This window comes from Balaenoptera borealis (genome assembly GCF_965194805.1).
Source record: "Balaenoptera borealis genome assembly, chromosome: 9".
Lineage (NCBI taxonomy): Eukaryota > Metazoa > Chordata > Mammalia > Artiodactyla > Balaenopteridae > Balaenoptera > Balaenoptera borealis.
This window is the reverse complement of record NC_138873.1, coordinates 82,921,263-82,993,351: the sequence shown is the minus strand read 5'-3', so window position 1 is coordinate 82,993,351 and position 72,089 is coordinate 82,921,263. Positions and strand designations below refer to the sequence as shown.

General features: G+C 39.0%; 1 long non-coding RNA gene across 1 annotated transcript; it reads left to right on the top strand.

Annotated features, from left to right (window-relative positions):
• The first annotated feature begins 16,841 nt into the window (after positions 1-16,841).
• Positions 16,842-19,614, top strand: LOC309635327. The gene is made up of 2 exons (XR_014248768.1): positions 16,842-18,446; positions 18,898-19,614. It is a non-coding gene; the product is annotated as an uncharacterized lncRNA (long non-coding RNA).
• The last annotated feature ends 52,475 nt before the right edge of the window (positions 19,615-72,089 follow it).

The following is a 72,089-nucleotide window of genomic DNA, read 5'->3' as shown; positions in this document are numbered from 1 at the left end:
ACATGCAAATTCAACCACAAAGAGGTATCAGCTCACACCACTCAGAATAACCATCAGCAAAAACTACAAAGAATAAATGCTGAAGGTGCTGGGAAGAAATACATACCCTCCACTTTAAGTGGGATGTAACCTGGAAAAAGCCACTAAGGAGAACAGAATAGAGCTGCCTATAAAAGGTAAACATTCAGCTACCATATGATCCAGCAGACCTATTCTTGGACCTATAAACTAAGAAGACAGAACTGAAAGGACACAGGCACGCAAATCTACATTGCATAGTATTACAATAGCCAAGATATGGAAGTAACCAAAAAGTCCACCGACAGATGGGTGGACAAAGAAGAACTGCTACCTGTACAGATGGAATAGGAGCTAGTGAAAAAATTAAACAATGCCATTTGCAGCACCATAGATGAGTCGAGAAGTAATCAGCCAACTTGGAGTAAGTGAGAAAGCGAAAGACACATATCCTATCATATCACATATAGGTGTTACCTAAAAAATGATACAAAGATATTTCCACAGAGAAACACTATCATAGATTCATTAAAAAAACTTATGGTTCACCAAATGGAAAGGTGTGAGGATTGGATACATTACCATATTGAGGTTAACAGAGAGATACAAACACATGTGAAATATATAATCACCAAAGACCTACGCAATACCAAGAGAAGACTACTCAACATTGTGTCATAACCTACATGGGAAAAGGATCCGAAGAAGAATAGATATATGCATATGTGTGAAAGAACCACATCTTGCACAACTAGAACAAACAAAACATTGTAATCAAGTTTGCTGTGATAAAAAATAAAAATTAAGTTCAAAATACCAACAAGAGGTAATGAGACATAAACTTAAAGGGCTTTTTCCTCGCACATTCCATTCTAATTTACCACCTAGAACACCACTTCCAGTAAGGCTCTGTTGCCCTAGTAACCAGATTTGGTAAAGGAGAAATGCTGCCGCCTTGTGGCCGATTCCCACAAGAGCAGCTTTTAACCCACTGCTAATGGTCACTTACCATTCACAAGGACTCAGAGCTGTAAAGACACCTGCCCTCAAAATTGTGCTGAGGTAGGGAATGGATAAAAAAAATTCAAAACAGGCAAAATTTTCAAGAAGATAGTATGAAGAGGTAAGTTTTACTCACTCTCTTTTTAAAGAAAGGAAAATGGATAAACGCTCCACCTCAGGAAGTATTAGACTCATGCAATCTAATCTACAAAATGTTTTCAACTCACACCAGTCGACTGACCATTGGCAAAAAGTCTACAAACAATAAATGCTGAAGGGGTTTTAGAGAACTGTGTACCCTCTAGCTGCTGGTGAGATGTAAAAGGGTTAAACGCTAATAATGAGAACAGAAAGGAGCTGCGTTGAAAACGAAAAATTGAGGTACCATTCAATCCAGCAGGCACACCAATGGGCCTCTCACCTGAGAAGACCAGAATGAAGACCCGGGCTGCAAAAGTTGCACTGCAGCCTTATTCACAATAGACAAGACAGTGAAGCAACCAAAATGTCCATCAACAGATGAAAGGATAAAGAAGAAGTGGTCCATGTACACAATGAATACTAGCCATGGAAAACAATGAAACACTGCTCTTTGAGGCACCATAGATGATCTTGGAGATAATCACAGAACATGAGGTAAGTCGGAAAGCAAAAGTCCTATATCCTATGATATCACTTATAGGCGTTATCTAATAACTGACACAAATGAACATAATTCCACAGAGAAAGTCAATCACAGACTTATTAAAAAAAAACTATGCTTATCTAAAAGGAAAGGTGGGGGGAATGGATAAATGAAGATTAGCGTTACCATATGTATACAAATACATATTATATACATATATCAAAAAGACCGACCATATAGCAAGGAAGGTTTAGGGAACACTGTGTAATAATTTACACGGGAAGAGGATCTCTACATAAATAGGTATCTAGAATATGTAGATGTACACCTTGGACAAGCAACATTCTAACCATTACCCCAATTGAAAAAATTAAAACAACGAACTAGGAGTAATGAGACATAAACTTATGGGGGGTTTTCCTGGCACATTCCATTCAAATTTACAACCTAGGCAAACGACTTCCAGAACGGCTGTGCTGCCCTAGTACCCAGATTTGGGAATGGAGAAATGCTGCATCCTTGTGGCCGTTTCCCACAACAGCAGTTTTAAACCCACTGCAAAAGGTCACTAAATATTCACCAATTGCAGGTCTGTAAATGACACCTGCCCTCCAAAAAATACTGAGGTCGAAAATCAACCCAAAAATTCTAGAGTGCAACCTTCCAAAAAGAAAATTTGAAGAGGTATATTATACTCACACTTTTTTTCTTTTTTCTTTTAACAGAAAACAAAAAGGCGTGGAAAAATGATGAATTGTAGGAATTTTTACAGACATGTAAACCCAAATTACAAAAACCTATCAGCTCACACCAGTCAGAATGGCCATCAACAAAAATGCTGCCAAAAATAAATGCTGACGTGATTGTGGAGCAATGCGTACCCTCGATTCTAAGGGGGACGTGGTAAGAGCCACAAATGAAAGCACAATTGAGGTGCCTTGAAAAGGTAAACGTTGAGCTACCATACCAGTCAATCAATCATAACCACTGCTGGGTCTATCACCTGAGAAAATGAAAATCAAAAATCACAGGCTGGCAATCCTGCACTCCAGCAATATTTACCATAGGCAACACTTGGAAGCAACGAAAATGTCCATCAACAGAGGAATGCACCAAGAAGAAGTGGTCCATGTACACAATGGAATATTAGCCTTGGAAAACTTTGAAGCACTACTCTTTGGGGCACCATAGATGAGCCTGGAGGTAATCACAAAACATGAAGTAGGTCGGAAAGCAAAAGACCTATAGCCTATATTATCACTTATGGCATTACCTAATAACTGACACAGATGAACATATTTCCAAAGAGAAAGACACTCACAGGCTTAGAAAACAAACTATGCTCATCTAAAAGGAAAGGAGGGGGGAAATTGAGAATGAAGGTGAGTGTTACTATACATATACAAATACATATTATATACATGTATCAAAAAGACCGAACATATAGCAAGGGAGGTCGACGGAACACTGTAATATTTTACATGGGAAGAGGATCTGTACATTAATAGACATACATAATGTACAAATGAACCAGATTGTGTACACCTAGGACAAACAATATTCTAAACTTTACCCAGATTAAAAAAAAATTTAAAAACCAAGAAGAAGTAATGAGACATAAACTTAAGGGGATTTCTCCTGGCAAATTCCATTCTAATTTACAACCTAGGACAATGACTTCCAGAAAGGCTCTGCTGCCCTAGGACCCAGCTTGGGGAATGGAGAAATGCTACCTCCTTGTGGCCGTTTCCCACAACAGCAGCTTTGAACCCACTGCAAAAGGTCACTAAATTTTCACCAACTTGCAGTTCTGTAAATGGCACCTGCCCTCCAGAAAATTTCTGGGGTCAAAAATCGACCAAAAAATTCAAAAGAGGGCAACCTTCGAAGAAGACAGTTTCAAGAGCTCTATTGTACTCACGGTTTTTTCTTTTAAGAGAAAAGAAAAAGGCGTAGGAATATGATGAATTTTAAAAATTTTAATGACATGCATACCCATATTACAAAAACCTATCAGCTCACAGCAGTCAGAATGGCCATTAGGAAAAATGCTGCCAAAAATAAACGGTGAAGGGAGTGTGGAGAAATGCGTACCCTCGGTTGTAAGGGGGGGGGCATGTAAAGAGCCACTAATGAAAACACAACGTAGGTGCTTTGAAAAGGGAAATATTGAGCTACCAGTCAATCAATCACAACCACTGCTTGGCCTATCACCTGAGAAAATGAGACTGAAAAAGTGACAGGCGGGCAAACCTGTACGCCAGCAATATTTACCATAGCCAGCACTTGGAAGCAATGAAAATGTCCATCAACCGAGGAATGCACCAAGAAGAAGTGGTCCACGTACACAATGGAATATTACTCTAATAATAAATATAAATTAAATTTAAAAACAAACAAAAGCAAGGAGACATCAACATTTGTGGGTTTACCCGGGCACATTGCACTCTAATTTATAACCGAAGAATACCACTGGCCGGTAGGTCTGTTTCCCTAGTACCAGCATGGAGAACGTAGAAAGGCTGCCGCTCTCTGGCCGTTACCTGCAAAAGCAGGTTTAAAGCCTGAGCTAATGGTCACTTCATATGAACAAGTACTGCAGGGCTGTAAATGAAACCTGCCCTCAAAATGTCTTGAGGGAGATAATGGCCAAAATATTTCAAATGGTGACACATACTTTAAGAAAACACTTTGAAGTAATAAGCTCTAATCACAGCTCGAAAAATAAAATGGACATGTCTTAACGCTCAACTTCAACGCATTATGAGACACATGCAAATTCAACCACAAAGAGGTATCAGCTCACACCACTCAGAATAACCATCAGCAAAAACTACAAAGAATAAATGCTGAAGGTGCTGGGAAGAAATACATACCCTCCACTTTAAGTGGGATGTAACCTGGAAAAAGCCACTAAGGAGAACAGAATAGAGCTGCCTATAAAAGGTAAACATTCAGCTACCATATGATCCAGCAGACCTATTCTTGGACCTATAAACTAAGAAGACAGAACTGAAAGGACACAGGCACGCAAATCTACATTGCATAGTATTACAATAGCCAAGATATGGAAGTAACCAAAAAGTCCACCGACAGATGGGTGGACAAAGAAGAACTGCTACCTGTACAGATGGAATAGGAGCTAGTGAAAAAATTAAACAATGCCATTTGCAGCACCATAGATGAGTCGAGAAGTAATCAGCCAACTTGGAGTAAGTGAGAAAGCGAAAGACACATATCCTATCATATCACATATAGGTGTTACCTAAAAAATGATACAAAGATATTTCCACAGAGAAACACTATCATAGATTCATTAAAAAAACTTATGGTTCACCAAATGGAAAGGTGTGAGGATTGGATACATTACCATATTGAGGTTAACAGAGAGATACAAACACATGTGAAATATATAATCACCAAAGACCTACGCAATACCAAGAGAAGACTACTCAACATTGTGTCATAACCTACATGGGAAAAGGATCCGAAGAAGAATAGATATATGCATATGTGTGAAAGAACCACATCTTGCACAACTAGAACAAACAAAACATTGTAATCAAGTTTGCTGTGATAAAAAATAAAAATTAAGTTCAAAATACCAACAAGAGGTAATGAGACATAAACTTAAAGGGCTTTTTCCTCGCACATTCCATTCTAATTTACCACCTAGAACACCACTTCCAGTAAGGCTCTGTTGCCCTAGTAACCAGATTTGGTAAAGGAGAAATGCTGCCGCCTTGTGGCCGATTCCCACAAGAGCAGCTTTTAACCCACTGCTAATGGTCACTTACCATTCACAAGGACTCAGAGCTGTAAAGACACCTGCCCTCAAAATTGTGCTGAGGTAGGGAATGGATAAAAAAAATTCAAAACAGGCAAAATTTTCAAGAAGATAGTATGAAGAGGTAAGTTTTACTCACTCTCTTTTTAAAGAAAGGAAAATGGATAAACGCTCCACCTCAGGAAGTATTAGACTCATGCAATCTAATCTACAAAATGTTTTCAACTCACACCAGTCGACTGACCATTGGCAAAAAGTCTACAAACAATAAATGCTGAAGGGGTTTTAGAGAACTGTGTACCCTCTAGCTGCTGGTGAGATGTAAAAGGGTTAAACGCTAATAATGAGAACAGAAAGGAGCTGCGTTGAAAACGAAAAATTGAGGTACCATTCAATCCAGCAGGCGCACCAATGGGCCTCTCACCTGAGAAGACCAGAATGAAGACCCGGGCTGCAAAAGTTGCACTGCAGCCTTATTCACAATAGACAAGACAGTGAAGCAACCAAAATGTCCATCAACAGATGAAAGGATAAAGAAGAAGTGGTCCATGTACACAATGAATACTAGCCATGGAAAACAATGAAACACTGCTCTTTGAGGCACCATAGATGATCTTGGAGATAATCACAGAACATGAGGTAAGTCGGAAAGCAAAAGTCCTATATCCTATGATATCACTTATAGGCGTTATCTAATAACTGACACAAATGAACATAATTCCACAGAGAAAGTCAATCACAGACTTATTAAAAAAAAACTATGCTTATCTAAAAGGAAAGGTGGGGGGAATGGATAAATGAAGATTAGCGTTACCATATGTATACAAATACATATTATATACATATATCAAAAAGACCGACCATATAGCAAGGAAGGTTTAGGGAACACTGTGTAATAATTTACACGGGAAGAGGATCTCTACATAAATAGGTATCTAGAATATGTAGATGTACACCTTGGACAAGCAACATTCTAACCATTACCCCAATTGAAAAAATTAAAACAACGAACTAGGAGTAATGAGACATAAACTTATGGGGGGTTTTCCTGGCACATTCCATTCAAATTTACAACCTAGGCAAACGACTTCCAGAACGGCTGTGCTGCCCTAGTACCCAGATTTGGGAATGGAGAAATGCTGCATCCTTGTGGCCGTTTCCCACAACAGCAGTTTTAAACCCACTGCAAAAGGTCACTAAATATTCACCAATTGCAGTTCTGTAAATGACACCTGCCCTCCAAAAAATACTGAGGTCGAAAATCAACCCAAAAATTCTAGAGTGCAACCTTCCAAAAAGAAAATTTGAAGAGGTATATTATACTCACACTTTTTTTCTTTTTTCTTTTAACAGAAAACAAAAAGGCGTGGAAAAATGATGAATTGTAGGAATTTTTACAGACATGTAAACCCAAATTACAAAAACCTATCAGCTCACACCAGTCAGAATGGCCATCAACAAAAATGCTGCCAAAAATAAATGCTGACGTGATTGTGGAGCAATGCGTACCCTCGATTCTAAGGGGGACGTGGTAAGAGCCACAAATGAAAGCACAATTGAGGTGCCTTGAAAAGGTAAACGTTGAGCTACCATACCAGTCAATCAATCATAACCACTGCTGGGTCTATCACCTGAGAAAATGAAAATCAAAAATCACAGGCTGGCAATCCTGCACTCCAGCAATATTTACCATAGGCAACACTTGGAAGCAACGAAAATGTCCATCAACAGAGGAATGCACCAAGAAGAAGTGGTCCATGTACACAATGGAATATTAGCCTTGGAAAACTTTGAAGCACTACTCTTTGGGGCACCATAGATGAGCCTGGAGGTAATCACAAAACATGAAGTAGGTCGGAAAGCAAAAGACCTATAGCCTATATTATCACTTATGGCATTACCTAATAACTGACACAGATGAACATATTTCCAAAGAGAAAGACACTCACAGGCTTAGAAAACAAAACAAACTATGCTCATCTAAAAGGAAAGGAGGGGGGAAATTGAGAAATGAGGATTAGTGTTACTATACATATACAAATACATATTATATACATGTATCAAAAAGACCGAACATATAGCAAGGGAGGTCGACGGAACACTGTAATATTTTACATGGGAAGAGGATCTGTACATTAATAGACATACATAATGTACAAATGAACCAGATTGTGTACACCTAGGACAAACAATATTCTAAACTTTACCCAGATTAAAAAAAAATTTAAAAACCAAGAAGAAGTAATGAGACATAAACTTAAGGGGATTTCTCCTGGCAAATTCCATTCTAATTTACAACCTAGGACAATGACTTCCAGAAAGGCTCTGCTGCCCTAGGACCCAGCTTGGGGAATGGAGAAATGCTACCTCCTTGTGGCCGTTTCCCACAACAGCAGCTTTGAACCCACTGCAAAAGGTCACTAAATTTTCACCAACTTGCAGTTCTGTAAATGGCACCTGCCCTCCAGAAAATTTCTGGGGTCAAAAATCGACCAAAAAATTCAAAAGAGGGCAACCTTCGAAGAAGACAGTTTCAAGAGCTCTATTGTACTCACGGTTTTTTCTTTTAAGAGAAAAGAAAAAGGCGTAGGAATATGATGAATTTAAAAAAAATTTAATGACATGCATACCCATATTACAAAAACCTATCAGCTCACAGCAGTCAGAATGGCCATTAGGAAAAATGCTGCCAAAAATAAACGGTGAAGGGAGTGTGGAGAAATGCGTACCCTCGGTTGTAAGGGGGGGGGGCATGTAAAGAGCCACTAATGAAAACACAACGTAGGTGCTTTGAAAAGGGAAATATTGAGCTACCAGTCAATCAATCACAACCACTGCTTGGCCTATCACCTGAGAAAATGAGACTGAAAAAGTGACAGGCGGGCAAACCTGTACGCCAGCAATATTTACCATAGCCAGCACTTGGAAGCAATGAAAATGTCCATCAACCGAGGAATGCACCAAGAAGAAGTGGTCCACGTACACAATGGAATATTACTCTAATAATAAATATAAATTAAATTTAAAAACAAACAAAAGCAAGGAGACATCAACATTTGTGGGTTTACCCGGGCACATTGCACTCTAATTTATAACCGAAGAATACCACTGGCCGGTAGGTCTGTTTCCCTAGTACCAGCATGGAGAACGTAGAAAGGCTGCCGCTCTCTGGCCGTTACCTGCAAAAGCAGGTTTAAAGCCTGAGCTAATGGTCACTTCATATGAACAAGTACTGCAGGGCTGTAAATGAAACCTGCCCTCAAAATGTCTTGAGGGAGATAATGGCCAAAATATTTCAAATGGTGACACATACTTTAAGAAAACACTTTGAAGTAATAAGCTCTAATCACAGCTCGAAAAATAAAATGGACATGTCTTAACGCTCAACTTCAACGCATTATGAGACACATGCAAATTCAACCACAAAGAGGTATCAGCTCACACCACTCAGAATAACCATCAGCAAAAACTACAAAGAATAAATGCTGAAGGTGCTGGGAAGAAATACATACCCTCCACTTTAAGTGGGATGTAACCTGGAAAAAGCCACTAAGGAGAACAGAATAGAGCTGCCTATAAAAGGTAAACATTCAGCTACCATATGATCCAGCAGACCTATTCTTGGACCTATAAACTAAGAAGACAGAACTGAAAGGACACAGGCACGCAAATCTACATTGCATAGTATTACAATAGCCAAGATATGGAAGTAACCAAAAAGTCCACCGACAGATGGGTGGACAAAGAAGAACTGCTACCTGTACAGATGGAATAGGAGCTAGTGAAAAAATTAAACAATGCCATTTGCAGCACCATAGATGAGTCGAGAAGTAATCAGCCAACTTGGAGTAAGTGAGAAAGCGAAAGACACATATCCTATCATATCACATATAGGTGTTACCTAAAAAATGATACAAAGATATTTCCACAGAGAAACACTATCATAGATTCATTAAAAAAACTTATGGTTCACCAAATGGAAAGGTGTGAGGATTGGATACATTACCATATTGAGGTTAACAGAGAGATACAAACACATGTGAAATATATAATCACCAAAGACCTACGCAATACCAAGAGAAGACTACTCAACATTGTGTCATAACCTACATGGGAAAAGGATCCGAAGAAGAATAGATATATGCATATGTGTGAAAGAACCACATCTTGCACAACTAGAACAAACAAAACATTGTAATCAAGTTTGCTGTGATAAAAAATAAAAATTAAGTTCAAAATACCAACAAGAGGTAATGAGACATAAACTTAAAGGGCTTTTTCCTCGCACATTCCATTCTAATTTACCACCTAGAACACCACTTCCAGTAAGGCTCTGTTGCCCTAGTAACCAGATTTGGTAAAGGAGAAATGCTGCCACCTTGTGGCCGATTCCCACAAGAGCAGCTTTTAACCCACAGCTAATGGTCACTTACCATTCACAAGGACTCAGAGCTGTAAAGACACCTGCCCTCAAAATTGTGCTGAGGTAGGGAATGGATAAAAAAAATTCAAAACAGGCAAAATTTTCAAGAAGATAGTATGAAGAGGTAAGTTTTACTCACTCTCTTTTTAAAGAAAGGAAAATGGATAAACGCTCCACCTCAGGAAGTATTAGACTCATGCAATCTAATCTACAAAATGTTTTCAACTCACACCAGTCGACTGACCATTGGCAAAAAGTCTACAAACAATAAATGCTGAAGGGGTTTTAGAGAACTGTGTACCCTCTAGCTGCTGGTGAGATGTAAAAGGGTTAAACGCTAATAATGAGAACAGAAAGGAGCTGCGTTGAAAACGAAAAATTGAGGTACCATTCAATCCAGCAGGCGCACCAATGGGCCTCTCACCTGAGAAGACCAGAATGAAGACCCGGGCTGCAAAAGTTGCACTGCAGCCTTATTCACAATAGACAAGACAGTGAAGCAACCAAAATGTCCATCAACAGATGAAAGGATAAAGAAGAAGTGGTCCATGTACACAATGAATACTAGCCATGGAAAACAATGAAACACTGCTCTTTGAGGCACCATAGATGATCTTGGAGATAATCACAGAACATGAGGTAAGTCGGAAAGCAAAAGTCCTATATCCTATGATATCACTTATAGGCGTTATCTAATAACTGACACAAATGAACATAATTCCACAGAGAAAGTCAATCACAGACTTATTAAAAAAAAACTATGCTTATCTAAAAGGAAAGGTGGGGGGAATGGATAAATGAAGATTAGCGTTACCATATGTATACAAATACATATTATATACATATATCAAAAAGACCGACCATATAGCAAGGAAGGTTTAGGGAACACTGTGTAATAATTTACACGGGAAGAGGATCTCTACATAAATAGGTATCTAGAATATGTAGATGTACACCTTGGACAAGCAACATTCTAACCATTACCCCAATTGAAAAAATTAAAACAACGAACTAGGAGTAATGAGACATAAACTTATGGGGGGTTTTCCTGGCACATTCCATTCAAATTTACAACCTAGGCAAACGACTTCCAGAACGGCTGTGCTGCCCTAGTACCCAGATTTGGGAATGGAGAAATGCTGCATCCTTGTGGCCGTTTCCCACAACAGCAGTTTTAAACCCACTGCAAAAGGTCACTAAATATTCACCAATTGCAGTTCTGTAAATGACACCTGCCCTCCAAAAAATACTGAGGTCGAAAATCAACCCAAAAATTCTAGAGTGCAACCTTCCAAAAAGAAAATTTGAAGAGGTATATTATACTCACACTTTTTTTCTTTTTTCTTTTAACAGAAAACAAAAAGGCGTGGAAAAATGATGAATTGTAGGAATTTTTACAGACATGTAAACCCAAATTACAAAAACCTATCAGCTCACACCAGTCAGAATGGCCATCAACAAAAATGCTGCCAAAAATAAATGCTGACGTGATTGTGGAGCAATGCGTACCCTCGATTCTAAGGGGGACGTGGTAAGAGCCACAAATGAAAGCACAATTGAGGTGCCTTGAAAAGGTAAACGTTGAGCTACCATACCAGTCAATCAATCATAACCACTGCTGGGTCTATCACCTGAGAAAATGAAAATCAAAAATCACAGGCTGGCAATCCTGCACTCCAGCAATATTTACCATAGGCAACACTTGGAAGCAACGAAAATGTCCATCAACAGAGGAATGCACCAAGAAGAAGTGGTCCATGTACACAATGGAATATTAGCCTTGGAAAACTTTGAAGCACTACTCTTTGGGGCACCATAGATGAGCCTGGAGGTAATCACAAAACATGAAGTAGGTCGGAAAGCAAAAGACCTATAGCCTATATTATCACTTATGGCATTACCTAATAACTGACACAGATGAACATATTTCCAAAGAGAAAGACACTCACAGGCTTAGAAAACAAAACAAACTATGCTCATCTAAAAGGAAAGGAGGGGGGAAATTGAGAAATGAGGATTAGTGTTACTATACATATACAAATACATATTATATACATGTATCAAAAAGACCGAACATATAGCAAGGGAGGTCGACGGAACACTGTAATATTTTACATGGGAAGAGGATCTGTACATTAATAGACATACATAATGTACAAATGAACCAGATTGTGTACACCTAGGACAAACAATATTCTAAACTTTACCCAGATTAAAAAAAAATTTAAAAACCAAGAAGAAGTAATGAGACATAAACTTAAGGGGATTTCTCCTGGCAAATTCCATTCTAATTTACAACCTAGGACAATGACTTCCAGAAAGGCTCTGCTGCCCTAGGACCCAGCTTGGGGAATGGAGAAATGCTACCTCCTTGTGGCCGTTTCCCACAACAGCAGCTTTGAACCCACTGCAAAAGGTCACTAAATTTTCACCAACTTGCAGTTCTGTAAATGGCACCTGCCCTCCAGAAAATTTCTGGGGTCAAAAATCGACCAAAAAATTCAAAAGAGGGCAACCTTCGAAGAAGACAGTTTCAAGAGCTCTATTGTACTCACGGTTTTTTCTTTTAAGAGAAAAGAAAAAGGCGTAGGAATATGATGAATTTAAAAAAATTTTAATGACATGCATACCCATATTACAAAAACCTATCAGCTCACAGCAGTCAGAATGGCCATTAGGAAAAATGCTGCCAAAAATAAACGGTGAAGGGAGTGTGGAGAAATGCGTACCCTCGGTTGTAAGGGGGGGTGTGGTGGCCCCCAAGCTGTAAGCTTATTCAGCTTTCTGCTTTGCGGAGAACTGCTTGTCTCTTTCTTGGTATGCACTCCTGACGCTGCGGTATTGAGCGTAAAAAAGGAAAATGGCTTGCGGCCAGTTTCGTTCCAGGTGCCTGCTCTGGATCTAAGAGCCCCTGGTTGTTCCCCAGAAGAAGGACGTGCTGCCCTGAGGGGGAAGTCTGTATCTCCAAAGAATGGCCCATAAGGCATGCTGACGCATAGATAGTGATGCATAGATAGTGATGCATAGATAATGGCGCATAGATAATGGCGCATAGATAATGGCGCATAGATAGTGGCGACAGAATTATGTGGAAATACAAGGTTTGCTGATTTGTTGTCTGGTATTCGTTCCGTACTAAACCTATATATACATTCATGCTCTTTGAATAAACTAGCCTTGCAACCATCAGTTGTCTTGGCCCTTCTGACCCCATACTGGTGCTTTTCAGTTCCTTACCCCTCACCGCCAGGAACTTCTAGCTTTCTGCAGCCGGTCTGCGGCAAGTGGCGCCCGAACAGGGACCTGAGTGCGTGAGGCATTTCGGAAGATTTCAGGTAAGTAGAACTCTCGAGTGAGATAGTGTGGCCACAAGAAATAATTTCGTTTTTAGGACGGTAACTCGAGAAAGAGTCAGAAGTAAAATAATATGGGACAAAAGGGCTCTAAGGAGCGTGATTTATTTGCTCAGGTTTTGCTTTCAATGTTAAAAGCCCGTGGAACTAAGGTAACTACCTCACAACTTCTGGAATTTTTGCAATTAGTATATGATGCTTGTCCTTGGTTCCCTGAAGGAGGATCAGTGGACTTAGCAATTTGGACTCGTGTAGGAGATGAATTATCTAAATATCATGAAGCTCATGGACCATCTTCTGTTTCAGTTTCCATTTTTAGCTTGTGGAATTTAATAAGAGATTGTTTTAATCCAATTTATGATTCAGTTCCAAAATTAACAGCTAAATCTGTAGAACATGTTGCTGCAGTAGATACTGCTCCTCCGTTGCCACCGAGGATAAAAAGTGTTAATTCACTTGATGATGATGACTTTTCTTTTGATTTAGCGGGTGAAGAAGCCAAATATGAGGCTGAAAAATATCCTGATGAAAATATTCTTCCGCGGTTACAGCAATTACATGTCTCTGTCCCTATCCCTCCTAAGCTTAGTCCTTTACAACAAGCAGTACGGGGAGCTCTTAATAGAGGGGAGGATCCTTTATTCTGCTGCCCGGTGGTGGAACGACCCAATCCTCAAAATCCACAACAAAATAATCGGGAATATCAGCCTCTCTCCTTTAAGGTTTTGAAAGATTTAAAAGCAGCCTGTGCACAATATGGGCCTACAGCCCCTTTCACTATTACTATGTTGGATACTATTGCAACAGAAGCATTGCCTCCAGCAGACTGGAAATCTATTGCTCGTGCTTGTCTCACTGGTGGCGACTATTTACTTTGGAAATCAGAATATTATGAAAAGGCTGCTGAACAAGCTGAAAGAAATACTGCACATAATGTGCTAGTAAATTATGAGATGTTGATTGGGGAAGGACAACATCAGTTATTACAGGATCAATTAGCTTTCCCTTTTGTGGCTTATGCTCAGATCAATCATATAGCTCTACATGCATGGAAACATTTACCTGCCTCCACTAGGACTGAAGACCTTGCTAAAATAAGGCAAGGGGCAGATGAACCTTATGCTGATTTTGTGGCTAGATTATTACAGGCTGTTAATAGAATTATTTCTGATGGTCCTTCTGGAGCAATTATCGTCAAACAATTGGCTTTCGAAAATGCTAATAATATTTGTCAAGCAGCTATACGTCCATGGAAAAGGAAAGGAAATTTAGAGGATTATATTCGAGTTTGTTCTGATATTGGATCATCTTACTTACAGGGAGCAGCTATAGCTGCAGCCCTAACTAAGGCAGGATTTGGGCCAAATGCTAAAAGTAAAAACTGTTTTAAATGTGGGAAGCCAGGTCATTTTGCAAAAAATTGTACTGTTGATACTCCTAATATGCCTATCGTAAATTCTGTGCCTCAAGGTAAATCTCCTCCTCCCACAATTTGTCCCCGATGCCAAAGACGACGGCATTGGGCTAAAGAATGTCGATCAGTGACTCATAAAGATGGAACTCCCTTGTCGGGAAACTTCCGGAGGGGCCTGCTCCGGCCCCATCAAACAATTGGAGCAATGTCAATAATCCCCTCACAACCTGCTCCACCGCCTCCAGCTCAGACCTTTGTTCCTCAGGGAATGGAATCTCCTCCCTTCAAAGGGCCACGCCAAATAGTGCAGGACTGGACCTCTGTGCCTCCACCCAATTCTTATTAACCTCGGATATGGGACCCCAAGCCCTTCCTACGGGAACTTTTGGGCCTTTACCCCAGGGAACGGTTGGTATAATCCTTGGAAGAAGTAGTATGTCTATGAAAGGCTTAACTATTATTCCTGGGGTGATTGATGCTGATTATGAAGGGGAATTAAAGGTTATGGTTCAAACATCAAAAGGATCTTTTCTTATCACACCCGGTATGCGAATAGCTCAGCTTCTATTAATTCCATTCATACCAGAAGGAAAAATTTTACAACATAACAAAAGAGGAACTGGGGCTTTCGGTTCCTCTGATGCAGTTTATTGGATTCAACAAATTGGTAGGGAAAGACCACAATTGGTATTAAAAATAAATGGAAGGCCTTTTTCTGGGTTATTAGATACTGGTGCTGATGTTTCTGTTATTTCGTTTATACATTGGCCAAAAAATTGGCCCGTGCACCAAACCATTACACAGTTGCAAGGTATTGGCCAATCTAATTCTCCACAACAAAGTTCGCAATACCTACATTGGCAGGATGCTGAAGGTAATCAAGGAATATTCAAACCCTACGTATTGCCCGGACTGCCAGTTAACCTTTGGGGAAGAGATATATTACAACAAATGGGAATCCTATTGCTTAGTCCCAACCCTACTGTAACTAATATATTGTTAAATCAAGGTTATGATCCTAGGAATGGTTTGGGAAAAAATCAACAGGGAAATAAATTACCCTTACAGACTGATAATAAACGGGATAAAACAGGCTTGGGTTTTTTCTAGGGGCCTTGGATTCTCCTCCACCACATGCTGACCCTATAACTTGGATTTCTGATAATCCTGTCTGGGTGGACCAATGGCCCCTTTCTAAGGAGAAATTAATGGCGGCTCATAATATAATTAATGAACAGCTTGCTTTGGGCAGACTAGAAAAGTCTAATAGCCCTTGAAATACTCCTATATTTGTTATAAAGAAAAAATCGGGAAAATATCGTTTATTGCAAGATTTACGTGCTGTTAACCAAACTATGGTAATTATGGGAGCTCTGCAACCAGGTTTGCCTTCTCCTGCAGCCATACCTAAAAATTATATGATTATTATTATTGATCTTAAGGATTGCTTTTTTACTATTCCTCTATTTCCGGCTGATAAGTTGCGATTTGCTTTTAGCTTACCCTCTTTAAATTTTATAGAACCTATGCAACGTTATCAATGGAAAATGCTGCCTCAGGGTATGGCTAATAGTCCTACTTTATGTCAACAGTTTGTAGCTCAAGTTATTGCCCCTGTTCGTAAACAGTTCCCTCAGATATATTTTATTCATTATATGGATGACTTATTACTTGCTTATTCTGATAAACATATTTTACTTAAGGCTTATAATTCCCTTCAAAGTCATTTGTCACGATCAGGACTAGTCATTGCTGCTGACAAAGTACAGATGAACCCACCTTTCTCATATCTTGGTAAGTATATCACAAATTATAATATTACACCTCAGAAGATAGAGATACGGACTGACGTTCTTAAAACTTTAAATGATTTTCAAAAGTTATTAGGAGATATTAATTGGCTGCGACCTTCTTTAAAATTAACTACGGGTCAGTTACAGCCTCTTTTTAATATCCTAAAGGGAAGTCCTGATCCTTCTTCCCCTCGTATTTTAACTTCTGAAGCTCAACAAGCACTCAAGCTTGTAAACAAAGCAATACAATCTGCTCAGCTAACTAGAATTGAGCCTTCTTTACCTATACTATTAATAATCTGTGCTACGTCACATACCCCTACCGCCTTATTATGGCAAAAAACAGGAATTCTTGAATGGATTCATATGAAAAATACGCCTAATAAAGTCGTTACACCTTATTATGAGTTAATAGCAACACTTGTTCAATTGGGTCGTAGAAGAAATATTCAGTTGGTAGGATATGAACCAAATTCTATTATTATACCTTATACTACTTATCAATATTCTTGGCTATTATTTGTCTCTGATTTTTGGGCTCTTGCTTTTGCTGGATATTCAGGAATTATTGATAATCATTATCCTTCTAATAAGCTCCTTCATTTTGCTACTCAACATCTATTTATTTTTCCAAAAACTATCTGTTCAACTCCTATTCTCAATGCCCCAAATGTTTTTACTGATGGTTCTGCCAATGGCATCGCTGTGGTTATTTCTGATGACTTACTTCATAAAGAACAAACAGATCATACCTCTGCCCAACGAGTTGAATTACATGCGATTTCCTTGGCTTTTCAAATCTTTTCACATTGTTCTTTTAATCTCTATACAGATAGCCATTATTTGGTTACTATTTTGCGTAACATAGAAACTGCTATAATTGGCAATACTGTTGATTCTCAATTGTTTCAGACTTTCTTTCAACTACAAAAGATTATTCGTCAGCATGAGTTTCCTGTAGCCATATTACATATTCGAGCCCATTCAGGTCTCCCTGGCCCATTGTCTTTGGGAAATCAATTGGCTGACGAAAATACAAAGATTATAGGCTTAAGTTTATCTCAACCTCAGGATCTTGCTACTCAATCACATAATTTACATCATCAATCTGCTGCTATGCTTCAAAAACAATTCTCTATTTCTAGAGAAACAGCCCGATACATTGTTAAGTCCTGCTCTAAATGTTTACCCCACCTTCCTGTTCCACAATTTGGAGTCAATCCTCGGGGTTTACTCCCTCATCATCTTTGGCAAATGGATGTTACTCATATTCCCTCTTTTGGTAAATTACAATTTGTTCATGTAACTGTTGATACTTACTCTAATTTTATATGTGCTACGCCTTTGGCTGGGGAATCTACTAAATATGTAATTACTCATTTATTTCATTGTTTTGCATCTATGGGAATTCCTAAAGCTTTAAAAACAGATAATGCTCCAGGATATACGAGTAAAGCTTTTGCCAATTTTTGTGCAACTTTCCATATTTCACATAAAACAGGCATTCCCTACAATCCTCAGGGTCAAGGTATTGTAGAACGTGCCAACCGACAATTAAAAATTACATTACAAAAAATAAAAAAGGGGGAATATGATAGATCTCCTCAGATTATGCTTAATCATGCTTTATTTATTTTAAATTTTTTAACTTTAGATGCATTTAGTCACACGCCTTATGAACGATTGTTTACAGGTCTTTCGGGAACCCCTACTGAAAAAGCGCTTGTTAAATGGAAAGATCCCATGACTAACCTTTGGCATGGACCAGACCCTGTTTTAGTATGGGGCCGAGGCCATGTTTGTGTTTTCCCTAGGGAGGCAGACTCTCCGCGGTGGCTCCCGGAGCGCTTGGTTCGACATTATCATGCCATCACCAATAAACACCCTGACTCGAAGAATGCGTTGCCTGAGGCTCTCGCAATCGACCACAGCACACCCCAACCGGTTCCCCCGGCGGACGAGAAGAATGCGGCGATGGAGTAGGAGACAACTTGTCAGGGAGGCGAGGGGAGATCGAAATCAAATTACTTGGTATCAATTGCAATGTTTAGTATTTCAAACACGTAGGATTATGGAGGAGAGTGCTCATCCTCGCTCTCCTCTTACCTTTTTTTTAGCCATGATAGCTGTATTGGCAGCCCCACCTATAGAGGCTAAATCTTATTGGGCTTATGTACCCGATCCTCCTTTATTACAACCTGTTACATGGTCTGAAGCTGACCTTCCAATTTTCTATAATGATTCTACTTTTGGAAGAGTGCTAGGAAATTTGCCTATTACTAATACTTCTGTTAATTACTCTAATTGGCTTAATACTCCCCCTGTTTGTTTAAGTCCTATGAGTACCAATTCTGGTTGTGTTAAGGCTGTTGCTTTAGAACATGCTATTTCTTACCAAACCACTGTAAATTCTCAATTTTTTACTCATTTACGTAAAAATTATAAAGCTGTGGGATCTAATATTTGTCTTCCTTGCAAACAGACTGTTCCTAGACGAGAAGATTTATCCACCTTTGTATTTTGGTATAAGGATAACGTTCCCATTCACATGAATGCTAGAGTAACTAAGCTTGCTTCTAATACTTCGTTGGATCATTCTCTATGCATATATCGCTTGAGAATTGAAGATACTGGACATTATTTGTGTATTGAAACTACCATAGGTAATCAAGGGACGTTATTAGCTGGACATCAAATTACGGTCGTAAAGACTGTCACAGGACTACAATTTCCTGCTTTTATGGCTTCTGAATTCCCGCAGTTTGATTTTCCTGTTTGTAATGATACATGGACTAAAGCCTCTGTCTGGTGTACTTTAGATTATGATAATGGCACCATACTAGTTTCTTCTGTCCCCGTTAATAATAACAGCCTTGTTTTTTACAAGCAATGGGAATTCTGGAAACTTGCCTTATCCTTTTCTTATAGACCGGTGATTACTTGCGTCGCTCCTCCTTATGCTTTATTGATTGGAGATTTAATTGTAGAAAACACTATGAATCCTATAGGTTATAATATTACTTGTGTTAATTGTATCTTTAGTAGTTGTGTTTTGCCCGTTAAAGGATCTGCATCTGTTATGATTATGAAGCAACCTTCTTATATAATGTTACCTGTTAATTTGTCTGAACCATGGTATCATAACACTGGCATGCAAGCCTGGCTGGAATTGACTGAAGCATTAAAACGACCAAAGAGATTTATTGGTGTTCTAATATGTGCAATCCTAGCCTTAGCAGCTTTAACTGCTACTGCGGCCACTGCTGGGATTGCTCTTTCACAAACTATTCACCAGGCTCATTATGTTAATCAGTTATCTAAAAATACTAGTGTAGCATTAGCCCTACAAAGTCATATTGATACCCAACTAAAAACGGAAGTAGATGAATTAAAAATGTTCTAATAGGAATAGGGGATCAAGTTATGGCTTTAAAATTAAAAATGCGTTTGATTTGTCATGCCAAATATACCTGGATTTGTGTAACTCAACATTTATATAATGATTCACAATGGGATTGGGAAAAAGTAAAAATGCATATATTAAGTGTATGGACTGATGGACACATTAGCCTTGATATTCAAAAGTTAAATGCCGAAATACAAGCTATTCAAGAGGCCCACCTGGACGAAGATGGACCCCAGAATTTGATTCAAGGATTATTAGATCAACTACAAGGGCTAAATCCGATACAATGGATTCATGGAGGGCTCTCAGGCCTGATATCAATTGGTGTACTACTTTTATTGGTGATCGGTTTATTACCTTGTATTGTTAGATTTGTAATGGGGCGCTTTGCTGTCTTGCATCAGGATGTTCATGGCTTAAAACTACATTATCAAGCTTTAAAAAATAATAAAAAAGGGGGAAATGTGGTGGCCCCCAAGCTGTAAGCTTATTCAGCTTTCTGCTTTGCGGAGAACTGCTTGTCTCTTTCTTGGTATGCACTCCTGACGCTGCGGTATTGAGCGTAAAAAAGGAAAATGGCTTGCGGCCAGTTTCGTTCCAGGTGCCTGCTCTGGATCTAAGAGCCCCTGGTTGTTCCCCAGAAGAAGGACGTGCTGCCCTGAGGGGGAAGTCTGTATCTCCAAAGAATGGCCCATAAGGCATGCTGACGCATAGATAGTGATGCATAGATAGTGATGCATAGATAATGGCGCATAGATAATGGCGCATAGATAATGGCGCATAGATAGTGGCGACAGAATTATGTGGAAATACAAGGTTTGCTGATTTGTTGTCTGGTATTCGTTCCGTACTAAACCTATATATACATTCATGCTCTTTGAATAAACTAGCCTTGCAACCATCAGTTGTCTTGGCCCTTCTGACCCCATACTGGTGCTTTTCAGTTCCTTACCCCTCACCGCCAGGAACTTCTAGCTTTCTGCAGCCGGTCTGCGGCAGGGGGGGGGGCATGTAAAGAGCCACTAATGAAAACACAACGTAGGTGCTTTGAAAAGGGAAATATTGAGCTACCAGTCAATCAATCACAACCACTGCTTGGCCTATCACCTGAGAAAATGAGACTGAAAAAGTGACAGGCGGGCAAACCTGTACGCCAGCAATATTTACCATAGCCAGCACTTGGAAGCAATGAAAATGTCCATCAACCGAGGAATGCACCAAGAAGAAGTGGTCCACGTACACAATGGAATATTACTCTAATAATAAATATAAATTAAATTTAAAAACAAACAAAAGCAAGGAGACATCAACATTTGTGGGTTTACCCGGGCACATTGCACTCTAATTTATAACCGAAGAATACCACTGGCCGGTAGGTCTGTTTCCCTAGTACCAGCATGGAGAACGTAGAAAGGCTGCCGCTCTCTGGCCGTTACCTGCAAAAGCAGGTTTAAAGCCTGAGCTAATGGTCACTTCATATGAACAAGTACTGCAGGGCTGTAAATGAAACCTGCCCTCAAAATGTCTTGAGGGAGATAATGGCCAAAATATTTCAAATGGTGACACATACTTTAAGAAAACACTTTGAAGTAATAAGCTCTAATCACAGCTCGAAAAATAAAATGGACATGTCTTAACGCTCAACTTCAACGCATTATGAGACACATGCAAATTCAACCACAAAGAGGTATCAGCTCACACCACTCAGAATAACCATCAGCAAAAACTACAAAGAATAAATGCTGAAGGTGCTGGGAAGAAATACATACCCTCCACTTTAAGTGGGATGTAACCTGGAAAAAGCCACTAAGGAGAACAGAATAGAGCTGCCTATAAAAGGTAAACATTCAGCTACCATATGATCCAGCAGACCTATTCTTGGACCTATAAACTAAGAAGACAGAACTGAAAGGACACAGGCACGCAAATCTACATTGCATAGTATTACAATAGCCAAGATATGGAAGTAACCAAAAAGTCCACCGACAGATGGGTGGACAAAGAAGAACTGCTACCTGTACAGATGGAATAGGAGCTAGTGAAAAAATTAAACAATGCCATTTGCAGCACCATAGATGAGTCGAGAAGTAATCAGCCAACTTGGAGTAAGTGAGAAAGCGAAAGACACATATCCTATCATATCACATATAGGTGTTACCTAAAAAATGATACAAAGATATTTCCACAGAGAAACACTATCATAGATTCATTAAAAAAACTTATGGTTCACCAAATGGAAAGGTGTGAGGATTGGATACATTACCATATTGAGGTTAACAGAGAGATACAAACACATGTGAAATATATAATCACCAAAGACCTACGCAATACCAAGAGAAGACTACTCAACATTGTGTCATAACCTACATGGGAAAAGGATCCGAAGAAGAATAGATATATGCATATGTGTGAAAGAACCACATCTTGCACAACTAGAACAAACAAAACATTGTAATCAAGTTTGCTGTGATAAAAAATAAAAATTAAGTTCAAAATACCAACAAGAGGTAATGAGACATAAACTTAAAGGGCTTTTTCCTCGCACATTCCATTCTAATTTACCACCTAGAACACCACTTCCAGTAAGGCTCTGTTGCCCTAGTAACCAGATTTGGTAAAGGAGAAATGCTGCCGCCTTGTGGCCGATTCCCACAAGAGCAGCTTTTAACCCACTGCTAATGGTCACTTACCATTCACAAGGACTCAGAGCTGTAAAGACACCTGCCCTCAAAATTGTGCTGAGGTAGGGAATGGATAAAAAAAATTCAAAACAGGCAAAATTTTCAAGAAGATAGTATGAAGAGGTAAGTTTTACTCACTCTCTTTTTAAAGAAAGGAAAATGGATAAACGCTCCACCTCAGGAAGTATTAGACTCATGCAATCTAATCTACAAAATGTTTTCAACTCACACCAGTCGACTGACCATTGGCAAAAAGTCTACAAACAATAAATGCTGAAGGGGTTTTAGAGAACTGTGTACCCTCTAGCTGCTGGTGAGATGTAAAAGGGTTAAACGCTAATAATGAGAACAGAAAGGAGCTGCGTTGAAAACGAAAAATTGAGGTACCATTCAATCCAGCAGGCGCACCAATGGGCCTCTCACCTGAGAAGACCAGAATGAAGACCCGGGCTGCAAAAGTTGCACTGCAGCCTTATTCACAATAGACAAGACAGTGAAGCAACCAAAATGTCCATCAACAGATGAAAGGATAAAGAAGAAGTGGTCCATGTACACAATGAATACTAGCCATGGAAAACAATGAAACACTGCTCTTTGAGGCACCATAGATGATCTTGGAGATAATCACAGAACATGAGGTAAGTCGGAAAGCAAAAGTCCTATATCCTATGATATCACTTATAGGCGTTATCTAATAACTGACACAAATGAACATAATTCCACGGAGAAAGTCAATCACAGACTTATTAAAAAAAAACTATGCTTATCTAAAAGGAAAGGTGGGGGGAATGGATAAATGAAGATTAGCGTTACCATATGTATACAAATACATATTATATACATATATCAAAAAGACCGACCATATAGCAAGGAAGGTTTAGGGAACACTGTGTAATAATTTACACGGGAAGAGGATCTCTACATAAATAGGTATCTAGAATATGTAGATGTACACCTTGGACAAGCAACATTCTAACCATTACCCCAATTGAAAAAATTAAAACAACGAACTAGGAGTAATGAGACATAAACTTATGGGGGGTTTTCCTGGCACATTCCATTCAAATTTACAACCTAGGCAAACGACTTCCAGAACGGCTGTGCTGCCCTAGTACCCAGATTTGGGAATGGAGAAATGCTGCATCCTTGTGGCCGTTTCCCACAACAGCAGTTTTAAACCCACTGCAAAAGGTCACTAAATATTCACCAATTGCAGTTCTGTAAATGACACCTGCCCTCCAAAAAATACTGAGGTCGAAAATCAACCCAAAAATTCTAGAGTGCAACCTTCCAAAAAGAAAATTTGAAGAGGTATATTATACTCACACTTTTTTTCTTTTTTCTTTTAACAGAAAACAAAAAGGCGTGGAAAAATGATGAATTGTAGGAATTTTTACAGACATGTAAACCCAAATTACAAAAACCTATCAGCTCACACCAGTCAGAATGGCCATCAACAAAAATGCTGCCAAAAATAAATGCTGACGTGATTGTGGAGCAATGCGTACCCTCGATTCTAAGGGGGACGTGGTAAGAGCCACAAATGAAAGCACAATTGAGGTGCCTTGAAAAGGTAAACGTTGAGCTACCATACCAGTCAATCAATCATAACCACTGCTGGGTCTATCACCTGAGAAAATGAAAATCAAAAATCACAGGCTGGCAATCCTGCACTCCAGCAATATTTACCATAGGCAACACTTGGAAGCAACGAAAATGTCCATCAACAGAGGAATGCACCAAGAAGAAGTGGTCCATGTACACAATGGAATATTAGCCTTGGAAAACTTTGAAGCACTACTCTTTGGGGCACCATAGATGAGCCTGGAGGTAATCACAAAACATGAAGTAGGTCGGAAAGCAAAAGACCTATAGCCTATATTATCACTTATGGCATTACCTAATAACTGACACAGATGAACATATTTCCAAAGAGAAAGACACTCACAGGCTTAGAAAACAAAACAAACTATGCTCATCTAAAAGGAAAGGAGGGGGGAAATTGAGAAATGAGGATTAGTGTTACTATACATATACAAATACATATTATATACATGTATCAAAAAGACCGAACATATAGCAAGGGAGGTCGACGGAACACTGTAATATTTTACATGGGAAGAGGATCTGTACATTAATAGACATACATAATGTACAAATGAACCAGATTGTGTACACCTAGGACAAACAATATTCTAAACTTTACCCAGATTAAAAAAAAATTTAAAAACCAAGAAGAAGTAATGAGACATAAACTTAAGGGGATTTCTCCTGGCAAATTCCATTCTAATTTACAACCTAGGACAATGACTTCCAGAAAGGCTCTGCTGCCCTAGGACCCAGCTTGGGGAATGGAGAAATGCTACCTCCTTGTGGCCGTTTCCCACAACAGCAGCTTTGAACCCACTGCAAAAGGTCACTAAATTTTCACCAACTTGCAGTTCTGTAAATGGCACCTGCCCTCCAGAAAATTTCTGGGGTCAAAAATCGACCAAAAAATTCAAAAGAGGGCAACCTTCGAAGAAGACAGTTTCAAGAGCTCTATTGTACTCACGGTTTTTTCTTTTAAGAGAAAAGAAAAAGGCGTAGGAATATGATGAATTTAAAAAAATTTTAATGACATGCATACCCATATTACAAAAACCTATCAGCTCACAGCAGTCAGAATGGCCATTAGGAAAAATGCTGCCAAAAATAAACGGTGAAGGGAGTGTGGAGAAATGCGTACCCTCGGTTGTAAGGGGGGGGGGCATGTAAAGAGCCACTAATGAAAACACAACGTAGGTGCTTTGAAAAGGGAAATATTGAGCTACCAGTCAATCAATCACAACCACTGCTTGGCCTATCACCTGAGAAAATGAGACTGAAAAAGTGACAGGCGGGCAAACCTGTACGCCAGCAATATTTACCATAGCCAGCACTTGGAAGCAATGAAAATGTCCATCAACCGAGGAATGCACCAAGAAGAAGTGGTCCACGTACACAATGGAATATTACTCTAATAATAAATATAAATTAAATTTAAAAACAAACAAAAGCAAGGAGACATCAACATTTGTGGGTTTACCCGGGCACATTGCACTCTAATTTATAACCGAAGAATACCACTGGCCGGTAGGTCTGTTTCCCTAGTACCAGCATGGAGAACGTAGAAAGGCTGCCGCTCTCTGGCCGTTACCTGCAAAAGCAGGTTTAAAGCCTGAGCTAATGGTCACTTCATATGAACAAGTACTGCAGGGCTGTAAATGAAACCTGCCCTCAAAATGTCTTGAGGGAGATAATGGCCAAAATATTTCAAATGGTGACACATACTTTAAGAAAACACTTTGAAGTAATAAGCTCTAATCACAGCTCGAAAAATAAAATGGACATGTCTTAACGCTCAACTTCAACGCATTATGAGACACATGCAAATTCAACCACAAAGAGGTATCAGCTCACACCACTCAGAATAACCATCAGCAAAAACTACAAAGAATAAATGCTGAAGGTGCTGGGAAGAAATACATACCCTCCACTTTAAGTGGGATGTAACCTGGAAAAAGCCACTAAGGAGAACAGAATAGAGCTGCCTATAAAAGGTAAACATTCAGCTACCATATGATCCAGCAGACCTATTCTTGGACCTATAAACTAAGAAGACAGAACTGAAAGGACACAGGCACGCAAATCTACATTGCATAGTATTACAATAGCCAAGATATGGAAGTAACCAAAAAGTCCACCGACAGATGGGTGGACAAAGAAGAACTGCTACCTGTACAGATGGAATAGGAGCTAGTGAAAAAATTAAACAATGCCATTTGCAGCACCATAGATGAGTCGAGAAGTAATCAGCCAACTTGGAGTAAGTGAGAAAGCGAAAGACACATATCCTATCATATCACATATAGGTGTTACCTAAAAAATGATACAAAGATATTTCCACAGAGAAACACTATCATAGATTCATTAAAAAAACTTATGGTTCACCAAATGGAAAGGTGTGAGGATTGGATACATTACCATATTGAGGTTAACAGAGAGATACAAACACATGTGAAATATATAATCACCAAAGACCTACGCAATACCAAGAGAAGACTACTCAACATTGTGTCATAACCTACATGGGAAAAGGATCCGAAGAAGAATAGATATATGCATATGTGTGAAAGAACCACATCTTGCACAACTAGAACAAACAAAACATTGTAATCAAGTTTGCTGTGATAAAAAATAAAAATTAAGTTCAAAATACCAACAAGAGGTAATGAGACATAAACTTAAAGGGCTTTTTCCTCGCACATTCCATTCTAATTTACCACCTAGAACACCACTTCCAGTAAGGCTCTGTTGCCCTAGTAACCAGATTTGGTAAAGGAGAAATGCTGCCGCCTTGTGGCCGATTCCCACAAGAGCAGCTTTTAACCCACTGCTAATGGTCACTTACCATTCACAAGGACTCAGAGCTGTAAAGACACCTGCCCTCAAAATTGTGCTGAGGTAGGGAATGGATAAAAAAAATTCAAAACAGGCAAAATTTTCAAGAAGATAGTATGAAGAGGTAAGTTTTACTCACTCTCTTTTTAAAGAAAGGAAAATGGATAAACGCTCCACCTCAGGAAGTATTAGACTCATGCAATCTAATCTACAAAATGTTTTCAACTCACACCAGTCGACTGACCATTGGCAAAAAGTCTACAAACAATAAATGCTGAAGGGGTTTTAGAGAACTGTGTACCCTCTAGCTGCTGGTGAGATGTAAAAGGGTTAAACGCTAATAATGAGAACAGAAAGGAGCTGCGTTGAAAACGAAAAATTGAGGTACCATTCAATCCAGCAGGCGCACCAATGGGCCTCTCACCTGAGAAGACCAGAATGAAGACCCGGGCTGCAAAAGTTGCACTGCAGCCTTATTCACAATAGACAAGACAGTGAAGCAACCAAAATGTCCATCAACAGATGAAAGGATAAAGAAGAAGTGGTCCATGTACACAATGAATACTAGCCATGGAAAACAATGAAACACTGCTCTTTGAGGCACCATAGATGATCTTGGAGATAATCACAGAACATGAGGTAAGTCGGAAAGCAAAAGTCCTATATCCTATGATATCACTTATAGGCGTTATCTAATAACTGACACAAATGAACATAATTCCACGGAGAAAGTCAATCACAGACTTATTAAAAAAAAACTATGCTTATCTAAAAGGAAAGGTGGGGGGAATGGATAAATGAAGATTAGCGTTACCATATGTATACAAATACATATTATATACATATATCAAAAAGACCGACCATATAGCAAGGAAGGTTTAGGGAACACTGTGTAATAATTTACACGGGAAGAGGATCTCTACATAAATAGGTATCTAGAATATGTAGATGTACACCTTGGACAAGCAACATTCTAACCATTACCCCAATTGAAAAAATTAAAACAACGAACTAGGAGTAATGAGACATAAACTTATGGGGGGTTTTCCTGGCACATTCCATTCAAATTTACAACCTAGGCAAACGACTTCCAGAACGGCTGTGCTGCCCTAGTACCCAGATTTGGGAATGGAGAAATGCTGCATCCTTGTGGCCGTTTCCCACAACAGCAGTTTTAAACCCACTGCAAAAGGTCACTAAATATTCACCAATTGCAGTTCTGTAAATGACACCTGCCCTCCAAAAAATACTGAGGTCGAAAATCAACCCAAAAATTCTAGAGTGCAACCTTCCAAAAAGAAAATTTGAAGAGGTATATTATACTCACACTTTTTTTCTTTTTTCTTTTAACAGAAAACAAAAAGGCGTGGAAAAATGATGAATTGTAGGAATTTTTACAGACATGTAAACCCAAATTACAAAAACCTATCAGCTCACACCAGTCAGAATGGCCATCAACAAAAATGCTGCCAAAAATAAATGCTGACGTGATTGTGGAGCAATGCGTACCCTCGATTCTAAGGGGGACGTGGTAAGAGCCACAAATGAAAGCACAATTGAGGTGCCTTGAAAAGGTAAACGTTGAGCTACCATACCAGTCAATCAATCATAACCACTGCTGGGTCTATCACCTGAGAAAATGAAAATCAAAAATCACAGGCTGGCAATCCTGCACTCCAGCAATATTTACCATAGGCAACACTTGGAAGCAACGAAAATGTCCATCAACAGAGGAATGCACCAAGAAGAAGTGGTCCATGTACACAATGGAATATTAGCCTTGGAAAACTTTGAAGCACTACTCTTTGGGGCACCATAGATGAGCCTGGAGGTAATCACAAAACATGAAGTAGGTCGGAAAGCAAAAGACCTATAGCCTATATTATCACTTATGGCATTACCTAATAACTGACACAGATGAACATATTTCCAAAGAGAAAGACACTCACAGGCTTAGAAAACAAAACAAACTATGCTCATCTAAAAGGAAAGGAGGGGGGAAATTGAGAAATGAGGATTAGTGTTACTATACATATACAAATACATATTATATACATGTATCAAAAAGACCGAACATATAGCAAGGGAGGTCGACGGAACACTGTAATATTTTACATGGGAAGAGGATCTGTACATTAATAGACATACATAATGTACAAATGAACCAGATTGTGTACACCTAGGACAAACAATATTCTAAACTTTACCCAGATTAAAAAAAAATTTAAAAACCAAGAAGAAGTAATGAGACATAAACTTAAGGGGATTTCTCCTGGCAAATTCCATTCTAATTTACAACCTAGGACAATGACTTCCAGAAAGGCTCTGCTGCCCTAGGACCCAGCTTGGGGAATGGAGAAATGCTACCTCCTTGTGGCCGTTTCCCACAACAGCAGCTTTGAACCCACTGCAAAAGGTCACTAAATTTTCACCAACTTGCAGTTCTGTAAATGGCACCTGCCCTCCAGAAAATTTCTGGGGTCAAAAATCGACCAAAAAATTCAAAAGAGGGCAACCTTCGAAGAAGACAGTTTCAAGAGCTCTATTGTACTCACGGTTTTTTCTTTTAAGAGAAAAGAAAAAGGCGTAGGAATATGATGAATTTAAAAAAATTTTAATGACATGCATACCCATATTACAAAAACCTATCAGCTCACAGCAGTCAGAATGGCCATTAGGAAAAATGCTGCCAAAAATAAACGGTGAAGGGAGTGTGGAGAAATGCGTACCCTCGGTTGTAAGGGGGGGGGGCATGTAAAGAGCCACTAATGAAAACACAACGTAGGTGCTTTGAAAAGGGAAATATTGAGCTACCAGTCAATCAATCACAACCACTGCTTGGCCTATCACCTGAGAAAATGAGACTGAAAAAGTGACAGGCGGGCAAACCTGTACGCCAGCAATATTTACCATAGCCAGCACTTGGAAGCAATGAAAATGTCCATCAACCGAGGAATGCACCAAGAAGAAGTGGTCCACGTACACAATGGAATATTACTCTAATAATAAATATAAATTAAATTTAAAAACAAACAAAAGCAAGGAGACATCAACATTTGTGGGTTTACCCGGGCACATTGCACTCTAATTTATAACCGAAGAATACCACTGGCCGGTAGGTCTGTTTCCCTAGTACCAGCATGGAGAACGTAGAAAGGCTGCCGCTCTCTGGCCGTTACCTGCAAAAGCAGGTTTAAAGCCTGAGCTAATGGTCACTTCATATGAACAAGTACTGCAGGGCTGTAAATGAAACCTGCCCTCAAAATGTCTTGAGGGAGATAATGGCCAAAATATTTCAAATGGTGACACATACTTTAAGAAAACACTTTGAAGTAATAAGCTCTAATCACAGCTCGAAAAATAAAATGGACATGTCTTAACGCTCAACTTCAACGCATTATGAGACACATGCAAATTCAACCACAAAGAGGTATCAGCTCACACCACTCAGAATAACCATCAGCAAAAACTACAAAGAATAAATGCTGAAGGTGCTGGGAAGAAATACATACCCTCCACTTTAAGTGGGATGTAACCTGGAAAAAGCCACTAAGGAGAACAGAATAGAGCTGCCTATAAAAGGTAAACATTCAGCTACCATATGATCCAGCAGACCTATTCTTGGACCTATAAACTAAGAAGACAGAACTGAAAGGACACAGGCACGCAAATCTACATTGCATAGTATTACAATAGCCAAGATATGGAAGTAACCAAAAAGTCCACCGACAGATGGGTGGACAAAGAAGAACTGCTACCTGTACAGATGGAATAGGAGCTAGTGAAAAAATTAAACAATGCCATTTGCAGCACCATAGATGAGTCGAGAAGTAATCAGCCAACTTGGAGTAAGTGAGAAAGCGAAAGACACATATCCTATCATATCACATATAGGTGTTACCTAAAAAATGATACAAAGATATTTCCACAGAGAAACACTATCATAGATTCATTAAAAAAACTTATGGTTCACCAAATGGAAAGGTGTGAGGATTGGATACATTACCATATTGAGGTTAACAGAGAGATACAAACACATGTGAAATATATAATCACCAAAGACCTACGCAATACCAAGAGAAGACTACTCAACATTGTGTCATAACCTACATGGGAAAAGGATCCGAAGAAGAATAGATATATGCATATGTGTGAAAGAACCACATCTTGCACAACTAGAACAAACAAAACATTGTAATCAAGTTTGCTGTGATAAAAAATAAAAATTAAGTTCAAAATACCAACAAGAGGTAATGAGACATAAACTTAAAGGGCTTTTTCCTCGCACATTCCATTCTAATTTACCACCTAGAACACCACTTCCAGTAAGGCTCTGTTGCCCTAGTAACCAGATTTGGTAAAGGAGAAATGCTGCCGCCTTGTGGCCGATTCCCACAAGAGCAGCTTTTAACCCACTGCTAATGGTCACTTACCATTCACAAGGACTCAGAGCTGTAAAGACACCTGCCCTCAAAATTGTGCTGAGGTAGGGAATGGATAAAAAAAATTCAAAACAGGCAAAATTTTCAAGAAGATAGTATGAAGAGGTAAGTTTTACTCACTCTCTTTTTAAAGAAAGGAAAATGGATAAACGCTCCACCTCAGGAAGTATTAGACTCATGCAATCTAATCTACAAAATGTTTTCAACTCACACCAGTCGACTGACCATTGGCAAAAAGTCTACAAACAATAAATGCTGAAGGGGTTTTAGAGAACTGTGTACCCTCTAGCTGCTGGTGAGATGTAAAAGGGTTAAACGCTAATAATGAGAACAGAAAGGAGCTGCGTTGAAAACGAAAAATTGAGGTACCATTCAATCCAGCAGGCGCACCAATGGGCCTCTCACCTGAGAAGACCAGAATGAAGACCCGGGCTGCAAAAGTTGCACTGCAGCCTTATTCACAATAGACAAGACAGTGAAGCAACCAAAATGTCCATCAACAGATGAAAGGATAAAGAAGAAGTGGTCCATGTACACAATGAATACTAGCCATGGAAAACAATGAAACACTGCTCTTTGAGGCACCATAGATGATCTTGGAGATAATCACAGAACATGAGGTAAGTCGGAAAGCAAAAGTCCTATATCCTATGATATCACTTATAGGCGTTATCTAATAACTGACACAAATGAACATAATTCCACAGAGAAAGTCAATCACAGACTTATTAAAAAAAAACTATGCTTATCTAAAAGGAAAGGTGGGGGGAATGGATAAATGAAGATTAGCGTTACCATATGTATACAAATACATATTATATACATATATCAAAAAGACCGACCATATAGCAAGGAAGGTTTAGGGAACACTGTGTAATAATTTACACGGGAAGAGGATCTCTACATAAATAGGTATCTAGAATATGTAGATGTACACCTTGGACAAGCAACATTCTAACCATTACCCCAATTGAAAAAATTAAAACAACGAACTAGGAGTAATGAGACATAAACTTATGGGGGGTTTTCCTGGCACATTCCATTCAAATTTACAACCTAGGCAAACGACTTCCAGAACGGCTGTGCTGCCCTAGTACCCAGATTTGGGAATGGAGAAATGCTGCATCCTTGTGGCCGTTTCCCACAACAGCAGTTTTAAACCCACTGCAAAAGGTCACTAAATATTCACCAATTGCAGGTCTGTAAATGACACCTGCCCTCCAAAAAATACTGAGGTCGAAAATCAACCCAAAAATTCTAGAGTGCAACCTTCCAAAAAGAAAATTTGAAGAGGTATATTATACTCACACTTTTTTTCTTTTTTCTTTTAACAGAAAACAAAAAGGCGTGGAAAAATGATGAATTGTAGGAATTTTTACAGACATGTAAACCCAAATTACAAAAACCTATCAGCTCACACCAGTCAGAATGGCCATCAACAAAAATGCTGCCAAAAATAAATGCTGACGTGATTGTGGAGCAATGCGTACCCTCGATTCTAAGGGGGACGTGGTAAGAGCCACAAATGAAAGCACAATTGAGGTGCCTTGAAAAGGTAAACGTTGAGCTACCATACCAGTCAATCAATCATAACCACTGCTGGGTCTATCACCTGAGAAAATGAAAATCAAAAATCACAGGCTGGCAATCCTGCACTCCAGCAATATTTACCATAGGCAACACTTGGAAGCAACGAAAATGTCCATCAACAGAGGAATGCACCAAGAAGAAGTGGTCCATGTACACAATGGAATATTAGCCTTGGAAAACTTTGAAGCACTACTCTTTGGGGCACCATAGATGAGCCTGGAGGTAATCACAAAACATGAAGTAGGTCGGAAAGCAAAAGACCTATAGCCTATATTATCACTTATGGCATTACCTAATAACTGACACAGATGAACATATTTCCAAAGAGAAAGACACTCACAGGCTTAGAAAACAAAACAAACTATGCTCATCTAAAAGGAAAGGAGGGGGGAAATTGAGAAATGAGGATTAGTGTTACTATACATATACAAATACATATTATATACATGTATCAAAAAGACCGAACATATAGCAAGGGAGGTCGACGGAACACTGTAATATTTTACATGGGAAGAGGATCTGTACATTAATAGACATACATAATGTACAAATGAACCAGATTGTGTACACCTAGGACAAACAATATTCTAAACTTTACCCAGATTAAAAAAAAATTTAAAAACCAAGAAGAAGTAATGAGACATAAACTTAAGGGGATTTCTCCTGGCAAATTCCATTCTAATTTACAACCTAGGACAATGACTTCCAGAAAGGCTCTGCTGCCCTAGGACCCAGCTTGGGGAATGGAGAAATGCTACCTCCTTGTGGCCGTTTCCCACAACAGCAGCTTTGAACCCACTGCAAAAGGTCACTAAATTTTCACCAACTTGCAGTTCTGTAAATGGCACCTGCCCTCCAGAAAATTTCTGGGGTCAAAAATCGACCAAAAAATTCAAAAGAGGGCAACCTTCGAAGAAGACAGTTTCAAGAGCTCTATTGTACTCACGGTTTTTTCTTTTAAGAGAAAAGAAAAAGGCGTAGGAATATGATGAATTTAAAAAAATTTTAATGACATGCATACCCATATTACAAAAACCTATCAGCTCACAGCAGTCAGAATGGCCATTAGGAAAAATGCTGCCAAAAATAAACGGTGAAGGGAGTGTGGAGAAATGCGTACCCTCGGTTGTAAGGGGGGGGGGCATGTAAAGAGCCACTAATGAAAACACAACGTAGGTGCTTTGAAAAGGGAAATATTGAGCTACCAGTCAATCAATCACAACCACTGCTTGGCCTATCACCTGAGAAAATGAGACTGAAAAAGTGACAGGCGGGCAAACCTGTACGCCAGCAATATTTACCATAGCCAGCACTTGGAAGCAATGAAAATGTCCATCAACCGAGGAATGCACCAAGAAGAAGTGGTCCACGTACACAATGGAATATTACTCTAATAATAAATATAAATTAAATTTAAAAACAAACAAAAGCAAGGAGACATCAACATTTGTGGGTTTACCCGGGCACATTGCACTCTAATTTATAACCGAAGAATACCACTGGCCGGTAGGTCTGTTTCCCTAGTACCAGCATGGAGAACGTAGAAAGGCTGCCGCTCTCTGGCCGTTACCTGCAAAAGCAGGTTTAAAGCCTGAGCTAATGGTCACTTCATATGAACAAGTACTGCAGGGCTGTAAATGAAACCTGCCCTCAAAATGTCTTGAGGGAGATAATGGCCAAAATATTTCAAATGGTGACACATACTTTAAGAAAACACTTTGAAGTAATAAGCTCTAATCACAGCTCGAAAAATAAAATGGACATGTCTTAACGCTCAACTTCAACGCATTATGAGACACATGCAAATTCAACCACAAAGAGGTATCAGCTCACACCACTCAGAATAACCATCAGCAAAAACTACAAAGAATAAATGCTGAAGGTGCTGGGAAGAAATACATACCCTCCACTTTAAGTGGGATGTAACCTGGAAAAAGCCACTAAGGAGAACAGAATAGAGCTGCCTTATAAAAGGTAAACATTCAGCTACCATATGATCCAGCAGACCTATTCTTGGACCTATAAACTAAGAAGACAGAACTGAAAGGACACAGGCACGCAAATCTACATTGCATAGTATTACAATAGCCAAGATATGGAAGTAACCAAAAAGTCCACCGACAGATGGGTGGACAAAGAAGAACTGCTACCTGTACAGATGGAATAGGAGCTAGTGAAAAAATTAAACAATGCCATTTGCAGCACCATAGATGAGTCGAGAAGTAATCAGCCAACTTGGAGTAAGTGAGAAAGCGAAAGACACATATCCTATCATATCACATATAGGTGTTACCTAAAAAATGATACAAAGATATTTCCACAGAGAAACACTATCATAGATTCATTAAAAAAACGTATGGTTCACCAAATGGAAAGGTGTGAGGATTGGATACATTACCATATTGAGGTTAACAGAGAGATACAAACACATGTGAAATATATAATCACCAAAGACCTACGCAATACCAAGAGAAGACTACTCAACATTGTGTCATAACCTACATGGGAAAAGGATCCGAAGAAGAATAGATATATGCATATGTGTGAAAGAACCACATCTTGCACAACTAGAACAAACAAAACATTGTAATCAAGTTTGCTGTGATAAAAAATAAAAATTAAGTTCAAAATACCAACAAGAGGTAATGAGACATAAACTTAAAGGGCTTTTTCCTCGCACATTCCATTCTAATTTACCACCTAGAACACCACTTCCAGTAAGGCTCTGTTGCCCTAGTAACCAGATTTGGTAAAGGAGAAATGCTGCCGCCTTGTGGCCGATTCCCACAAGAGCAGCTTTTAACCCACTGCTAATGGTCACTTACCATTCACAAGGACTCAGAGCTGTAAAGACACCTGCCCTCAAAATTGTGCTGAGGTAGGGAATGGATAAAAAAAATTCAAAACAGGCAAAATTTTCAAGAAGATAGTATGAAGAGGTAAGTTTTACTCACTCTCTTTTTAAAGAAAGGAAAATGGATAAACGCTCCACCTCAGGAAGTATTAGACTCATGCAATCTAATCTACAAAATGTTTTCAACTCACACCAGTCGACTGACCATTGGCAAAAAGTCTACAAACAATAAATGCTGAAGGGGTTTTAGAGAACTGTGTACCCTCTAGCTGCTGGTGAGATGTAAAAGGGTTAAACGCTAATAATGAGAACAGAAAGGAGCTGCGTTGAAAACGAAAAATTGAGGTACCATTCAATCCAGCAGGCGCACCAATGGGCCTCTCACCTGAGAAGACCAGAATGAAGACCCGGGCTGCAAAAGTTGCACTGCAGCCTTATTCACAATAGACAAGACAGTGAAGCAACCAAAATGTCCATCAACAGATGAAAGGATAAAGAAGAAGTGGTCCATGTACACAATGAATACTAGCCATGGAAAACAATGAAACACTGCTCTTTGAGGCACCATAGATGATCTTGGAGATAATCACAGAACATGAGGTAAGTCGGAAAGCAAAAGTCCTATATCCTATGATATCACTTATAGGCGTTATCTAATAACTGACACAAATGAACATAATTCCACGGAGAAAGTCAATCACAGACTTATTAAAAAAAAACTATGCTTATCTAAAAGGAAAGGTGGGGGGAATGGATAAATGAAGATTAGCGTTACCATATGTATACAAATACATATTATATACATATATCAAAAAGACCGACCATATAGCAAGGAAGGTTTAGGGAACACTGTGTAATAATTTACACGGGAAGAGGATCTCTACATAAATAGGTATCTAGAATATGTAGATGTACACCTTGGACAAGCAACATTCTAACCATTACCCCAATTGAAAAAATTAAAACAACGAACTAGGAGTAATGAGACATAAACTTATGGGGGGTTTTCCTGGCACATTCCATTCAAATTTACAACCTAGGCAAACGACTTCCAGAACGGCTGTGCTGCCCTAGTACCCAGATTTGGGAATGGAGAAATGCTGCATCCTTGTGGCCGTTTCCCACAACAGCAGTTTTAAACCCACTGCAAAAGGTCACTAAATATTCACCAATTGCAGTTCTGTAAATGACACCTGCCCTCCAAAAAATACTGAGGTCGAAAATCAACCCAAAAATTCTAGAGTGCAACCTTCCAAAAAGAAAATTTGAAGAGGTATATTATACTCACACTTTTTTTCTTTTTTCTTTTAACAGAAAACAAAAAGGCGTGGAAAAATGATGAATTGTAGGAATTTTTACAGACATGTAAACCCAAATTACAAAAACCTATCAGCTCACACCAGTCAGAATGGCCATCAACAAAAATGCTGCCAAAAATAAATGCTGACGTGATTGTGGAGCAATGCGTACCCTCGATTCTAAGGGGGACGTGGTAAGAGCCACAAATGAAAGCACAATTGAGGTGCCTTGAAAAGGTAAACGTTGAGCTACCATACCAGTCAATCAATCATAACCACTGCTGGGTCTATCACCTGAGAAAATGAAAATCAAAAATCACAGGCTGGCAATCCTGCACTCCAGCAATATTTACCATAGGCAACACTTGGAAGCAACGAAAATGTCCATCAACAGAGGAATGCACCAAGAAGAAGTGGTCCATGTACACAATGGAATATTAGCCTTGGAAAACTTTGAAGCACTACTCTTTGGGGCACCATAGATGAGCCTGGAGGTAATCACAAAACATGAAGTAGGTCGGAAAGCAAAAGACCTATAGCCTATATTATCACTTATGGCATTACCTAATAACTGACACAGATGAACATATTTCCAAAGAGAAAGACACTCACAGGCTTAGAAAACAAAACAAACTATGCTCATCTAAAAGGAAAGGAGGGGGGAAATTGAGAAATGAGGATTAGTGTTACTATACATATACAAATACATATTATATACATGTATCAAAAAGACCGAACATATAGCAAGGGAGGTCGACGGAACACTGTAATATTTTACATGGGAAGAGGATCTGTACATTAATAGACATACATAATGTACAAATGAACCAGATTGTGTACACCTAGGACAAACAATATTCTAAACTTTACCCAGATTAAAAAAAAATTTAAAAACCAAGAAGAAGTAATGAGACATAAACTTAAGGGGATTTCTCCTGGCAAATTCCATTCTAATTTACAACCTAGGACAATGACTTCCAGAAAGGCTCTGCTGCCCTAGGACCCAGCTTGGGGAATGGAGAAATGCTACCTCCTTGTGGCCGTTTCCCACAACAGCAGCTTTGAACCCACTGCAAAAGGTCACTAAATTTTCACCAACTTGCAGTTCTGTAAATGGCACCTGCCCTCCAGAAAATTTCTGGGGTCAAAAATCGACCAAAAAATTCAAAAGAGGGCAACCTTCGAAGAAGACAGTTTCAAGAGCTCTATTGTACTCACGGTTTTTTCTTTTAAGAGAAAAGAAAAAGGCGTAGGAATATGATGAATTTAAAAAAATTTTAATGACATGCATACCCATATTACAAAAACCTATCAGCTCACAGCAGTCAGAATGGCCATTAGGAAAAATGCTGCCAAAAATAAACGGTGAAGGGAGTGTGGAGAAATGCGTACCCTCTGTTGTAAGGGGGGGGGGGCATGTAAAGAGCCACTAATGAAAACACAACGTAGGTGCTTTGAAAAGGGAAATATTGAGCTACCAGTCAATCAATCACAACCACTGCTTGGCCTATCACCTGAGAAAATGAGACTGAAAAAGTGACAGGCGGGCAAACCTGTACGCCAGCAATATTTACCATAGCCAGCACTTGGAAGCAATGAAAATGTCCATCAACCGAGGAATGCACCAAGAAGAAGTGGTCCACGTACACAATGGAATATTACTCTAATAATAAATATAAATTAAATTTAAAAACAAACAAAAGCAAGGAGACATCAACATTTGTGGGTTTACCCGGGCACATTGCACTCTAATTTATAACCGAAGAATACCACTGGCCGGTAGGTCTGTTTCCCTAGTACCAGCATGGAGAACGTAGAAAGGCTGCCGCTCTCTGGCCGTTACCTGCAAAAGCAGGTTTAAAGCCTGAGCTAATGGTCACTTCATATGAACAAGTACTGCAGGGCTGTAAATGAAACCTGCCCTCAAAATGTCTTGAGGGAGATAATGGCCAAAATATTTCAAATGGTGACACATACTTTAAGAAAACACTTTGAAGTAATAAGCTCTAATCACAGCTCGAAAAATAAAATGGACATGTCTTAACGCTCAATTTCAACGCATTATGAGACACATGCAAATTCAACCACAAAGAGGTATCAGCTCACACCACTCAGAATAACCATCAGCAAAAACTACAAAGAATAAATGCTGAAGGTGCTGGGAAGAAATACATACCCTCCACTTTAAGTGGGATGTAACCTGGAAAAAGCCACTAAGGAGAACAGAATAGAGCTGCCTATAAAAGGTAAACATTCAGCTACCATATGATCCAGCAGACCTATTCTTGGACCTATAAACTAAGAAGACAGAACTGAAAGGACACAGGCACGCAAATCTACATTGCATAGTATTACAATAGCCAAGATATGGAAGTAACCAAAAAGTCCACCGACAGATGGGTGGACAAAGAAGAACTGCTACCTGTACAGATGGAATAGGAGCTAGTGAAAAAATTAAACAATGCCATTTGCAGCACCATAGATGAGTCGAGAAGTAATCAGCCAACTTGGAGTAAGTGAGAAAGCGAAAGACACATATCCTATCATATCACATATAGGTGTTACCTAAAAAATGATACAAAGATATTTCCACAGAGAAACACTATCATAGATTCATTAAAAAAACTTATGGTTCACCAAATGGAAAGGTGTGAGGATTGGATACATTACCATATTGAGGTTAACAGAGAGATACAAACACATGTGAAATATATAATCACCAAAGACCTACGCAATACCAAGAGAAGACTACTCAACATTGTGTCATAACCTACATGGGAAAAGGATCCGAAGAAGAATAGATATATGCATATGTGTGAAAGAACCACATCTTGCACAACTAGAACAAACAAAACATTGTAATCAAGTTTGCTGTGATAAAAAATAAAAATTAAGTTCAAAATACCAACAAGAGGTAATGAGACATAAACTTAAAGGGCTTTTTCCTCGCACATTCCATTCTAATTTACCACCTAGAACACCACTTCCAGTAAGGCTCTGTTGCCCTAGTAACCAGATTTGGTAAAGGAGAAATGCTGCCGCCTTGTGGCCGATTCCCACAAGAGCAGCTTTTAACCCACTGCTAATGGTCACTTACCATTCACAAGGACTCAGAGCTGTAAAGACACCTGCCCTCAAAATTGTGCTGAGGTAGGGAATGGATAAAAAAAATTCAAAACAGGCAAAATTTTCAAGAAGATAGTATGAAGAGGTAAGTTTTACTCACTCTCTTTTTAAAGAAAGGAAAATGGATAAACGCTCCACCTCAGGAAGTATTAGACTCATGCAATCTAATCTACAAAATGTTTTCAACTCACACCAGTCGACTGACCATTGGCAAAAAGTCTACAAACAATAAATGCTGAAGGGGTTTTAGAGAACTGTGTACCCTCTAGCTGCTGGTGAGATGTAAAAGGGTTAAACGCTAATAATGAGAACAGAAAGGAGCTGCGTTGAAAACGAAAAATTGAGGTACCATTCAATCCAGCAGGCGCACCAATGGGCCTCTCACCTGAGAAGACCAGAATGAAGAAGACCCGGGCTGCAAAAGCTGCACTGCAGCCTTATTCACAATAGACAAGACAGTGAAGCAACCAAAATGTCCATCAACAGATGAAAGGATAAAGAAGAAGTGGTCCATGTACACAATGAATACTAGCCATGGAAAACAATGAAACACTGCTCTTTGAGGCACCATAGATGATCTTGGAGATAATCACAGAACATGAGGTAAGTCGGAAAGCAAAAGTCCTATATCCTATGATATCACTTATAGGCGTTATCTAATAACTGACACAAATGAACATAATTCCACAGAGAAAGTCAATCACAGACTTCTTAAAAAAAAACTATGCTTATCTAAAAGGAAAGGTGGGGGGAATGGATAAATGAAGATTAGCGTTACCATATGTATACAAATACATATTATATACATATATCAAAAAGACCGACCATATAGCAAGGAAGGTTTAGGGAACACTGTGTAATAATTTACACGGGAAGAGGATCTCTACATAAATAGGTATCTAGAATATGTAGATGTACACCTTGGACAAGCAACATTCTAACCATTACCCCAATTGAAAAAATTAAAACAACGAACTAGGAGTAATGAGACATAAACTTATGGGGGGTTTTCCTGGCACATTCCATTCAAATTTACAACCTAGGCAAACGACTTCCAGAACGGCTGTGCTGCCCTAGTACCCAGATTTGGGAATGGAGAAATGCTGCATCCTTGTGGCCGTTTCCCACAACAGCAGTTTTAAACCCACTGCAAAAGGTCACTAAATATTCACCAATTGCAGGTCTGTAAATGACACCTGCCCTCCAAAAAATACTGAGGTCGAAAATCAACCCAAAAATTCTAGAGTGCAACCTTCCAAAAAGAAAATTTGAAGAGGTATATTATACTCACACTTTTTTTCTTTTTTCTTTTAACAGAAAACAAAAAGGCGTGGAAAAATGATGAATTGTAGGAATTTTTACAGACATGTAAACCCAAATTACAAAAACCTATCAGCTCACACCAGTCAGAATGGCCATCAACAAAAATGCTGCCAAAAATAAATGCTGACGTGATTGTGGAGCAATGCGTACCCTCGATTCTAAGGGGGACGTGGTAAGAGCCACAAATGAAAGCACAATTGAGGTGCCTTGAAAAGGTAAACGTTGAGCTACCATACCAGTCAATCAATCATAACCACTGCTGGGTCTATCACCTGAGAAAATGAAAATCAAAAATCACAGGCTGGCAATCCTGCACTCCAGCAATATTTACCATAGGCAACACTTGGAAGCAACGAAAATGTCCATCAACAGAGGAATGCACCAAGAAGAAGTGGTCCATGTACACAATGGAATATTAGCCTTGGAAAACTTTGAAGCACTACTCTTTGGGGCACCATAGATGAGCCTGGAGATAATCACAAAACATGAAGTAGGTCGGAAAGCAAAAGACCTATAGCCTATATTATCACTTATGGCATTACCTAATAACTGACACAGATGAACATATTTCCAAAGAGAAAGACACTCACAGGCTTAGAAAACAAAACAAACTATGCTCATCTAAAAGGAAAGGAGGGGGGAAATTGAGAAATGAGGATTAGTGTTACTATACATATACAAATACATATTATATACATGTATCAAAAAGACCGAACATATAGCAAGGGAGGTCGACGGAACACTGTAATATTTTACATGGGAAGAGGATCTGTACATTAATAGACATACATAATGTACAAATGAACCAGATTGTGTACACCTAGGACAAACAATATTCTAAACTTTACCCAGATTAAAAAAAAATTTAAAAACCAAGAAGAAGTAATGAGACATAAACTTAAGGGGATTTCTCCTGGCAAATTCCATTCTAATTTACAACCTAGGACAATGACTTCCAGAAAGGCTCTGCTGCCCTAGGACCCAGCTTGGGGAATGGAGAAATGCTACCTCCTTGTGGCCGTTTCCCACAACAGCAGCTTTGAACCCACTGCAAAAGGTCACTAAATTTTCACCAACTTGCAGTTCTGTAAATGGCACCTGCCCTCCAGAAAATTTCTGGGGTCAAAAATCGACCAAAAAATTCAAAAGAGGGCAACCTTCGAAGAAGACAGTTTCAAGAGCTCTATTGTACTCACGGTTTTTTCTTTTAAGAGAAAAGAAAAAGGCGTAGGAATATGATGAATTTAAAAAAATTTTAATGACATGCATACCCATATTACAAAAACCTATCAGCTCACAGCAGTCAGAATGGCCATTAGGAAAAATGCTGCCAAAAATAAACGGTGAAGGGAGTGTGGAGAAATGCGTACCCTCGGTTGTAAGGGGGGGGGGCATGTAAAGAGCCACTAATGAAAACACAACGTAGGTGCTTTGAAAAGGGAAATATTGAGCTACCAGTCAATCAATCACAACCACTGCTTGGCCTATCACCTGAGAAAATGAGACTGAAAAAGTGACAGGCGGGCAAACCTGTACGCCAGCAATATTTACCATAGCCAGCACTTGGAAGCAATGAAAATGTCCATCAACCGAGGAATGCACCAAGAAGAAGTGGTCCACGTACACAATGGAATATTACTCTAATAATAAATATAAATTAAATTTAAAAACAAACAAAAGCAAGGAGACATCAACATTTGTGGGTTTACCCGGGCACATTGCACTCTAATTTATAACCGAAGAATACCACTGGCCGGTAGGTCTGTTTCCCTAGTACCAGCATGGAGAACGTAGAAAGGCTGCCGCTCTCTGGCCGTTACCTGCAAAAGCAGGTTTAAAGCCTGAGCTAATGGTCACTTCATATGAACAAGTACTGCAGGGCTGTAAATGAAACCTGCCCTCAAAATGTCTTGAGGGAGATAATGGCCAAAATATTTCAAATGGTGACACATACTTTAAGAAAACACTTTGAAGTAATAAGCTCTAATCACAGCTCGAAAAATAAAATGGACATGTCTTAACGCTCAATTTCAACGCATTATGAGACACATGCAAATTCAACCACAAAGAGGTATCAGCTCACACCACTCAGAATAACCATCAGCAAAAACTACAAAGAATAAATGCTGAAGGTGCTGGGAAGAAATACATACCCTCCACTTTAAGTGGGATGTAACCTGGAAAAAGCCACTAAGGAGAACAGAATAGAGCTGCCTATAAAAGGTAAACATTCAGCTACCATATGATCCAGCAGACCTATTCTTGGACCTATAAACTAAGAAGACAGAACTGAAAGGACACAGGCACGCAAATCTACATTTCATAGTATTACAATAGCCAAGATATGGAAGTAACCAAAAAGTCCACCGACAGATGGGTGGACAAAGAAGAACTGCTACCTGTACAGATGGAATAGGAGCTAGTGAAAATATTAAACAATGCCATTTGCAGCACCATAGATGAGTCGAGAAGTAATCAGTCAACTTGGAGTAAGTGAGAAAGCGAAAGACACATATCCTATCATATCACATATAGGTGTTACCTAAAAAATGATACAAAGATATTTCCACAGAGAAACACTATCATAGATTCATTAAAAAAACTTATGGTTCACCAAATGGAAAGGTGTGAGGATTGGATACATTACCATATTGAGGTTAACAGAGAGATACAAACACATGTGAAATATATAATCACCAAAGACCTACGCAATACCAAGAGAAGACTACTCAACATTGTGTCATAACCTACATGGGAAAAGGATCCGAAGAAGAATAGATATATGCATATGTGTGAAAGAACCACATCTTGCACAACTAGAACAAACAAAACATTGTAATCAAGTTTGCTGTGATAAAAAATAAAAATTAAGTTCAAAATACCAACAAGAGGTAATGAGACATAAACTTAAAGGGCTTTTTCCTCGCACATTCCATTCTAATTTACCACCTAGAACACCACTTCCAGTAAGGCTCTGTTGCCCTAGTAACCAGATTTGGTAAAGGAGAAATGCTGCCGCCTTGTGGCCGATTCCCACAAGAGCAGCTTTTAACCCACTGCTAATGGTCACTTACCATTCACAAGGACTCAGAGCTGTAAAGACACCTGCCCTCAAAATTGTGCTGAGGTAGGGAATGGATAAAAAAAATTCAAAACAGGCAAAATTTTCAAGAAGATAGTATGAAGAGGTAAGTTTTACTCACTCTCTTTTTAAAGAAAGGAAAATGGATAAACGCTCCACCTCAGGAAGTATTAGACTCATGCAATCTAATCTACAAAATGTTTTCAACTCACACCAGTCGACTGACCATTGGCAAAAAGTCTACAAACAATAAATGCTGAAGGGGTTTTAGAGAACTGTGTACCCTCTAGCTGCTGGTGAGATGTAAAAGGGTTAAACGCTAATAATGAGAACAGAAAGGAGCTGCGTTGAAAACGAAAAATTGAGGTACCATTCAATCCAGCAGGCGCACCAATGGGCCTCTCACCTGAGAAGACCAGAATGAAGACCCGGGCTGCAAAAGTTGCACTGCAGCCTTATTCACAATAGACAAGACAGTGAAGCAACCAAAATGTCCATCAACAGATGAAAGGATAAAGAAGAAGTGGTCCATGTACACAATGAATACTAGCCATGGAAAACAATGAAACACTGCTCTTTGAGGCACCATAGATGATCTTGGAGATAATCACAGAACATGAGGTAAGTCGGAAAGCAAAAGTCCTATATCCTATGATATCACTTATAGGCGTTATCTAATAACTGACACAAATGAACATAATTCCACGGAGAAAGTCAATCACAGACTTATTAAAAAAAAACTATGCTTATCTAAAAGGAAAGGTGGGGGGAATGGATAAATGAAGATTAGCGTTACCATATGTATACAAATACATATTATATACATATATCAAAAAGACCGACCATATAGCAAGGAAGGTTTAGGGAACACTGTGTAATAATTTACACGGGAAGAGGATCTCTACATAAATAGGTATCTAGAATATGTAGATGTACACCTTGGACAAGCAACATTCTAACCATTACCCCAATTGAAAAAATTAAAACAACGAACTAGGAGTAATGAGACATAAACTTATGGGGGGTTTTCCTGGCACATTCCATTCAAATTTACAACCTAGGCAAACGACTTCCAGAACGGCTGTGCTGCCCTAGTACCCAGATTTGGGAATGGAGAAATGCTGCATCCTTGTGGCCGTTTCCCACAACAGCAGTTTTAAACCCACTGCAAAAGGTCACTAAATATTCACCAATTGCAGTTCTGTAAATGACACCTGCCCTCCAAAAAATACTGAGGTCGAAAATCAACCCAAAAATTCTAGAGTGCAACCTTCCAAAAAGAAAATTTGAAGAGGTATATTATACTCACACTTTTTTTCTTTTTTCTTTTAACAGAAAACAAAAAGGCGTGGAAAAATGATGAATTGTAGGAATTTTTACAGACATGTAAACCCAAATTACAAAAACCTATCAGCTCACACCAGTCAGAATGGCCATCAACAAAAATGCTGCCAAAAATAAATGCTGACGTGATTGTGGAGCAATGCGTACCCTCGATTCTAAGGGGGACGTGGTAAGAGCCACAAATGAAAGCACAATTGAGGTGCCTTGAAAAGGTAAACGTTGAGCTACCATACCAGTCAATCAATCATAACCACTGCTGGGTCTATCACCTGAGAAAATGAAAATCAAAAATCACAGGCTGGCAATCCTGCACTCCAGCAATATTTACCATAGGCAACACTTGGAAGCAACGAAAATGTCCATCAACAGAGGAATGCACCAAGAAGAAGTGGTCCATGTACACAATGGAATATTAGCCTTGGAAAACTTTGAAGCACTACTCTTTGGGGCACCATAGATGAGCCTGGAGGTAATCACAAAACATGAAGTAGGTCGGAAAGCAAAAGACCTATAGCCTATATTATCACTTATGGCATTACCTAATAACTGACACAGATGAACATATTTCCAAAGAGAAAGACACTCACAGGCTTAGAAAACAAAACAAACTATGCTCATCTAAAAGGAAAGGAGGGGGGAAATTGAGAAATGAGGATTAGTGTTACTATACATATACAAATACATATTATATACATGTATCAAAAAGACCGAACATATAGCAAGGGAGGTCGACGGAACACTGTAATATTTTACATGGGAAGAGGATCTGTACATTAATAGACATACATAATGTACAAATGAACCAGATTGTGTACACCTAGGACAAACAATATTCTAAACTTTACCCAGATTAAAAAAAAATTTAAAAACCAAGAAGAAGTAATGAGACATAAACTTAAGGGGATTTCTCCTGGCAAATTCCATTCTAATTTACAACCTAGGACAATGACTTCCAGAAAGGCTCTGCTGCCCTAGGACCCAGCTTGGGGAATGGAGAAATGCTACCTCCTTGTGGCCGTTTCCCACAACAGCAGCTTTGAACCCACTGCAAAAGGTCACTAAATTTTCACCAACTTGCAGTTCTGTAAATGGCACCTGCCCTCCAGAAAATTTCTGGGGTCAAAAATCGACCAAAAAATTCAAAAGAGGGCAACCTTCGAAGAAGACAGTTTCAAGAGCTCTATTGTACTCACGGTTTTTTCTTTTAAGAGAAAAGAAAAAGGCGTAGGAATATGATGAATTTAAAAAAATTTTAATGACATGCATACCCATATTACAAAAACCTATCAGCTCACAGCAGTCAGAATGGCCATTAGGAAAAATGCTGCCAAAAATAAACGGTGAAGGGAGTGTGGAGAAATGCGTACCCTCGGTTGTAAGGGGGGGGGGGGGCATGTAAAGAGCCACTAATGAAAACACAACGTAGGTGCTTTGAAAAGGGAAATATTGAGCTACCAGTCAATCAATCACAACCACTGCTTGGCCTATCACCTGAGAAAATGAGACTGAAAAAGTGACAGGCGGGCAAACCTGTACGCCAGCAATATTTACCATAGCCAGCACTTGGAAGCAATGAAAATGTCCATCAACCGAGGAATGCACCAAGAAGAAGTGGTCCACGTACACAATGGAATATTACTCTAATAATAAATATAAATTAAATTTAAAAACAAACAAAAGCAAGGAGACATCAACATTTGTGGGTTTACCCGGGCACATTGCACTCTAATTTATAACCGAAGAATACCACTGGCCGGTAGGTCTGTTTCCCTAGTACCAGCATGGAGAACGTAGAAAGGCTGCCGCTCTCTGGCCGTTACCTGCAAAAGCAGGTTTAAAGCCTGAGCTAATGGTCACTTCATATGAACAAGTACTGCAGGGCTGTAAATGAAACCTGCCCTCAAAATGTCTTGAGGGAGATAATGGCCAAAATATTTCAAATGGTGACACATACTTTAAGAAAACACTTTGAAGTAATAAGCTCTAATCACAGCTCGAAAAATAAAATGGACATGTCTTAACGCTCAACTTCAACGCATTATGAGACACATGCAAATTCAACCACAAAGAGGTATCAGCTCACACCACTCAGAATAACCATCAGCAAAAACTACAAAGAATAAATGCTGAAGGTGCTGGGAAGAAATACATACCCTCCACTTTAAGTGGGATGTAACCTGGAAAAAGCCACTAAGGAGAACAGAATAGAGCTGCCTATAAAAGGTAAACATTCAGCTACCATATGATCCAGCAGACCTATTCTTGGACCTATAAACTAAGAAGACAGAACTGAAAGGACACAGGCACGCAAATCTACATTGCATAGTATTACAATAGCCAAGATATGGAAGTAACCAAAAAGTCCACCGACAGATGGGTGGACAAAGAAGAACTGCTACCTGTACAGATGGAATAGGAGCTAGTGAAAAAATTAAACAATGCCATTTGCAGCACCATAGATGAGTCGAGAAGTAATCAGCCAACTTGGAGTAAGTGAGAAAGCGAAAGACACATATCCTATCATATCACATATAGGTGTTACCTAAAAAATGATACAAAGATATTTCCACAGAGAAACACTATCATAGATTCATTAAAAAAACTTATGGTTCACCAAATGGAAAGGTGTGAGGATTGGATACATTACCATATTGAGGTTAACAGAGAGATACAAACACATGTGAAATATATAATCACCAAAGACCTACGCAATACCAAGAGAAGACTACTCAACATTGTGTCATAACCTACATGGGAAAAGGATCCGAAGAAGAATAGATATATGCATATGTGTGAAAGAACCACATCTTGCACAACTAGAACAAACAAAACATTGTAATCAAGTTTGCTGTGATAAAAAATAAAAATTAAGTTCAAAATACCAACAAGAGGTAATGAGACATAAACTTAAAGGGCTTTTTCCTCGCACATTCCATTCTAATTTACCACCTAGAACACCACTTCCAGTAAGGCTCTGTTGCCCTAGTAACCAGATTTGGTAAAGGAGAAATGCTGCCGCCTTGTGGCCGATTCCCACAAGAGCAGCTTTTAACCCACTGCTAATGGTCACTTACCATTCACAAGGACTCAGAGCTGTAAAGACACCTGCCCTCAAAATTGTGCTGAGGTAGGGAATGGATAAAAAAAATTCAAAACAGGCAAAATTTTCAAGAAGATAGTATGAAGAGGTAAGTTTTACTCACTCTCTTTTTAAAGAAAGGAAAATGGATAAACGCTCCACCTCAGGAAGTATTAGACTCATGCAATCTAATCTACAAAATGTTTTCAACTCACACCAGTCGACTGACCATTGGCAAAAAGTCTACAAACAATAAATGCTGAAGGGGTTTTAGAGAACTGTGTACCCTCTAGCTGCTGGTGAGATGTAAAAGGGTTAAACGCTAATAATGAGAACAGAAAGGAGCTGCGTTGAAAACGAAAAATTGAGGTACCATTCAATCCAGCAGGCGCACCAATGGGCCTCTCACCTGAGAAGACCAGAATGAAGAAGACCCGGGCTGCAAAAGCTGCACTGCAGCCTTATTCACAATAGACAAGACAGTGAAGCAACCAAAATGTCCATCAACAGATGAAAGGATAAAGAAGAAGTGGTCCATGTACACAATGAATACTAGCCATGGAAAACAATGAAACACTGCTCTTTGAGGCACCATAGATGATCTTGGAGATAATCACAGAACATGAGGTAAGTCGGAAAGCAAAAGTCCTATATCCTATGATATCACTTATAGGCGTTATCTAATAACTGACACAAATGAACATAATTCCACAGAGAAAGTCAATCACAGACTTCTTAAAAAAAAACTATGCTTATCTAAAAGGAAAGGTGGGGGGAATGGATAAATGAAGATTAGCGTTACCATATGTATACAAATACATATTATATACATATATCAAAAAGACCGACCATATAGCAAGGAAGGTTTAGGGAACACTGTGTAATAATTTACACGGGAAGAGGATCTCTACATAAATAGGTATCTAGAATATGTAGATGTACACCTTGGACAAGCAACATTCTAACCATTACCCCAATTGAAAAAATTAAAACAACGAACTAGGAGTAATGAGACATAAACTTATGGGGGGTTTTCCTGGCACATTCCATTCAAATTTACAACCTAGGCAAACGACTTCCAGAACGGCTGTGCTGCCCTAGTACCCAGATTTGGGAATGGAGAAATGCTGCATCCTTGTGGCCGTTTCCCACAACAGCAGTTTTAAACCCACTGCAAAAGGTCACTAAATATTCACCAATTGCAGGTCTGTAAATGACACCTGCCCTCCAAAAAATACTGAGGTCGAAAATCAACCCAAAAATTCTAGAGTGCAACCTTCCAAAAAGAAAATTTGAAGAGGTATATTATACTCACACTTTTTTTCTTTTTTCTTTTAACAGAAAACAAAAAGGCGTGGAAAAATGATGAATTGTAGGAATTTTTACAGACATGTAAACCCAAATTACAAAAACCTATCAGCTCACACCAGTCAGAATGGCCATCAACAAAAATGCTGCCAAAAATAAATGCTGACGTGATTGTGGAGCAATGCGTACCCTCGATTCTAAGGGGGACGTGGTAAGAGCCACAAATGAAAGCACAATTGAGGTGCCTTGAAAAGGTAAACGTTGAGCTACCATACCAGTCAATCAATCATAACCACTGCTGGGTCTATCACCTGAGAAAATGAAAATCAAAAATCACAGGCTGGCAATCCTGCACTCCAGCAATATTTACCATAGGCAACACTTGGAAGCAACGAAAATGTCCATCAACAGAGGAATGCACCAAGAAGAAGTGGTCCATGTACACAATGGAATATTAGCCTTGGAAAACTTTGAAGCACTACTCTTTGGGGCACCATAGATGAGCCTGGAGATAATCACAAAACATGAAGTAGGTCGGAAAGCAAAAGACCTATAGCCTATATTATCACTTATGGCATTACCTAATAACTGACACAGATGAACATATTTCCAAAGAGAAAGACACTCACAGGCTTAGAAAACAAAACAAACTATGCTCATCTAAAAGGAAAGGAGGGGGGAAATTGAGAAATGAGGATTAGTGTTACTATACATATACAAATACATATTATATACATGTATCAAAAAGACCGAACATATAGCAAGGGAGGTCGACGGAACACTGTAATATTTTACATGGGAAGAGGATCTGTACATTAATAGACATACATAATGTACAAATGAACCAGATTGTGTACACCTAGGACAAACAATATTCTAAACTTTACCCAGATTAAAAAAAAATTTAAAAACCAAGAAGAAGTAATGAGACATAAACTTAAGGGGATTTCTCCTGGCAAATTCCATTCTAATTTACAACCTAGGACAATGACTTCCAGAAAGGCTCTGCTGCCCTAGGACCCAGCTTGGGGAATGGAGAAATGCTACCTCCTTGTGGCCGTTTCCCACAACAGCAGCTTTGAACCCACTGCAAAAGGTCACTAAATTTTCACCAACTTGCAGTTCTGTAAATGGCACCTGCCCTCCAGAAAATTTCTGGGGTCAAAAATCGACCAAAAAATTCAAAAGAGGGCAACCTTCGAAGAAGACAGTTTCAAGAGCTCTATTGTACTCACGGTTTTTTCTTTTAAGAGAAAAGAAAAAGGCGTAGGAATATGATGAATTTAAAAAAATTTTAATGACATGCATACCCATATTACAAAAACCTATCAGCTCACAGCAGTCAGAATGGCCATTAGGAAAAATGCTGCCAAAAATAAACGGTGAAGGGAGTGTGGAGAAATGCGTACCCTCGGTTGTAAGGGGGGGGGGCATGTAAAGAGCCACTAATGAAAACACAATGTAGGTGCTTTGAAAAGGGAAATATTGAGCTACCAGTCAATCAATCACAACCACTGCTTGGCCTATCACCTGAGAAAATGAGACTGAAAAAGTGACAGGCGGGCAAACCTGTACGCCAGCAATATTTACCATAGCCAGCACTTGGAAGCAATGAAAATGTCCATCAACCGAGGAATGCACCAAGAAGAAGTGGTCCACGTACACAATGGAATATTACTCTAATAATAAATATAAATTAAATTTAAAAACAAACAAAAGCAAGGAGACATCAACATTTGTGGGTTTACCCGGGCACATTGCACTCTAATTTATAACCGAAGAATACCACTGGCCGGTAGGTCTGTTTCCCTAGTACCAGCATGGAGAACGTAGAAAGGCTGCCGCTCTCTGGCCGTTACCTGCAAAAGCAGGTTTAAAGCCTGAGCTAATGGTCACTTCATATGAACAAGTACTGCAGGGCTGTAAATGAAACCTGCCCTCAAAATGTCTTGAGGGAGATAATGGCCAAAATATTTCAAATGGTGACACATACTTTAAGAAAACACTTTGAAGTAATAAGCTCTAATCACAGCTCGAAAAATAAAATGGACATGTCTTAACGCTCAATTTCAACGCATTATGAGACACATGCAAATTCAACCACAAAGAGGTATCAGCTCACACCACTCAGAATAACCATCAGCAAAAACTACAAAGAATAAATGCTGAAGGTGCTGGGAAGAAATACATACCCTCCACTTTAAGTGGGATGTAACCTGGAAAAAGCCACTAAGGAGAACAGAATAGAGCTGCCTATAAAAGGTAAACATTCAGCTACCATATGATCCAGCAGACCTATTCTTGGACCTATAAACTAAGAAGACAGAACTGAAAGGACACAGGCACGCAAATCTACATTTCATAGTATTACAATAGCCAAGATATGGAAGTAACCAAAAAGTCCACCGACAGATGGGTGGACAAAGAAGAACTGCTACCTGTACAGATGGAATAGGAGCTAGTGAAAATATTAAACAATGCCATTTGCAGCACCATAGATGAGTCGAGAAGTAATCAGTCAACTTGGAGTAAGTGAGAAAGCGAAAGACACATATCCTATCATATCACATATAGGTGTTACCTAAAAAATGATACAAAGATATTTCCACAGAGAAACACTATCATAGATTCATTAAAAAAACTTATGGTTCACCAAATGGAAAGGTGTGAGGATTGGATACATTACCATATTGAGGTTAACAGAGAGATACAAACACATGTGAAATATATAATCACCAAAGACCTACGCAATACCAAGAGAAGACTACTCAACATTGTGTCATAACCTACATGGGAAAAGGATCCGAAGAAGAATAGATATATGCATATGTGTGAAAGAACCACATCTTGCACAACTAGAACAAACAAAACATTGTAATCAAGTTTGCTGTGATAAAAAATAAAAATTAAGTTCAAAATACCAACAAGAGGTAATGAGACATAAACTTAAAGGGCTTTTTCCTCGCACATTCCATTCTAATTTACCACCTAGAACACCACTTCCAGTAAGGCTCTGTTGCCCTAGTAACCAGATTTGGTAAAGGAGAAATGCTGCCGCCTTGTGGCCGATTCCCACAAGAGCAGCTTTTAACCCACTGCTAATGGTCACTTACCATTCACAAGGACTCAGAGCTGTAAAGACACCTGCCCTCAAAATTGTGCTGAGGTAGGGAATGGATAAAAAAAATTCAAAACAGGCAAAATTTTCAAGAAGATAGTATGAAGAGGTAAGTTTTACTCACTCTCTTTTTAAAGAAAGGAAAATGGATAAACGCTCCACCTCAGGAAGTATTAGACTCATGCAATCTAATCTACAAAATGTTTTCAACTCACACCAGTCGACTGACCATTGGCAAAAAGTCTACAAACAATAAATGCTGAAGGGGTTTTAGAGAACTGTGTACCCTCTAGCTGCTGGTGAGATGTAAAAGGGTTAAACGCTAATAATGAGAACAGAAAGGAGCTGCGTTGAAAACGAAAAATTGAGGTACCATTCAATCCAGCAGGCGCACCAATGGGCCTCTCACCTGAGAAGACCAGAATGAAGAAGACCCGGGCTGCAAAAGCTGCACTGCAGCCTTATTCACAATAGACAAGACAGTGAAGCAACCAAAATGTCCATCAACAGATGAAAGGATAAAGAAGAAGTGGTCCATGTACACAATGAATACTAGCCATGGAAAACAATGAAACACTGCTCTTTGAGGCACCATAGATGATCTTGGAGATAATCACAGAACATGAGGTAAGTCGGAAAGCAAAAGTCCTATATCCTATGATATCACTTATAGGCGTTATCTAATAACTGACACAAATGAACATAATTCCACAGAGAAAGTCAATCACAGACTTCTTAAAAAAAAACTATGCTTATCTAAAAGGAAAGGTGGGGGGAATGGATAAATGAAGATTAGCGTTACCATATGTATACAAATACATATTATATACATATATCAAAAAGACCGACCATATAGCAAGGAAGGTTTAGGGAACACTGTGTAATAATTTACACGGGAAGAGGATCTCTACATAAATAGGTATCTAGAATATGTAGATGTACACCTTGGACAAGCAACATTCTAACCATTACCCCAATTGAAAAAATTAAAACAACGAACTAGGAGTAATGAGACATAAACTTATGGGGGGTTTTCCTGGCACATTCCATTCAAATTTACAACCTAGGCAAACGACTTCCAGAACGGCTGTGCTGCCCTAGTACCCAGATTTGGGAATGGAGAAATGCTGCATCCTTGTGGCCGTTTCCCACAACAGCAGTTTTAAACCCACTGCAAAAGGTCACTAAATATTCACCAATTGCAGGTCTGTAAATGACACCTGCCCTCCAAAAAATACTGAGGTCGAAAATCAACCCAAAAATTCTAGAGTGCAACCTTCCAAAAAGAAAATTTGAAGAGGTATATTATACTCACACTTTTTTTCTTTTTTCTTTTAACAGAAAACAAAAAGGCGTGGAAAAATGATGAATTGTAGGAATTTTTACAGACATGTAAACCCAAATTACAAAAACCTATCAGCTCACACCAGTCAGAATGGCCATCAACAAAAATGCTGCCAAAAATAAATGCTGACGTGATTGTGGAGCAATGCGTACCCTCGATTCTAAGGGGGACGTGGTAAGAGCCACAAATGAAAGCACAATTGAGGTGCCTTGAAAAGGTAAACGTTGAGCTACCATACCAGTCAATCAATCATAACCACTGCTGGGTCTATCACCTGAGAAAATGAAAATCAAAAATCACAGGCTGGCAATCCTGCACTCCAGCAATATTTACCATAGGCAACACTTGGAAGCAACGAAAATGTCCATCAACAGAGGAATGCACCAAGAAGAAGTGGTCCATGTACACAATGGAATATTAGCCTTGGAAAACTTTGAAGCACTACTCTTTGGGGCACCATAGATGAGCCTGGAGATAATCACAAAACATGAAGTAGGTCGGAAAGCAAAAGACCTATAGCCTATATTATCACTTATGGCATTACCTAATAACTGACACAGATGAACATATTTCCAAAGAGAAAGACACTCACAGGCTTAGAAAACAAAACAAACTATGCTCATCTAAAAGGAAAGGAGGGGGGAAATTGAGAAATGAGGATTAGTGTTACTATACATATACAAATACATATTATATACATGTATCAAAAAGACCGAACATATAGCAAGGGAGGTCGACGGAACACTGTAATATTTTACATGGGAAGAGGATCTGTACATTAATAGACATACATAATGTACAAATGAACCAGATTGTGTACACCTAGGACAAACAATATTCTAAACTTTACCCAGATTAAAAAAAAATTTAAAAACCAAGAAGAAGTAATGAGACATAAACTTAAGGGGATTTCTCCTGGCAAATTCCATTCTAATTTACAACCTAGGACAATGACTTCCAGAAAGGTTCTGCTGCCCTAGGACCCAGCTTGGGGAATGGAGAAATGCTACCTCCTTGTGGCCGTTTCCCACAACAGCAGCTTTGAACCCACTGCAAAAGGTCACTAAATTTTCACCAACTTGCAGTTCTGTAAATGGCACCTGCCCTCCAGAAAATTTCTGGGGTCAAAAATCGACCAAAAAATTCAAAAGAGGGCAACCTTCGAAGAAGACAGTTTCAAGAGCTCTATTGTACTCACGGTTTTTTCTTTTAAGAGAAAAGAAAAAGGCGTAGGAATATGATGAATTTAAAAAAATTTTAATGACATGCATACCCATATTACAAAAACCTATCAGCTCACAGCAGTCAGAATGGCCATTAGGAAAAATGCTGCCAAAAATAAACGGTGAAGGGAGTGTGGAGAAATGCGTACCCTCGGTTGTAAGGGGGGGGGTATGTAAAGAGCCACTAATGAAAACACAATGTAGGTGCTTTGAAAAGGGAAATATTGAGCTACCAGTCAATCAATCACAACCACTGCTTGGCCTATCACCTGAGAAAATGAGACTGAAAAAGTGACAGGCGGGCAAACCTGTACGCCAGCAATATTTACCATAGCCAGCACTTGGAAGCAATGAAAATGTCCATCAACCGAGGAATGCACCAAGAAGAAGTGGTCCACGTACACAATGGAATATTACTCTAATAATAAATATAAATTAAATTTAAAAACAAACAAAAGCAAGGAGACATCAACATTTGTGGGTTTACCCGGGCACATTGCACTCTAATTTATAACCGAAGAATACCACTGGCCGGTAGGTCTGTTTCCCTAGTACCAGCATGGAGAACGTAGAAAGGCTGCCGCTCTCTGGCCGTTACCTGCAAAAGCAGGTTTAAAGCCTGAGCTAATGGTCACTTCATATGAACAAGTACTGCAGGGCTGTAAATGAAACCTGCCCTCAAAATGTCTTGAGGGAGATAATGGCCAAAATATTTCAAATGGTGACACATACTTTAAGAAAACACTTTGAAGTAATAAGCTCTAATCACAGCTCGAAAAATAAAATGGACATGTCTTAACGCTCAATTTCAACGCATTATGAGACACATGCAAATTCAACCACAAAGAGGTATCAGCTCACACCACTCAGAATAACCATCAGCAAAAACTACAAAGAATAAATGCTGAAGGTGCTGGGAAGAAATACATACCCTCCACTTTAAGTGGGATGTAACCTGGAAAAAGCCACTAAGGAGAACAGAATAGAGCTGCCTATAAAAGGTAAACATTCAGCTACCATATGATCCAGCAGACCTATTCTTGGACCTATAAACTAAGAAGACAGAACTGAAAGGACACAGGCACGCAAATCTACATTTCATAGTATTACAATAGCCAAGATATGGAAGTAACCAAAAAGTCCACCGACAGATGGGTGGACAAAGAAGAACTGCTACCTGTACAGATGGAATAGGAGCTAGTGAAAAAATTAAACAATGCCATTTGCAGCACCATAGATGAGTCGAGAAGTAATCAGTCAACTTGGAGTAAGTGAGAAAGCGAAAGACACATATCCTATCATATCACATATAGGTGTTACCTAAAAAAATGATACAAAGATATTTCCACAGAGAAACACTATCATAGATTCATTAAAAAAACTTATGGTTCACCAAATGGAAAGGTGTGAGGATTGGATACATTACCATATTGAGGTTAACAGAGAGATACAAACACATGTGAAATATATAATCACCAAAGACCTACGCAATACCAAGAGAAGACTACTCAACATTGTGTCATAACCTACATGGGAAAAGGATCCGAAGAAGAATAGATATATGCATATGTGTGAAAGAACCACATCTTGCACAACTAGAACAAACAAAACATTGTAATCAAGTTTGCTGTGATAAAAAATAAAAATTAAGTTCAAAATACCAACAAGAGGTAATGAGACATAAACTTAAAGGGCTTTTTCCTCGCACATTCCATTCTAATTTACCACCTAGAACACCACTTCCAGTAAGGCTCTGTTGCCCTAGTAACCAGATTTGGTAAAGGAGAAATGCTGCCGCCTTGTGGCCGATTCCCACAAGAGCAGCTTTTAACCCACTGCTAATGGTCACTTACCATTCACAAGGACTCAGAGCTGTAAAGACACCTGCCCTCAAAATTGTGCTGAGGTAGGGAATGGATAAAAAAAATTCAAAACAGGCAAAATTTTCAAGAAGATAGTATGAAGAGGTAAGTTTTACTCACTCTCTTTTTAAAGAAAGGAAAATGGATAAACGCTCCACCTCAGGAAGTATTAGACTCATGCAATCTAATCTACAAAATGTTTTCAACTCACACCAGTCGACTGACCATTGGCAAAAAGTCTACAAACAATAAATGCTGAAGGGGTTTTAGAGAACTGTGTACCCTCTAGCTGCTGGTGAGATGTAAAAGGGTTAAACGCTAATAATGAGAACAGAAAGGAGCTGCGTTGAAAACGAAAAATTGAGGTACCATTCAATCCAGCAGGCGCACCAATGGGCCTCTCACCTGAGAAGACCAGAATGAAGACCCGGGCTGCAAAAGTTGCACTGCAGCCTTATTCACAATAGACAAGACAGTGAAGCAACCAAAATGTCCATCAACAGATGAAAGGATAAAGAAGAAGTGGTCCATGTACACAATGAATACTAGCCATGGAAAACAATGAAACACTGCTCTTTGAGGCACCATAGATGATCTTGGAGATAATCACAGAACATGAGGTAAGTCGGAAAGCAAAAGTCCTATATCCTATGATATCACTTATAGGCGTTATCTAATAACTGACACAAATGAACATAATTCCACAGAGAAAGTCAATCACAGACTTCTTAAAAAAAAACTATGCTTATCTAAAAGGAAAGGTGGGGGGAATGGATAAATGAAGATTAGCGTTACCATATGTATACAAATACATATTATATACATATATCAAAAAGACCGACCATATAGCAAGGAAGGTTTAGGGAACACTGTGTAATAATTTACACGGGAAGAGGATCTCTACATAAATAGGTATCTAGAATATGTAGATGTACACCTTGGACAAGCAACATTCTAACCATTACCCCAATTGAAAAAATTAAAACAACGAACTAGGAGTAATGAGACATAAACTTATGGGGGGTTTTCCTGGCACATTCCATTCAAATTTACAACCTAGGCAAACGACTTCCAGAACGGCTGTGCTGCCCTAGTACCCAGATTTGGGAATGGAGAAATGCTGCATCCTTGTGGCCGTTTCCCACAACAGCAGTTTTAAACCCACTGCAAAAGGTCACTAAATATTCACCAATTGCAGGTCTGTAAATGACACCTGCCCTCCAAAAAATACTGAGGTCGAAAATCAACCCAAAAATTCTAGAGTGCAACCTTCCAAAAAGAAAATTTGAAGAGGTATATTATACTCACACTTTTTTTCTTTTTTCTTTTAACAGAAAACAAAAAGGCGTGGAAAAATGATGAATTGTAGGAATTTTTACAGACATGTAAACCCAAATTACAAAAACCTATCAGCTCACACCAGTCAGAATGGCCATCAACAAAAATGCTGCCAAAAATAAATGCTGACGTGATTGTGGAGCAATGCGTACCCTCGATTCTAAGGGGGACGTGGTAAGAGCCACAAATGAAAGCACAATTGAGGTGCCTTGAAAAGGTAAACGTTGAGCTACCATACCAGTCAATCAATCATAACCACTGCTGGGTCTATCACCTGAGAAAATGAAAATCAAAAATCACAGGCTGGCAATCCTGCACTCCAGCAATATTTACCATAGGCAACACTTGGAAGCAACGAAAATGTCCATCAACAGAGGAATGCACCAAGAAGAAGTGGTCCATGTACACAATGGAATATTAGCCTTGGAAAACTTTGAAGCACTACTCTTTGGGGCACCATAGATGAGCCTGGAGATAATCACAAAACATGAAGTAGGTCGGAAAGCAAAAGACCTATAGCCTATATTATCACTTATGGCATTACCTAATAACTGACACAGATGAACATATTTCCAAAGAGAAAGACACTCACAGGCTTAGAAAACAAACTATGCTCATCTAAAAGGAAAGGAGGGGGGAAATTGAGAATGAAGGTGAGTGTTACTATACATATACAAATACATATTATATACATGTATCAAAACGACCGAACATATTGCAAGGGAGGTCGACAGAACACTGTAATATTTTACATGGGAAGAGGATCTGTACATTAATAGACATACATAATGTACAAATGGACCAGATTGTGTACACCTAGGACAAACAATATTCTAAACTTTACCCAGATTAAAAAAAAATTTTAAAAACCAAGAAGAAGTAATGAGACATAAACTTAAGGGGATTTCTCCTGGCAAATTCCATTCTAATTTACAACCTAGGACAATGACTTCCAGAAAGGCTCTGCTGCCCTAGGACCCAGCTTGGGGAATGGAGAAATGCTACCTCCTTGTGGCCGTTTCCCACAACAGCAGCTTTGAATCCCCTGCAAAAGGTCACTAAATTTTCACCAACTTGCAGTTCTGTAAATGGCACCTGCCCTCCAGAAAATTTCTGGGGTCAAAAATCGACCAAAAAATTCAAAAGAGGGCAACCTTCGAAGAAGACAGTTTCAAGAGCTATATTGTACTCACGGTTTTTTCTTTTAAGAGAAAAGAAAAAGGCGTAGGAATATGATGAATTTAAAAAATTTTTAATGACATGCATACCCATATTACAAAAACCTATCAGCTCACAGCAGTCAGAATGGCCATTAGGAAAAATGCTGCCAAAAATAAACGGTGAAGGGAGTGTGGAGAAATGCGTACCCTCGGTTGTAAGGGGGGGGCATGTAAAGAGCCACTAATGAAAACACAATGTAGGTGCTTTGAAAAGGGAAATATTGAGCTACCAGTCAATCAATCACAACCACTGCTTGGCCTATCACCTGAGAAAATGAGAATGAAAAAGTGACAGGCGGGCAAACCTGTACGCCAGCAATATTTACCATAGCCAGCACTTGGAAGCAATGAAAATGTCCATCAACCGAGGAATGCACCAAGAAGAAGTGGTCCACGTACACAATGGAATATTACTCTAATAATAAATATAAATTAAATTTAAAAACAAACAAAAGCAAGGAGACATCAACATTTGTGGGTTTACCCGGGCACATTGCACTCTAATTTATAACCAAAAAATACCACTGGCCGGTAGGTCTGTTTCCCTAGTACCAGCATGGAGAACGTAGAAAGGCTGCCGCTCTCTGGCCGTTACCTGCAAAAGCAGGTTTAAAGCCTGAGCTAATGGTCACTTCATATGAACAAGTACTGCAGGGCTGTAAATGAAACCTGCCCTCAAAATGTCTTGAGGGAGATAATGGCCAAAATATTTCAAATGGTGACACATACTTTAAGAAAACACTTTGAAGTAATAAGCTCTAATCACAGCTCGAAAAATACAATGGACATGTCTTAACGCTCAATTTCAACGCATTATGAGACACATGCAAATTCAACCACAAAGAGGTATCAGCTCACACCACTCAGAATAACCATCAGCAAAAACTACAAAGAATAAATGCTGAAGGTGCTGGGAAGAAATACATACCCTCCACTTTAAGTGGGATGTAACCTGGAAAAAGCCACTAAGGAGAACAGAATAGAGCTGCCTATAAAAGGTAAACATTCAGCTACCATATGATCCAGCAGACCTATTCTTGGACCTATAAACTAAGAAGACAGAACTGAAAGGACACAGGCACGCAAATCTACATTGCATAGTATTACAATAGCCAAGATATGGAAGTAACCAAAAAGTCCACCGACAGATGGGTGGACAAAGAAGAACTGCTACCTGTACAGATGGAATAGGAGCTAGTGAAAAAATTAAACAATGCCATTTGCAGCACCATAGATGAGTCGAGAAGTAATCAGTCAACTTGGAGTAAGTGAGAAAGCGAAAGACACATATCCTATCATATCACATATAGGTGTTACCTAAAAAATGATACAAAGATATTTCCACAGAGAAACACTATCATAGATTCATTAAAAAAACTTATGGTTCACCAAATGGAAAGGTGTGAGGATTGGATACATTACCATATTGAGGTTAACAGAGAGATACAAACACATGTGAAATATATAATCACCAAAGACCTACGCAATACCAAGAGAAGACTACTCAACATTGTGTCATAACCTACATGGGAAAAGGATCTGAAGAAGAATAGATATATGCATATGTGTGAAAGAACCACATCTTGCACAACTAGAACAAACAAAACATTGTAATCAAGTTTGCTGTGATAAAAAATAAAAATTAAGTTCAAAATACCAACAAGAGGTAATGAGACATAAACTTAAAGGGCTTTTTCCTCGCACATTCCATTCTAATTTACCACCTAGAACACCACTTCCAGTAAGGCTCTGTTGCCCTAGTAACCAGATTTGGTAAAGGAGAAATGCTGCCGCCTTGTGGCCGATTCCCACAAGAGCAGCTTTTAACCCACTGCTAATGGTCACTTACCATTCACAAGGACTCAGAGCTGTAAAGACACCTGCCCTCAAAATTGTGCTGAGGTAGGGAATGGATAAAAAAAATTCAAAACAGGCAAAATTTTCAAGAAGATAGTATGAAGAGGTAAGTTTTACTCACTCTCTTTTTAAAGAAAGGAAAATGGATAAACGCTCCACCTCAGGAAGTATTAGACTCATGCAATCTAATCTACAAAATGTTTTCAACTCACACCAGTCGACTGACCATTGGCAAAAAGTCTACAAACAATAAATGCTGAAGGGGTTTTAGAGAACTGTGTACCCTCTAGCTGCTGGTGAGATGTAAAAGGGTTAAACGCTAATAATGAGAACAGAAAGGAGCTGCGTTGAAAACGAAAAATTGAGGTACCATTCAATCCAGCAGGCGCACCAATGGGCCTCTCACCTGAGAAGACCAGAATGAAGACCCGGGCTGCAAGAGTTGCACTGCAGCCTTATTCACAATAGACAAGACAGTGAAGCAACCAAAATGTCCATCAACAGATGAAAGGATAAAGAAGAAGTGGTCCATGTACACAATGAATACTAGCCATGGAAAACAATGAAACACTGCTCTTTGAGGCACCATAGATGATCTTGGAGATAATCACAGAACATGAGGTAAGTCGGAAAGCAAAAGTCCTATATCCTATGATATCACTTATAGGCGTTATCTAATAACTGACACAAATGAACATAATTCCACAGAGAAAGTCAATCACAGACTTCTTAAAAAAAAACTATGCTTATCTAAAAGGAAAGGTGGGGGGAATGGATAAATGAAGATTAGCGTTACCATATGTATACAAATACATATTATATACATATATCAAAAAGACCGACCATATAGCAAGGAAGGTTTAGGGAACACTGTGTAATAATTTACACGGGAAGAGGATCTCTACATAAATAGGTATCTAGAATATGTAGATGTACACCTTGGACAAGCAACATTCTAACCATTACCCCAATTGAAAAAATTAAAACAACGAACTAGGAGTAATGAGACATAAACTTATGGGGGGTTTTCCTGGCACATTCCATTCAAATTTACAACCTAGGCAAACGACTTCCAGAACGGCTGTGCTGCCCTAGTACCCAGATTTGGGAATGGAGAAATGCTGCATCCTTGTGGCCGTTTCCCACAACAGCAGTTTTAAACCCACTGCAAAAGGTCACTAAATATTCACCAATTGCAGGTCTGTAAATGACACCTGCCCTCCAAAAAATACTGAGGTCGAAAATCAACCCAAAAATTCTAGAGTGCAACCTTCCAAAAAGAAAATTTGAAGAGGTATATTATACTCACACTTTTTTTCTTTTTTCTTTTAACAGAAAACAAAAAGGCGTGGAAAAATGATGAATTGTAGGAATTTTTACAGACATGTAAACCCAAATTACAAACACCTATCAGCTCACACCAGTCAGAATGGCCATCAACAAAAATGCTGCCAAAAATAAATGCTGACGTGATTGTGGAGCAATGCGTACCCTCGATTCTAAGGGGGACGTGGTAAGAGCCACAAATGAAAGCACAATTGAGGTGCCTTGAAAAGGTAAACGTTGAGCTACCATACCAGTCAATCAATCATAACCACTGCTGGGTCTATCACCTGAGAAAATGAAAATCAAAAATCACAGGCTGGCAATCCTGCACTCCAGCAATATTTACCATAGGCAACACTTGGAAGCAACGAAAATGTCCATCAACAGAGGAATGCACCAAGAAGAAGTGGTCCATGTACACAATGGAATATTAGCCTTGGAAAACTTTGAAGCACTACTCTTTGGGGCACCATAGATGAGCCTGGAGATAATCACAAAACATGAAGTAGGTCGGAAAGCAAAAGACCTATAGCCTATATTATCACTTATGGCATTACCTAATAACTGACACAGATGAACATATTTCCAAAGAGAAAGACACTCACAGGCTTAGAAAACAAACTATGCTCATCTAAAAGGAAAGGAGGGGGGAAATTGAGAAATGAGGATTAGTGTTACTATACATATACAAATACATATTATATACATGTATCAAAAAGACCGAACATATAGCAAGGGAGGTCGACGGAACACTGTAATATTTTACATGGGAAGAGGATCTGTACATTAATAGACATACATAATGTACAAATGAACCAGATTGTGTACACCTAGGACAAACAATATTCTAAACTTTACCCAGATTAAAAAAAAATTTAAAAACCAACAAGAAGTAATGAGACATAAACTTAAGGGGATTTCTCCTGGCAAATTCCATTCTAATTTACAACCTAGGACAATGACTTCCAGAAAGGCTTTGCTGCCCTAGGACCCAGCTTGGGGAATGGAGAAATGCTACCTCCTTGTGGCCGTTTCCCACAACAGCAGCTTTGAACCCACTGCAAAAGGTCACTAAATTTTCACCAACTTACAGTTCTGTAAATGGCACCTGCCCTCCAGAAAATTTCTGGGGTCAAAAATCGACCAAAAAATTCAAAAGAGGGCAACCTTCGAAGAAGACAGTTTCAAGAGCTATATTGTACTCACGGTTTTTTCTTTTAAGAGAAAAGAAAAAGGCGTAGGAATATGATGAATTTAAAAAATTTTTAATGACATGCATACCCATATTACAAAAACCTATCAGCTCACAGCAGTCAGAATGGCCATTAGGAAAAATGCTGCCAAAAATAAACGGTGAAGGGAGTGTGGAGAAATGCGTACCCTCGGTTGTAAGGGGGGGGCATGTAAAGAGCCACTAATGAAAACACAATGTAGGTGCTTTGAAAAGGGAAATATTGAGCTACCAGTCAATCAATCACAACCACTGCTTGGCCTATCACCTGAGAAAATGAGAATGAAAAAGTGACAGGCGGGCAAACCTGTACGCCAGCAATATTTACCATAGCCAGCACTTGGAAGCAATGAAAATGTCCATCAACCGAGGAATGCACCAAGAAGAAGTGGTCCACGTACACAATGGAATATTACTCTAATAATAAATATAAATTAAATTTAAAAACAAACAAAAGCAAGGAGACATCAACATTTGTGGGTTTACCCGGGCACATTGCACTCTAATTTATAACCAAAAAATACCACTGGCCGGTAGGTCTGTTTCCCTAGTACCAGCATGGAGAACGTAGAAAGGCTGCCGCTCTCTGGCCGTTACCTGCAAAAGCAGGTTTAAAGCCTGAGCTAATGGTCACTTCATATGAACAAGTACTGCAGGGCTGTAAATGAAACCTGCCCTCAAAATGTCTTGAGGGAGATAATGGCCAAAATATTTCAAATGGTGACACATACTTTAAGAAAACACTTTGAAGTAATAAGCTCTAATCACAGCTCGAAAAATACAATGGACATGTCTTAACGCTCAATTTCAACGCATTATGAGACACATGCAAATTCAACCACAAAGAGGTATCAGCTCACACCACTCAGAATAACCATCAGCAAAAACTACAAAGAATAAATGCTGAAGGTGCTGGGAAGAAATACATACCCTCCACTTTAAGTGGGATGTAACCTGGAAAAAGCCACTAAGGAGAACAGAATAGAGCTGCCTATAAAAGGTAAACATTCAGCTACCATATGATCCAGCAGACCTATTCTTGGACCTATAAACTAAGAAGACAGAACTGAAAGGACACAGGCACGCAAATCTACATTGCATAGTATTACAATAGCCAAGATATGGAAGTAACCAAAAAGTCCACCGACAGATGGGTGGACAAAGAAGAACTGCTACCTGTACAGATGGAATAGGAGCTAGTGAAAAAATTAAACAATGCCATTTGCAGCACCATAGATGAGTCGAGAAGTAATCAGTCAACTTGGAGTAAGTGAGAAAGCGAAAGACACATATCCTATCATATCACATATAGGTGTTACCTAAAAAATGATACAAAGATATTTCCACAGAGAAACACTATCATAGATTCATTAAAAAAACTTATGGTTCACCAAATGGAAAGGTGTGAGGATTGGATACATTACCATATTGAGGTTAACAGAGAGATACAAACACATGTGAAATATATAATCACCAAAGACCTACGCAATACCAAGAGAAGACTACTCAACATTGTGTCATAACCTACATGGGAAAAGGATCCGAAGAAGAATAGATATATGCATATGTGTGAAAGAACCACATCTTGCACAACTAGAACAAACAAAACATTGTAATCAAGTTTGCTGTGATAAAAAATAAAAATTAAGTTCAAAATACCAACAAGAGGTAATGAGACATAAACTTAAAGGGCTTTTTCCTCGCACATTCCATTCTAATTTACCACCTAGAACACCACTTCCAGTAAGGCTCTGTTGCCCTAGTAACCAGATTTGGTAAAGGAGAAATGCTGCCGCCTTGTGGCCGATTCCCACAAGAGCAGCTTTTAACCCACTGCTAATGGTCACTTACCATTCACAAGGACTCAGAGCTGTAAAGACACCTGCCCTCAAAATTGTGCTGAGGTAGGGAATGGATAAAAAAAATTCAAAACAGGCAAAATTTTCAAGAAGATAGTATGAAGAGGTAAGTTTTACTCACTCTCTTTTTAAAGAAAGGAAAATGGATAAACGCTCCACCTCAGGAAGTATTAGACTCATGCAATCTAATCTACAAAATGTTTTCAACTCACACCAGTCGACTGACCATTGGCAAAAAGTCTACAAACAATAAATGCTGAAGGGGTTTTAGAGAACTGTGTACCCTCTAGCTGCTGGTGAGATGTAAAAGGGTTAAACGCTAATAATGAGAACAGAAAGGAGCTGCGTTGAAAACGAAAAATTGAGGTACCATTCAATCCAGCAGGCGCACCAATGGGCCTCTCACCTGAGAAGACCAGAATGAAGACCCGGGCTGCAAAAGTTGCACTGCAGCCTTATTCACAATAGACAAGACAGTGAAGCAACCAAAATGTCCATCAACAGATGAAAGGATAAAGAAGAAGTGGTCCATGTACACAATGAATACTAGCCATGGAAAACAATGAAACACTGCTCTTTGAGGCACCATAGATGATCTTGGAGATAATCACAGAACATGAGGTAAGTCGGAAAGCAAAAGTCCTATATCCTATGATATCACTTATAGGCGTTATCTAATAACTGACACAAATGAACATAATTCCACAGAGAAAGTCAATCACAGACTTATTAAAAAAAAACTATGCTTATCTAAAAGGAAAGGTGGGGGGAATGGATAAATGAAGATTAGCGTTACCATATGTATACAAATACATATTATATACATATATCAAAAAGACCGACCATATAGCAAGGAAGGTTTAGGGAACACTGTGTAATAATTTACACGGGAAGAGGATCTCTACATAAATAGGTATATAGAATATGTAGATGTACACCTTGGACAAGCAACATTCTAACCATTACCCCAATTGAAAAAATTAAAACAACGAACTAGGAGTAATGAGACATAAACTTATGGGGGGTTTTCCTGGCACATTCCATTCAAATTTACAACCTAGGCAAACGACTTCCAGAACGGCTGTGCTGCCCTAGTACCCAGATTTGGGAATGGAGAAATGCTGCATCCTTGTGGCCGTTTCCCACAACAGCAGTTTTAAACCCACTGCAAAAGGTCACTAAATATTCACCAATTGCAGGTCTGTAAATGACACCTGCCCTCCAAAAAATACTGAGGTCGAAAATCAACCCAAAAATTCTAGAGTGCAACCTTCCAAAAAGAAAATTTGAAGAGGTATATTATACTCACACTTTTTTTCTTTTTTCTTTTAACAGAAAACAAAAAGGCGTGGAAAAATGATGAATTGTAGGAATTTTTACAGACATGTAAACCCAAATTACAAAAACCTATCAGCTCACACCAGTCAGAATGGCCATCAACAAAAATGCTGCCAAAAATAAATGCTGACGTGATTGTGGAGCAATGCGTACCCTCGATTCTAAGGGGGACGTGGTAAGAGCCACAAATGAAAGCACAATTGAGGTGCCTTGAAAAGGTAAACGTTGAGCTACCATACCAGTCAATCAATCATAACCACTGCTGGGTCTATCACCTGAGAAAATGAAAATCAAAAATCACAGGCTGGCAATCCTGCACTCCAGCAATATTTACCATAGGCAGCACTTGGAAGCAACGAAAATGTCCATCAACAGAGGAATGCACCAAGAAGAAGTGGTCCATGTACACAATGGAATATTAGCCTTGGAAAACTTTGAAGCACTACTCTTTGGGGCACCATAGATGAGCCTGGAGATAATCACAAAACATGAAGTAGGTCGGAAAGCAAAAGACCTATAGCCTATATTATCACTTATGGCATTACCTAATAACTGACACAGATGAACATATTTCCAAAGAGAAAGACACTCACAGGCTTAGAAAACAAACTATGCTCATCTAAAAGGAAAGGAGGGGGGAAATTGAGAATGAAGGTGAGTGTTACTATACATATACAAATACATATTATATACATGTATCAAAACGACCGAACATATTGCAAGGGAGGTCGACAGAACACTGTAATATTTTACATGGGAAGAGGATCTGTACATTAATAGACATACATAATGTACAAATGGACCAGATTGTGTACACCTAGGACAAACAATATTCTAAACTTTACCCAGATTAAAAAAAAATTTTAAAAACCAAGAAGAAGTAATGAGACATAAACTTAAGGGGATTTCTCCTGGCAAATTCCATTCTAATTTACAACCTAGGACAATGACTTCCAGAAAGGCTCTGCTGCCCTAGGACCCAGCTTGGGGAATGGAGAAATGCTACCTCCTTGTGGCCGTTTCCCACAACAGCAGCTTTGAATCCCCTGCAAAAGGTCACTAAATTTTCACCAACTTGCAGTTCTGTAAATGGCACCTGCCCTCCAGAAAATTTCTGGGGTCAAAAATCGACCAAAAAATTCAAAAGAGGGCAACCTTCGAAGAAGACAGTTTCAAGAGCTATATTGTACTCACGGTTTTTTCTTTTAAGAGAAAAGAAAAAGGCGTAGGAATATGATGAATTTAAAAAATTTTTAATGACATGCATACCCATATTACAAAAACCTATCAGCTCACAGCAGTCAGAATGGCCATTAGGAAAAATGCTGCCAAAAATAAACGGTGAAGGGAGTGTGGAGAAATGCGTACCCTCGGTTGTAAGGGGGGGGCATGTAAAGAGCCACTAATGAAAACACAATGTAGGTGCTTTGAAAAGGGAAATATTGAGCTACCAGTCAATCAATCACAACCACTGCTTGGCCTATCACCTGAGAAAATGAGACTGAAAAAGTGACAGGCGGGCAAACCTGTACGCCAGCAATATTTACCATAGCCAGCACTTGGAAGCAATGAAAATGTCCATCAACCGAGGAATGCACCAAGAAGAAGTGGTCCACGTACACAATGGAATATTACTCTAATAATAAATATAAATTAAATTTAAAAACAAACAAAAGCAAGGAGACATCAACATTTGTGGGTTTACCCGGGCACATTGCACTCTAATTTATAACCAAAAAATACCACTGGCCGGTAGGTCTGTTTCCCTAGTACCAGCATGGAGAACGTAGAAAGGCTGCCGCTCTCTGGCCGTTACCTGCAAAAGCAGGTTTAAAGCCTGAGCTAATGGTCACTTCATATGAACAAGTACTGCAGGGCTGTAAATGAAACCTGCCCTCAAAATGTCTTGAGGGAGATAATGGCCAAAATATTTCAAATGGTGACACATACTTTAAGAAAACACTTTGAAGTAATAAGCTCTAATCACAGCTCGTAAAATAAAATGGACATGTCTTAACGCTCAATTTCAACGCATTATGAGACACATGCAAATTCAACCACAAAGAGGTATCAGCTCACACCACTCAGAATAACCATCAGCAAAAACTACAAAGAATAAATGCTGAAGGTGCTGGGAAGAAATACATACCCTCCACTTTAAGTGGGATGTAACCTGGAAAAAGCCACTAAGGAGAACAGAATAGAGCTGCCTATAAAAGGTAAACATTCAGCTACCATATGATCCAGCAGACCTATTCTTGGACCTATAAACTAAGAAGACAGAACTGAAAGGACACAGGCACGCAAATCTACATTGCATAGTATTACAATAGCCAAGATATGGAAGTAACCAAAAAGTCCACCGACAGATGGGTGGACAAAGAAGAACTGCTACCTGTACAGATGGAATAGGAGCTAGTGAAAAAATTAAACAATGCCATTTGCAGCACCATAGATGAGTCGAGAAGTAATCAGTCAACTTGGAGTAAGTGAGAAAGCGAAAGACACATATCCTATCATATCACATATAGGTGTTACCTAAAAAATGATACAAAGATATTTCCACAGAGAAACACTATCATAGATTCATTAAAAAAACTTATGGTTCACCAAATGGAAAGGTGTGAGGATTGGATACATTACCATATTGAGGTTAACAGAGAGATACAAACACATGTGAAATATATAATCACCAAAGACCTACGCAATACCAAGAGAAGACTACTCAACATTGTGTCATAACCTACATGGGAAAAGGATCTGAAGAAGAATAGATATATGCATATGTGTGAAAGAACCACATCTTGCACAACTAGAACAAACAAAACATTGTAATCAAGTTTGCTGTGATAAAAAATAAAAATTAAGTTCAAAATACCAACAAGAGGTAATGAGACATAAACTTAAAGGGCTTTTTCCTCGCACATTCCATTCTAATTTACCACCTAGAACACCACTTCCAGTAAGGCTCTGTTGCCCTAGTAACCAGATTTGGTAAAGGAGAAATGCTGCCGCCTTGTGGCCGATTCCCACAAGAGCAGCTTTTAACCCACTGCTAATGGTCACTTACCATTCACAAGGACTCAGAGCTGTAAAGACACCTGCCCTCAAAATTGTGCTGAGGTAGGGAATGGATAAAAAAAATTCAAAACAGGCAAAATTTTCAAGAAGATAGTATGAAGAGGTAAGTTTTACTCACTCTCTTTTTAAAGAAAGGAAAATGGATAAACGCTCCACCTCAGGAAGTATTAGACTCATGCAATCTAATCTACAAAATGTTTTCAACTCACACCAGTCGACTGACCATTGGCAAAAAGTCTACAAACAATAAATGCTGAAGGGGTTTTAGAGAACTGTGTACCCTCTAGCTGCTGGTGAGATGTAAAAGGGTTAAACGCTAATAATGAGAACAGAAAGGAGCTGCGTTGAAAACGAAAAATTGAGGTACCATTCAATCCAGCAGGCGCACCAATGGGCCTCTCACCTGAGAAGACCAGAATGAAGACCCGGGCTGCAAAAGTTGCACTGCAGCCTTATTCACAATAGACAAGACAGTGAAGCAACCAAAATGTCCATCAACAGATGAAAGGATAAAGAAGAAGTGGTCCATGTACACAATGAATACTAGCCATGGAAAACAATGAAACACTGCTCTTTGAGGCACCATAGATGATCTTGGAGATAATCACAGAACATGAGGTAAGTCGGAAAGCAAAAGTCCTATATCCTATGATATCACTTATAGGCGTTATCTAATAACTGACACAAATGAACATAATTCCACAGAGAAAGTCAATCACAGACTTATTAAAAAAAAACTATGCTTATCTAAAAGGAAAGGTGGGGGGAATGGATAAATGAAGATTAGCGTTACCATATGTATACAAATACATATTATATACATATATCAAAAAGACCGACCATATAGCAAGGAAGGTTTAGGGAACACTGTGTAATAATTTACACGGGAAGAGGATCTCTACATAAATAGGTATATAGAAT